Source organism: Ostrea edulis, chromosome 1, assembly GCF_947568905.1.
Source record: "Ostrea edulis chromosome 1, xbOstEdul1.1, whole genome shotgun sequence".
Taxonomy (NCBI): domain Eukaryota; kingdom Metazoa; phylum Mollusca; class Bivalvia; order Ostreida; family Ostreidae; genus Ostrea; species Ostrea edulis.
In genome coordinates, this window is record NC_079164.1 from 91,799,889 (window position 1) to 91,871,675 (window position 71,787).

The 71,787-nt window shown below is 36.3% G+C and overlaps 7 protein-coding genes across 9 annotated transcripts in view; 3 read left to right on the top strand and 4 right to left on the bottom strand.

Annotated features, from left to right (window-relative positions):
- Nucleotides 1–679: 679 nt before the first annotated feature.
- On the bottom strand, nt 680–4,254 carry LOC125674434 (SH3 domain-binding glutamic acid-rich-like protein 3). Its single transcript, XM_048911585.2, has 3 exons — nt 4,064–4,254; nt 3,354–3,521; nt 680–921 (listed from the first exon to the last, which is right to left on the bottom strand). Exons 1-3 carry the CDS (start codon nt 4,106–4,108, stop codon nt 856–858), a joined length of 279 nt encoding a protein of 92 aa, XP_048767542.1. The 5' UTR covers nt 4,109–4,254; the 3' UTR covers nt 680–855.
- A 2,695-nt stretch (nt 4,255–6,949) lies between these two features.
- On the top strand, nt 6,950–15,453 carry LOC125674327 (NACHT and WD repeat domain-containing protein 2-like). The gene is made up of 7 exons (XM_048911464.2): nt 6,950–7,108; nt 9,026–9,148; nt 9,266–9,354; nt 9,787–9,894; nt 9,977–10,169; nt 10,321–10,440; nt 10,546–15,453. The coding sequence occupies exons 1-7, from the start codon at nt 7,087–7,089 to the stop codon at nt 14,985–14,987; spliced, it is 5,097 nt and encodes a 1,698-aa protein (XP_048767421.2). The 5' UTR covers nt 6,950–7,086; the 3' UTR covers nt 14,988–15,453.
- A 3,145-nt stretch (nt 15,454–18,598) lies between these two features.
- Nucleotides 18,599–25,310, top strand: LOC125674423 (follistatin-like). 2 transcript variants are annotated; one of them, XM_056165949.1, is made up of 5 exons: nt 18,599–18,638; nt 18,805–18,922; nt 21,735–21,846; nt 24,746–24,994; nt 25,223–25,310. In XM_056165949.1, the coding sequence occupies exons 2-5, from the start codon at nt 18,883–18,885 to the stop codon at nt 25,293–25,295; spliced, it is 474 nt and encodes a 157-aa protein (XP_056021924.1). In that variant the 5' UTR covers nt 18,599–18,638; nt 18,805–18,882; the 3' UTR covers nt 25,296–25,310. The 2 variants fall into 2 exon arrangements, with proteins under 2 accessions (XP_056021924.1, XP_048767536.2); XM_048911579.2 differs by lacking the exon at nt 18,599–18,638 and having other exon boundaries at nt 18,787–18,922.
- On the bottom strand, nt 25,309–34,506 carry LOC125674414 (PAXIP1-associated glutamate-rich protein 1-like). The gene is made up of 5 exons (XM_048911567.2): nt 34,350–34,506; nt 34,044–34,175; nt 27,810–27,961; nt 26,421–26,500; nt 25,309–26,070 (listed from the first exon to the last, which is right to left on the bottom strand). Exons 2-5 carry the CDS (start codon nt 34,155–34,157, stop codon nt 25,724–25,726), a joined length of 693 nt encoding a protein of 230 aa, XP_048767524.1. The 5' UTR covers nt 34,158–34,175; nt 34,350–34,506; the 3' UTR covers nt 25,309–25,723.
- An 8,034-nt stretch (nt 34,507–42,540) lies between these two features.
- On the bottom strand, nt 42,541–48,131 carry LOC125674369 (malate dehydrogenase, mitochondrial-like). The gene is made up of 8 exons (XM_048911511.2): nt 47,974–48,131; nt 47,223–47,475; nt 46,941–47,050; nt 46,248–46,379; nt 44,856–44,960; nt 44,033–44,104; nt 43,441–43,593; nt 42,541–42,911 (listed from the first exon to the last, which is right to left on the bottom strand). The coding sequence occupies exons 1-8, from the start codon at nt 48,043–48,045 to the stop codon at nt 42,786–42,788; spliced, it is 1,023 nt and encodes a 340-aa protein (XP_048767468.1). The 5' UTR covers nt 48,046–48,131; the 3' UTR covers nt 42,541–42,785.
- A 120-nt stretch (nt 48,132–48,251) lies between these two features.
- LOC125674394 (serine/threonine/tyrosine-interacting-like protein 1) lies at nt 48,252–68,518 on the top strand. Of its 2 annotated transcripts, XM_048911548.2 has the most exons (10): nt 48,252–48,513; nt 51,466–51,527; nt 51,916–52,018; nt 52,364–52,432; nt 65,785–65,852; nt 66,000–66,148; nt 66,314–66,411; nt 67,677–67,789; nt 68,007–68,171; nt 68,323–68,518. In XM_048911548.2, the coding sequence occupies exons 1-9, from the start codon at nt 48,408–48,410 to the stop codon at nt 68,136–68,138; spliced, it is 900 nt and encodes a 299-aa protein (XP_048767505.1). In that variant the 5' UTR covers nt 48,252–48,407; the 3' UTR covers nt 68,139–68,171; nt 68,323–68,518. The 2 variants fall into 2 exon arrangements, with proteins under 2 accessions (XP_048767505.1, XP_048767495.1); XM_048911538.2 differs by having other exon boundaries at nt 48,256–48,513; nt 68,007–68,518.
- A 205-nt stretch (nt 68,519–68,723) lies between these two features.
- The window catches only part of LOC125674407 (transmembrane protein 17B-like), a 12,414-nt gene continuing 9,350 nt past the window's right edge, over nt 68,724–71,787 (bottom strand). Inside the window, exon 4 of the mRNA XM_048911559.2 lies at nt 68,724–69,073. Within this exon, the coding sequence (XP_048767516.1) occupies nt 68,795–69,073 (279 nt within the window). The 3' untranslated portion in view covers nt 68,724–68,794. The remainder of the gene's footprint in view (nt 69,074–71,787) is intronic.

A 71,787-nucleotide genomic window follows, 5' to 3' on the forward strand; every position in this document is an offset into this window, starting at 1 on the left:
GTGTTGTTATTTGATGTTCCTGAACGAAAAGATTAACTAACACCACATATGGATCTGCTGAGTCTTGTCTGATGAAGCTGATTCAGAACACACGCAGGGTTTGCTTTCTGCTCAGGTAAGGTTGGTTAATATTCTTGTCTGCATGGTTGTCTACAGACGAATGAAGGGAAGAGATGCATGTTGATTCCATCGAGTTGTCTGTTGACGGACGAACGGAGGATATACACACACACACACACATATATATATATATATATTTATGTAAATTATAGAATAACCATATTGCAGCTTCTTCACTAGTAAATTGATAACAGACATTTAAGTGCGGATATTACCGTCTTATGACAGCATCTAATTCTTTTAATATATTACAAGCTCTTGAGACTGAATATCCCATATCAACTTTACAAACCATATGGTGTTAATGATTCTGGTCGATCCATGATACCCGTTTCCGGTTCTATGTCCATTTTACGAAATGATCGCTTAGTTTAATATAGGAATAATCTTTATCTAATTGGGATGACTTTTTGTTGATTTTGTTATTTCGCTCCTGATTATTTGTTTTTCAATTGTAAAAACAGTATGTGTGTGTGTGTGTGTGTGTGTGAGAGAGAGAGAGAGAGAGAGAGAGAGAGAGAGATTCATGCATGTACTTGACAAAAAAAGCAGATCCACATATATTGAATACATTGTTTACATAAAATTACAAATCGACATAAACAATATAAAATCCACAATGACGTAATAACTTTATGACAGTGAATGCTGTCTTATAAAAGGGATTGGCTAGTAAAGTATCTGTATTTTGATTTCTTTCATTCCTCCACTCTGCACTCTCCTCCGTTTCATACATCACTTTAACTGAAGAAATTCCAACAGTCTTCCGTCCTCATTTGCGTCGTCAAAAGCTTGGAAATCCTGGTAAAATAAAACACAAACATTGAATGTGTGAAAGCAGTAAGAAGTATCTTACTCAAAAATAACGTCACACATTGTACACATTGAGCCACAAACCTAATAGTCAAGACAGTCGATACCTCAAAACCCCACCCAGCCTCCCTGAAGATTTCTGGACCCGCCACTGAGACACTCGATACGTAACAAGTTCTATATTATGTCATACAAATATCTTTTCCCATGGCGTTGTTTGCACCAATGTCAGCAGTTTCGCTACCGATAACGAAAGTTCGAAACATATCACAGGAATCAAACTCGAGACCACACCCCCAGATACTTCTATATGAATGAGGACCACCCAGATGATAAGAGGCCCATGGTCAACAACACTCACCGGATCAATTGTATTTTCCTTGTGTCAAACTTTGAAACTCCTATGGTGCGAGCAAACTTGAATCTACACTAAATGAGGTTTGATTGTAACGTCTCTCTTGAGAATTTTTCACTCATATGGAGACGTCACCAAGATCGGTAAAGGACTTCAAAAGGCCTTTGCTCGGCGCTTACGGCCAATTCAAAATATTGCAACCATGTGGTTCCTGAGAGGAATTTAAAACAAATTCTTTTATATTCATAGGGAAAAGTTTATACCCCTTTAATTCCAACCCCCATGGGTTAATTGTACTCTAATTTCACAATTTGTACTCTTGAAGTTTTTGAGATTTTCAAAGAATTTTTCAACATACAACTGTACCCCTATGTAAAATAGTTCAACCTCTGAACACTGTGGCCCTGCCCTGGTCAGGCGAGCCATGGTGATGACAAAACTTAAATCTACACTACGTGAGGATGCTTGCATATCAATTCGGTAAATCATCTCGTGATTCCCGATAGAAAGATTTTGAGAGATTTTTCCGACAATTATTTGGATTATTCCTTTAACCGTGAATTATTTTTAATATCTTTCCCACCTCTGTCACATACCCAAATGGTCACAAATAAGAATCTACACTTTGTGAGGAAGCTTGCATATTATAATTTTTCTGGATTTGGAGAAGAAGAGTTTGAAAGCATTTTCCTATAGCTTCCCGTGTAAACCTTTTAACATCTATTGTGGCCGTGTCCCGGCCCTGGGCATGGTGGTGCCAGTAAACTTACAGATACACTACCTAATGATGACAATTTACATGTTGTTATTCTTAAGAAAACAAGTTTGAAAGAATTTCCCTAAATATTCCTTTGTGAAACTTTCAATCTTGTTTTGGCCCACCCTAACCCCTTGAGTCAGGGTCTGAATGAACTTGAATCTACATATCAAATAAGGAGACGTTTGTACAAGTTTTCGGCTTTTCTGGTCGTTGAGAGAAGATTCTAACATCTTACTTATTTTTTACTATTTCCCAAATTTTCTCCCTTGGAAAGGGACATATATAGTACTTCATCTGTACGAATCCCAGTCCACTTTACTTCGGAATACTTTGTGTAAAGTGGAAAGTGAAGAGGTTTGCAGACAGACAAACGAAGGACAACCTTCATATCAGAAAAGCTCACTTGAGCAGCTTTCAGCTAAACCATAACATACAGTAACATACCACAGGCCCCTGGGGCCGAATTCTCTACCTTTCAATATTAATAAAAACCACTGGACGTTTTGTACAAGAGCATATTTGTCCCCTGGGGTGTAGGTAAGGTGGACGTCTGGTGCCCCATGCCAATCAAACCCTCCGATACCAGCTCTAAATCTGAAAATCTGATTTTGCTGTAAAAATGTGCTATTGTGATAGTTTTGTATGTAACTTTAACCATTATCATTGATAAAATTAAAACTAAGATTTTATCAAAATAAAGATTTTGGTGCTATTGCATATATAGCATTATGTAAAAATCAATTTTTGTACGGGAAGACAATAATGTAATTTTGCTTCATTCAGAGCCGTTTAATGGGTTTTCTGACACGAATATTAATAACGAAAGTTTATATACCTTCATTTTTTTTCCATTGAAATAGTAAATCACAATTTTACAACAAAATGTTCCCGACATCAAAATGACAGCTAATTTACTTTAACAAACTGTAAGGTTAGTTTGAATAAGAAAAATACCTTCATTAATCTTATTTTTATTTATGCTTTTGTGTTCATCAAATTATCAGCTTTCATGGGTCGCAATGGGAAACGTCCCGGAGACTGATGATTTTAGAAATTTCATGATACGTTTTTAACACACACCCCACCCCCACCCCCATCCCCACGGCATTCATGTACATTACTCTTCAAATGGCCCTACATTCTAGTGTAGATACAGATCCAATTCATCAGAAGTCGATAGGTCATGGATTCATCGCTATTTAAAGTAATGGAAACAAATTTTTGTTTGACCTTGTCAATTTAAGATAAGTTTACTGTGTACAATGTGCTAGTCTACATAACCGTGCATTACTGAAGATGATTTACCCCGCAATACGTGTCTCCATTAAATATCTGGGGAGGTAATAAGTCGGGTATCCCGGCCCTGGCCCGCATCTCCTCCCGGACCTCCTGGTTCTTACTCAGGTCTATCTCCTCATAAGGGATCTTCTTGCCGTCCAGAATCAGTTTTATTCGATTCTGTTTTATGTATATCTGGAAACAAAATTCGTACAAAGTTGAATGAAATGCTCCACGTCTATGAGTAAAAATAGATTGTGAAGATCTGTGTTTGTCACATTAGTTTGATTTTACGTATATAATATTTTACATCCCTCTTGCCTTGGATGAAGTGCACCCTCTTACACTGGAACCTTTGTAAGACGTAATCTCGAGAATGAAGAGGGTTTAAGATGGAAAATGAGTATAGTGATATAATACTATGGGCGTGTGTAACGAGTGTGAAATGTACTCCACACGAGCATCATTGCATGCAGAAGAGTAGTGCCCAGACCCTACTGTCAATACAATAATGCTATTGTACAAGATGGAATTATTGGAAAAAGTAAAATTCCCAATAAACATTCACAGCATCTTTGTCTGCTAGACGGAAAAATCAACCAAGATATCAGTTATCAAAACAAAGCGGAAGCCCAACACAAACTACAAATCGTGATCGAAATTTGTAGAGTTATAAACAAAATCACAAAAAGAAAATAGTAGCAAGTAAAAATAAGGACATTTAACGTTGTACTCACCTCCCGGTTAGTAGCCACCGTAGTCATGTAGAATTTAATCGTCATCTTTCTCTATATACTATAGATATACGCTGTATATACAGTAGCGCTGTGTTTGAGGCCGATAAGTAGCAGCCAGCATCCCTGTCGGATCCCCCCTGTGATGAGCAAGGCTGATGATTCAGCATCGAGATGCACGAGTGTGCACATGGCTATCAATTTTTGGCAAAGTTGTAGAGCTGCATGTTTGAATGGCTACTCATGAAATGAATTATGCGCCAGTGACAACTGAATTAATTTTAGGAAATGAAGAAAAGATTTTTTTTGGCTGGGGTCTTCACGCATACGTACGTATCCTTTTGCAGGCCTCACTTCGGGGAGTGGGGAAAGTTTCACACCAGCTTTCATTCATGAATGCTTGTTAGATTATGTCCAGATGGGAAATTAGCGAAAAATAAATGTTTCCAGTGAAATTAATTTCGTGTGAAATATAGCCCTATCGTTCCTTGTTCGAATAAAAAAAATACATGTACAAACATCTTTCTTTATTATCAAACAGACTTTTCTGCGTTGACATTAATGTGATCTATCTATTAAGGTGAAAGAAAATGCAGAGAGTACATATATTTAAAAAAATGTGATTAGGAATATTCAAACAATTTAACATAAGTGGATTTAGAAGAGCGGGGGTGAGAGATGAATCCCACACCCCTTCCCTCTTGAAGGATTTTAGATTTATATTATTATATTTGAGATATACGCGTTATTAAACTAAACATACTATGAATGCTAGTTTACAATTAGTATCCTGGAAATTCCAGTTTGAAGAAAGCTCCGCTGACTATCCCTGTACATACATAAATCATACCGTTCACCTTGCAGCCTGTATGTAGAGCTAATCAACAATTTCAATTTGGTTGCACTTTGCAATTAAAAAAAGTAAATCAGTCGCGTCGGAAGATCTCGAATTTTTAAAAATACAATGTAATTAATCCCCAGAACACCGCTTTGCTACACCCCACCCATTTGAAAATCATGGATCCAGGCCTGGAATTAATATCATACAACCATTCTTTTGCTTGACCGAGACCGAAGACCGGGACCGAGACCGGGATTTAGTCAGGTACCGATACCATGCATATATAAATCTCAATATATTGATACTATATATATATATATATATATATATATATAATATTTTCAAACTTGATAGCATAAGCATCCTATACTTGTGAATCAGTTGAGCCATCCCTGGGCCCTGGGACTGGACAGTGGGTCATAAGAAATTGTAATATCAAATCCAGAGAAACTAAATCTTGCGAAATTATAGACGATATAAGAATGCAGTGATTCAAGAAAGGCCGCGCTATATTGTGTGGTCGTAAATTAAAATATATCAGTAAAATTACTGGCTACTATATAGTATCCAACAAATAATAAACCAATCGCAATCATTTTATCTTTTAACACCACAAATGCTCAAATTAAGAAACAGTTTTTGGCGATATCTTCTCATTTAATCAATCAAACGATTTAATGGAATCGGTTTCGAATGTTTCGATGTTTTCAAAGTGGCGTAATTAAAGTCGCTTTCATCCAATCATTTGGTTGATTAAATTATTGATATTGTCCAAAAGTATTTATTTTGAGCATAAAATTGGCATCTTCTCGACATATTTTCAGCAACTTACATCAAATATCATCTTTCAAAATTCGTGTATAAATTAGCCATGCAGGGCGACATTCATTTTAGTAGCTTAATATTTGACGATAAGCTGCAAGTTCTTGTGTTAATTTAACTACAACCAAGACGAGAAAAATATGTCGTTCAGTGCATAAAGATGCACAGGTGCTTGAGTTCAGGACTCCCCCCCCCCCCCTCCGAATAAGCTACATGAGTTGATTTAATTATTTTTTTGTTGAAAACATTTCTAATACATGCCAACAACATCGTGCATACCCCTAAAGTCCAAAATAAATCAAAATAAGCCCTTTTAGAAAAATACCCTCACTGGTTCTGTTTTAATAACCAGTGAGGGTATAGAGGGCATGTATTATTGAATTAAAAAAGTCGTTTAATCATGTGGAAAGTCAACATAATTATCTGACAAGTTAACATAATCATCTGACAAGTCGAAGAAGAAGAAAAAAGAAAAGAAAAAGAACTGACAAGTTGACATAATGATCTGATTTAGATTTAGACTTATTAGATCATTATGTCGACTTGTCAGATCATTATGTTGATGGCACATTCTGGGCATGAAAGCATTTTACGGTTACTTTTTAAACTTTTTTATTATCTGACAAGTCAACATGATGATCTGACATGTCGACATGATTATCTGACAAGTCGACATGATTATCTGACAAGTGATGTCAGAAATATGCCACCATAATATGTACAGCGGTATATCCAAGTTAATGTATGCTTATGAATTTCCAGTAACAGATATCCTATGGAAATGTCAACAAAGTTACTCTCAGAGGAGCCCTATTGAAATATACATGTAATCAATAAAAAGAAATGTTCTGGATCCCTGTTTGTTTCTAGTTTTCAAGAGAGACGGAATTAATATTTTTTTTCAAGATGAAATACTACCTAAGATAATATTTCCCCGATTTTACGCGTTGATTAGCTTAATCCACATGTGGCTGATGATATGAACAAATAAAGGTACCTGTTTAAATCATTTCCACTCGGTAATAAGCACACTAAAGTGTATACGAGAACAAATATAATGTTTCCTACGAAAACTACCGGTGTTAAATAGTTTTATCTGATAATTCAGGTAGCGCATGCTTTAAAAGGCATTAAAATCCCATAGCCTTTAAGAAGTTAAACATACCTTTTCGCACAATACTATATATTGATCGTTTTAGTAGACTTTTAAATGCGGTATTCATTGTTCCTCTGCGGGGAGATTCAAACAGAATTGTCACTAATACCGGTCGGGAGTTATCTGCCCGGTATCAGACCCAACGAGTCCTTGACAACCTGCCCAAATGCATATCTAGAGCGCTACTGACGGAATCGGTGGGGGGAAATGGATGAGGAGTCCCTCAAAGGTAGGATTCATTTCTTTGGTGTACGATGGAGTCGGTAAATATTGCGCAGACCGCCATTCCGGAATACAAGAACTTGATGATAGAATTGTCACGGTTGCGAATAATAATCACGTCTACTGTGCTGTAATTTTACGATTTTATATGAAAATTTCATAATATTTGGAATTACTAGAGAGTTTAATGAATGTTTACAAAACAACGATTATCGGATAATTTATATCCAGTCATTCACTAAAACGAAAACTTACTTTCACCATAATCAACTTAACACACACACGCACGTCAACGCGTTTTTGTACAATTTTCAGGATAATTTAACACTACGCTCATACTTAACACAGGTGTTTGACGAATGTGCATTGCTGGGTAGATACATCTTCAAAATAAATATCCATGATAAAAAAAATTGGCAGTGCATGAATATAGACCTTTTTCTACCAGCCGTGAACTTTCGAGGTCAAAGTATAACATAAGGTTTCAACAAATGTACTAATATAATTATATTGACTCTCCTCAAATATTTGTCTTGTCAATACTAATAGCTAGAACATTAATGATTAACTATCGACTAATTCTTTAACAGGGACTGTTTAGAAACCACTTGCAGAATATATGTATTATTTGAAAACGACCGCATTTGCATTTGGGTACAACGTTTCGTTTTGACATCGGATTATTTATCATATTAAACGAACGGCTTTAAACGAACAACGGCCCAGAATATCAGCACCGTAAAAATAACAAGCTAGGTCAATCCGTCAATCCTTCTACACGGATTCCTTCTGTCATGTCCATAATTGTGCTCAAATTTTTTAAACAAACGATATAGAATAGCAAATTAAATCTTGTAGAAATGCCGAAGCGAACCTTTGTTTTAAGATGATACAAATATGGTGCGTAAAGTATCTCGCAAACTGCACATGTATTCTACAGGTTTCTGTTGGTATCTTTTAAATTGTCCTATAAAACATTATACAAAGTATTTTAGACTTTCTATACATTAAATTAGATTTTGGATTAAATTATCAAACTTTTAATACCCCGACTGAATAGTGCTAGACAAGCCACTTAAACTGACAAGTTCTATGTGTTAAAAAGGTCTGCGCTTATCTACAAAAACATGCTATCTTTTTAATAAAAAACTAAGTACGTCCTTTCAGATGTCAAGAATCGCTATTGATCTGTCGATATAGATGTTTGACTTTGATAAGTAGCGGCTGTCTACTCATTTCTTTTTTGGAATGATACAGACGGAATTCACTGGCAAATATTATCGTACAAACTTAAATTTCCCGATCAAACCAGTTATATTGAAGAAATTGACTTTTAAAAAATGTTTACCCTCGTATGGAATTAACGACATATGGCGTCTCTTTTGTGATTAGCTCATATGATATGACTAAGGTTACTAACAGCAGCAGACTCGTGCGTCAAATTTTATATTAATAAATGGGGGGGGGGGGGATTATATCGTGGAAACTCGACAAAATACTGCATCCTTCATACTTAATTACCCCATAGCTGTGAATTTCAAATAGCACACATTGTTTACGTCACTGTTATCTCCTGCAATGTTTGACATCGTCGTCTGTTTGTAAGGAATGGTGGCGCGAGGCATTCTTTTTCAAAGATTTATATGACATTTCACGACATGTCAAAGAGAGCTTGCATAACGTGTCGGGAAATCCAAACACTTCTAAAGTTATTAGCGAGTACAATCTTTACTCTTCCACTATTTCATGATTTTCGTTGTAAATCATTATTGTAAATCTGGTAGCAGTGGAATGTCTTCAATAGATTGTCATTGTATTAGAATTTAGCATTAATATTGTACATACAAGTATGTAGATTCTTTACTGAAGGAAATCCAGTCCTAACTAGCAGTGTGCTTCTATCTTCATACATTTTCACTCTTAGAGACCTTTGACACAGAAGAGGAACAGCTAAAGCACTACCTTCTTCACGGCGGGTTCAACCTTAACGACCTTCCTCAGATTCACTCCAATGTCGTCAAACTATACATCTGCGCCAGTAGGAAAGGTAATGCTCAATATAACCTGTCTGTAACAGAACTCGTAGTAAGATCTCAGAGAATGTCTACTGCATACTTAAAGAATGGTTCCCCAACCTTTTTCTTACTAGTGTTTTACGTTTCAGAGTTTGAAAGAGAACGAGAAGTTTTGATGAAAAATGTATACCCTGACCTGAGACGTCACTTCCGGGACAACCATGGAGTGGACTTCCACGTAAGTTGGTTATGTTCCAAGGGTCTGTCCAGTTACTTCCTAATACAGCTATATTTCACATGATATTAAGAGCGAAATCCACACAAGGACTCGATTCTAGAAATGTAGTGAAGTATGCATTAAACACCTCCATCTCATGCTTCGTATATACATATGCATGTAAATATATTAAATATTGTACTTCAGTGAATTTGAAATTTCAAATTAACCTAGCTTTTCATCCAAAGTCTTCCGACAAGGTTTTATTTAAAGTAAAAGAAGAATCTCGCAAATTATGACATCCGCTACATTTCGATCAATGACGTAGAGCAGATACTACTGGTTTCTTTATTGACAATACAGAACATGTATAATAACAAGTAAACAACCGTAAACTACTTTGTATTTTATCAAAATATGGTTCATATGTTACAACCATTACGTTCTATATAGGTTGTCGATTTACGATGGGGATCTAGGAAGGAAGATGATGTGTTCCAGCCGATGTTTCTTCGAGAACTTCAACGATGTCAGAAATCTTCCATGGGCCCAAATATTCTTGTAAGACATTTAAACATTCTGAAAGCAAGTGATGTCCTCAACATTTTGATTCATATCAGATAGAGAACGAATCTATTTTCAGTGCATGTTGTGCGAAGATGAAGATGTTTGGTATCCACCAATAGAAGTAGAGAAAGACGAATACGAAACTTTACTGGAATTTTTAGCTTCGTGCGGTTTTGAAGACGAGGTTCTGTTTGTAGATAGATGCTACAAAGAAGACAAAAACGGCCCTACACCGTACTATCATTTACAAGTGGATTTCCAGCAGGGCTGTAAGATTTAAAAAATCATCATGTTTTTCGTCTCTATTTTCTTGTTTGACATTTGATATTAACAGGTACTGTTACATTTTGTTGAAATTTCCTGTTCATAATTCTCAAGTTTTCTCCATTAATTACATGCAATAATATTTTTGTCTGACAGACTCTGAAAAATGGTCATCTACACTTGCTATACTACAAAGAATATTCTTAAAAGCTTCCGAAGCTTGTCTAGAAAAAGGAATGATCGACACAGAAACGTATATGGAGTTCAAGCCAATAGGTAATAGAATATATTTGAGACAGACCTTACTCTGAGGAATATTTCATTATTTCTGCAATATTTCTTTATGTAGATTATATTTTTAACCCAACTTCGTATTTCTAGGCCTGGAAAATGAAGTAGAAACTGGAATATTGGCAGTTGATCGGCAACATAGAGACAAAAATTGCATTTTGTATGTAAAACGACCACTACGAGATGGAAAAGATAGCCCGGTGGATGACTGCAGTAGTTCATGTACAGAGAGTAGTAATGGGTTTTTACCGAAAAGTCTTAGAGAGACTGTCCATGAAAATATGCGACGAAGTGGAATCGTTATAACTGCAGAGGAAATTTCATCTGATCGAAAAGAATTATCTAAAACATTTGCAAGCAAATTATATTGTACAGTGAAAGGGATGGTTGATGAGTCCATAAGAAACCAAAACACCGTGAAGAACGATTTGTTTTTTAGGGAAGTTTACAATCACTGGAGCTTTCTTAAATCTTCCCAATGCCCATGGCTTGAGAGAGATGATTTGATGTCTGCAACAAAGGATTACTTTTTATCAGAAACGGACAGACCTTTTGCAATTATTGGGGGAAATGGAGTTGGGAAGACATCTGCAATGGTGAAAATTATTAAAGACGTGAACACTGCCATATTCAACAAAGACTTATCGATGAGGACGGTCATTGTGTTTAGATTCGTTGGAGAAACTCAAATCACCACCTCACGTCAGTTTCTTTACAACCTCTGTCGTCATTTGGTTGACTTGATGGGAAAAGATCCGAATGAAATCCCAACAGATTACAAGCAGTTGAAATACTACTTCTCTGAGCTTCTCCTTAGTGGGGAGTTTGGTGGATTGTTGATAATTCTCCTGGATTCAGTAGATCTGTTACAAGATAACCACAACTTCGAATGGCTGCCAATAAAAATTGCAGTCAATGTCAAATTGATTGTGTCTTGTAGCTCAAATAGGGAGAGATTGTGCGCGTGCTTGTTAGACAAGTGCAAAGACAGCGTCTTCTATTTAAACCCATTAAATTCCACAGATTGTGAAAGAATTTTCAGAGCTATGCTTAGCTCAAGTTGGAGGTCAGTTACATACGAACAGATGTCAATCGTAAAAGACGCGTTCCAGGTGTGCACATTGCCTTTATTTTTATCAATGGCTATTGAAGAAGCAAAGCGTTGGCATTCCTACGACGACACTAGTTTTTGTGTCGTCGGAAAAAGTGTGAAAGAAAATATACAAATCATTTTTGAACGAATCGATAAAGAACATGGAACTTTATTTGTATCTCGTTTTCTTGGTTACCTTACTGCTTCTAACTTGGGCTTGAGCGAGTCCGAGTTACTTGATATCATGTCGATCGATGAAGTTCTACTAGATGACGTCACGGAATACTGTGAAACTCCCATAAGAAGAATGCCATCATATTTCCCAGTTCGTTTGTTACATGACCTTGAACCTTTTGTCAAGGAGAGGGAGGTTGATGGAATACTAGTATTATCATGGAAACACAAGCAGTTTTACGACGCAGCAGTGGAAAGGTATTTAAGAGACAAGGAATTGGAAGAAGTTCTTCATTCAAACATCGCGGACTATTTCTTGGGCACATGGGGAGGATCCGCACGAAAACCATATCAGTGCAAGAACGATAAACCGAAAGGAGAAAAAGAAGCATGTCGATTTTTGTGCGAGCAACCGAATCACTTCGGAAGTACTGAAGCAACGACGACTTACAACATAAGGAAATTCCAACACCTTTGTTACAGTCTCCGAGAAAGTAATCGTATCGACGACCTGAAGAGTCACGTGCTGTGTAATCTAGAGTATATGTTGCAAAGAATAAAGTCAGCAACAATTCAGGAACTCTTGAGAGACTACAATGATGCATCTGATCGAGAAATTAGAATTGTCGAGGATGCCTTAAAAATGGCAGTACCAACCATCGAAAAGGACCTAAATTGTTTGGGGGCGGAGTTGTCGGGTCGACTGATACAACATACTAAATCCCACAAGTACATTCGACAATTAGTTTACACTTGTGACTTGTATGCACAAAGGTATTGCCCGTTAGTTCCTAACTGCCAGTGTTACAACACGCCAGGCGGGCCACTGCAATACAAATTTAATGCCGAAGGTGCGTCAAATATTTATTTTCATCAGAGTCCCCGTGGTATTTTTCTAACAGCTAAAACTGCTGGCTCGCTTTCGTTGAGGGCATGGGAGATCACAAAGGGGGATCCGCGGCCTGAAATAGTGATGCCTTTTGGTCAAATTTACTCGACGACGGATGGAAATTTTCTGAATGTGTTTTGCAATGACGGAACTGTTCGGATATTTCGTTCCGATTGTGGTGAACTGTATGATTCAATCGAATATAAATATGATGATATCGCAGGTGTTTGTGTTTCAAAGAAGTATCTAGCACTTGTGTTACAAAGAGAGCCTGGTCCATATCTCATCAACGTTGCCGACGCATCGCTAATTCATAGATTTAGCTACCATTCACGAACCATAGCATTCAATTCCCAGGAAACATACTTTGTTTGTGAGTCAGGACGTACTATTTACCTGTTTGAACTGCCACAGCTAGTTCGAAAATGCACAGGAGAAGCTAGCGATGTCCCGAAACAAATTATTCTCTGGGAAAATAAAAAATGTTTTGTTGTGACCAAGAGCAAACAAGTTGAAGCAATTACCTTCGATATCACCAACAAACACTTCAGGAGGAATAACCTTATGACCGATATCGACATCCGGGATATGAAACTATCCAACAATGGATCAACTCTAGTTATCATGGCAGGAAAGAGTCTTCGTTTGTTTGCGACCAGTACAGAAAAACAAAAGCCCCTAAACAACAATTTACCATCTTGTTGTTTGGCATATCCGTCTTCTAACTACGCCAGCGTGTCCTACTCTGTAGATGACAGCTTGCTGATTGCAATAAGAGGTTCTTTTGTTCTCATTTGGAAAACAGACACTGGAAAACTCGCACGTATTTTCCAGACAGGAAACGCTCCTCTTTTGAAACTGTTGACGTCATTTGCAACTAATAAAGCAGCTACAATATCTGCGGACAACGACGTACAAGTTTGGGATTTAAGCAACATCGATCATGCAATCGCACATTCCAACGAAATATTTCAAAGTCCGGTCAAAATTGCCAAAATACTTCATGACAAACATCAAGTTGTCTGTGTAGGTTCAAATAAGGATGATGCCAAAATTGTGAACAGCAGTAGTGGACAAATTGAATACGCTTTAAGCAACAACAAAGACATCGGTCATGTCCGTGAAATCATTGTTTCAAAGGATGGAAACTACGTCATTGCACGAATGAATTCTCAAAGTTTGAAAGACCAGACCTCCTCTGAGAAAGTCGTTCTGTATGATGATATAGTATGGGATGTACGGGTTAGAAGTAAGATTCGACACGTTTTTGATAGTCGCTTCGCTGTTTTCTCCGAAAACTGTAGAACTCTCGTTTTCGTAACCTCGGCGAATATATCCGACCATTGGAAGAATAATGCATACAACTTAGAAATCACAGCTTTAGATTCAGACTACAATTTCCTATGCGATTTCCCAGAGAAGACAGAGTTTTTGACCACTCCCTGCGTTGTTTCTGAAGATGAATTCAGTTATTTGGTAGGAGTTGTCAAAACCTTTACTTTAGATGAAGAAAATGAAAGTGAAAATGAATTTGAAACACGTCTTCTTGTCCGTGGGCTGTTCAGTCCCTCTGCAACGAACAGAATGATAAAAATCACTGACGTTATTCAGACGCTGGGCGAAAACGATACCCTTATTGACGTTTTTCCTTATCAGGAATGTAGCTGTTTGGTTGTATATGAGAGGAGAGAAGAATTGAATACAGCCATTTCCTATCCAAAAGGAGCTGTAGTTTATAATGTCGAGAAAGAAGAATGCCTAACTCATTTTTCTTCATTCTTAGAACCAGCGACTGATATGACCAAAATTCAATTTTCTTCGCACAACAAGGTCATTTTAGACGATAAAGGAATCCTTTTCTCCACTGAATCAAATTTCAAAGTACCAAATACACGCAACAAGGAGCGAGACTTAAAATGCCCGTGTTTAGCGCTGAAAGGGCAATATATTGTTGGTTTGTCCAAAGACTGTACAGAATTGCTGGTTCTTCGTGCCTGTGATGGCGTACAGAATGCTAAAATTCCGGTCCATGGCCGAGGATGTTGCCTGAGTGTGGGTTACGATGACAGAACGATCGTCGTTGGCTGCGAGGACGGAAAAGTCATGGTGTGGACTTTGATTTTACAACTGAGTGACCCTATGGTAGAAGTAATTTCAAAACTCCCAAGTCGAACTCCTGTTCCTGATAAGATGAACCATTCATCAGAATTATTGGAGAATGATATAAATTATATAACAAGTCGAAAGTCATTAAACCAGACGGTGTCAAGTCAGACTGACAACAGAAGACCACCAAGTCATCAGACCGTGTCCACCGCGGTGTTTCTGGCGCAGCAGACAAGTCTAGGAAGAGAGACACCGTGTTATGTACAATGAAAAGACGATAGTAACTGCTAGTCCATGATATCAATGACAACTTGTTATAAATTGTGTGCTAATTACTAGGATTTTTTGAGTTTTTTATAGCCAAAACACTCTGAGATTACATACCATATAAGATAGGTCACACAATAATGCAATCTGGATAACCACTTAGTTCATAATGGCATTGTCTTATCGTCAACTTGTAGATGGACGGTGTAGTGGCACGGTGGTGTAAAAACGATTGTAAAAAAAAAAGAAGAGAGATGATATGTTATTTCATCGCGTTACTGTTCCCTCTAGCTCGTGATATCGCATATTCCTCATCGCGTTTCGATAACGCGAATTTAAATTAACTGTCCTTATACGTCAGGGGCGGATCCAGGAACTGCTGACGTTGTGTGTGCTTCTCATCATTTATAACTTATTTATTTACGTACATCAGTTGACATGCAATAAAATCGCTATGCAAATATTGGTATTCAGTTTAATTGCTTATTTATCCAAGCATCGAAGATATTAACAGCACGTCTGTTTTGACAAGAGTTCCATGACCTTAACAACGGTCATCATCGTCGGAAACCCACGGTTGATTACACTTCGTTCCTCTCTCCATCACGGATTGTAATCAACCGGGGTTTACGACAATGAACGGTCATCTGAGTGACATGCAACAAATTCAGTATATGAACAGCTCAATCAAACAATGTGTTAATCATTTTCAAAGAATGAACATAAAGACAGGAGGATCCAATTTTTTCCTAAAAGTTATAGTGGATCTAAGAGGGATGGAGGATGTAAAATAGCTTGTGAACACTTTCCCTATGTGGTTTATCTGATAGATTTGAAACTTTGTACTATGCTTTATTGGCATTTGCAGATGTGCATATTGTTGGGACAGGAGGATCCAATTATTTTCCTCTAAGTTCTAGTGGATCTAAGAGGGGCGGAGGTTGTTAAATATGGCTTATCCGATAGACTTGAAATCTTCTACAATACTTCAATGCCATTTGCAGATGTGCATATTGTAGGGACAGAATGATCCAATTATTATCCTTAAAGTTATAATGGATCAGAGAGGTGAAGGGTGTAAAATAATAGTTCGTGAATACTTCTCCTTTGTGGCTTATCGGAGTTCATGTTTATGGTCCTGTTCATGGTTTCTCCTCCATACCATGCAGTACCGGTACATTAAGGGGTTGAAGTTTCATTTGGAGCACTTCCAATTTGGGGAGACATTAGATAAAACGAACAATTCCATATTTTAGAATTTGTTTTACAAGATTACACTGAAAAAAAAATTATGACCAATAGATATGTTAAAATTTCTCATTTTGGGAGGGGGAAAAATAGATTTTAACACAAAAAGATCGCAGATTTCTGGAAACATTTGGTTTCTTTAACATGATACCGTAACAATAAAAAATAGTGGTGTTATGATTTACACAACATTGGTTGGAAATAACGAAAGTATCCGATGATGCAAAAGTAACGTCTTCTTTAATGCTTATGATAGGAAATTGAAACTGAATGAAATAGGAAACCCTTTCCCAAGTTATAAATTTCATGATTCCAGGGTTGGGATTTTGGTACCAGGGTGGGGCCAAAATGGTTATAGTGATTAAATGTCTCTACCATTTGAAGGGCTTCTTTAATTTTGCTGATACTAGATTAAAGCTACATGCATATATAGGAAAACAGAAAGGAAACTCGAGGACAGGTCGTAAATAGTCATAGTGTTATATACATGTATCATACGAGTGTTGCATATCCTGCATCACCGGATACTTTCGTTATTTCAAACCAATGAAAATCGTCCTTACTTTAGTAGAACGCTATTGCGTCATATTACCCACAATGCAATTATTGCACATATATCATAAGAATATTAAACATCAAAAGATTATCGAATACAGCAACTTTTTACACGCCATATATGGGGATCATTGTATTTGAGAAATACTTTGTTTTGGGGTCATTTTTCAATGTTGAAATATGACCCCCATCACTTAACTTAGATATGGACTGTACAGAAAACCTTTTGTGTGAAAGGTGAAGATAACGAACAGTGATCAATCTTATAACTCCTATAAGCAATACAAAATAGAGAGTTGAGCAAACACGGACAACTGGGTATACCAGAGGTGGGATCAGGTGCCTAGGAGGAGTAAGCATCCCCTGTCGACAGGTCACACACGCCATGAGCCCTATATCTTGCTAAGGTAAACGGAGTTATCCATAGTCAAAATCAGTGTGCCAAGAACGGCCTAACAATCGGCATGAAACACGTCAGACAGCATTTGACCCAATGATAGGTTTTACTGGCAAACTAGATCGTTATAATGATCATAGAATTTGCGAAATTCTGATTTTAATCGAGATTGTTGGAACCCCAGCACCATCAACTTGTTTGTCAGTAGCCTGCTTCGATTACCATACGCAGAACAAGATCTTGCGATCGAATCAGCTGAGCGATGTAAACACAATATGCAGGTGATAATGGAATATTGCTACATAAATATGGGAAGTTGACTATAGAGAAGTTGAGATCATCCCGTTTGTCATAAATTTGAGTTGTTGATTTGCCGTTAATATTTACTTGTATATTTGGGGCATTCTTTTAATGCTGAAATATGAACCCCTACTACATGTATCCGACTAAGATATGGATTGCAAAGAAATACTGCGTATATTTGTAGTCGTTTTTCAATGTTGAAATATGGTCCCACCACTTGTCCGAGATGTGGACTGTACAGAAAACATTTTGTACATTGAAGGTCATTTTTCAATGTTGAAATTTGACCCCACCAGAAATGATCTCTTGAAGATAACATGTCTAAGGGTAATTTTTAACAAGGGTTAAAATTTCACGCTTGGGAGAGTAGTTGATTAACAGTCTGAGTCAATTTTCAACGTTGATAATTTATCAAACATCCGTTGAAAAATTACCCCGGGGTCACTATCTAATGTTACACCTGCATCTCGTCACTTCCAACTTCAATTCTACCATGCAACACAATTTTGGCGCACTTCCACTTTGGGAAGCATTCTGTGTGCATTTAAGAATGGTTTTTAAAGATCATGAGAGATATCTCTTTCAGTTAAAGAGATATCTCTATTGAACTCGTAAGGAGATATCTCCTGTTTTAAGAGATATTTTTCATTCAAAAATTATAAAGATATATCTAAAGTGAAAGAGATACCTCTTTAACTTCAAGAGAGATCTCTTTATCTTAAAGAGATATCTCTCAAAGTCAGAGATATCTCTTAACCTTAAGAGATATCTCTCAAAGTTGAGAAATATCTCGTAACTTTAAGAGATATTTCTTTAAAGTAAGATATATCTCTTTAAATCAGAGAGATGTCTCTCAAAGTTAAAGAGATATCTCTTTTTCAAATAAATAGTCAAACGGCTTGCCATATACATTAGTTACCATTCAATCATTTTCCCTTCCATGGTACAGTAATTAGCATCGGTAAACTAAGTTTTTATATCGTAATATCTAAAATTCCCCATTCCAGTCGTTACGACATTATATTGTAAATAAGCATATTCATGTCCGTGATAGTATATTTATCACGTTGTATATTGTTAGAAGAACGTGATTATTATTACATGATAAGATAAGGACAATTGTGAACACGGGCCACTGCAAGGAACAACCAGTTTTGTTTTAGTTTATTAGCAGATTAAATATCATAGAACAATTATGTTTGAACTAAACAAAACTTGCAATAATTTTTATAAAACTTATCGAAGAAACTGGCCTATGATTATTTCAGATTTTTTGTTGTTGTCATATTTAATACCATGATTAACGGTTACCCCTAGGGCCTCCTGGAATTTTGTCCAAACCACGACTTCTTGTATTCCTTTCACAGATCTTTACGAGTAACAGAAACACAGAAGATGGAATTGGCTGCAATCATTTTTGTTGGTTTTCTTGGAGGTAGGTAAAAGTCGAACACTTCATAGTAATGGAACCTTGTAAAGACTTACTTAACTGAACGTTACCTAACTGACAAGTGGGAGACAGTCAGCGCGATATAATATCTAAATCGTACTGTTTTGTTAGCGAAACCATCCAATGTACAAATACCTGTACTCGTTTAACTTTCTCCCCCCCCCCCCCCCCCCCCCATCACCCTTCAGGTGGAATTTTTTGCGATTTCAATTTATCCGATGTGACTCAAAATACTAAATGACACCATTTTATTCCAAGCGGATTCACACATGCAGCAGTTTACTAAAAATAGTTAGACATACACAAGTTAGAATTTATTCAAAAATTAAAAATGTCAAAACTGCTACGCACGAAGTACATGAAAACCTTCACCAAATATTCTTCATTCTGTCAACACTATGAAAAATTACCAATGTCTAGACGGCATCCTGGAACGTTTTTTCAATGAGCGTCATATGATGTTAAGAACTGCAAGTGTTTTCATGATGGTGCCATTTACCAGCTTTATCGCTCATAATCCTATACATTCTTTATGTAGCCCTCAAAAAGTAAATACCTAAATGCTGTTCAAGTTTTGTCAATAATTGCATGACGAATAAGTCCTTGAGGGGAGATTCATACATCCTAAGTACTGATTCTTCAGGGAGGGTGTGGACCTGTGGTTAGGTCTTTTGCCGCGTACCCCGAAACACTTTCGAGAATAGTATTACAGTCAACTTCTACTGTAATGTTTCCCTACATCATGTGTACCATACGGGTACTCAGAACAGGGGTGTAGAGTACCCCAATTTTTTGTCCCAAAATTAAAACGAGAGAGAGAGAGAGGGGGGGAGGGAGAGAGAGACTCGAGCAATGAAAACCAAAATCACTTCAAAAAGTAATCCCTTTTCCAAATAAATTTTTGCTTGTTTGTTACGGATTTCAACCACATCCTGTTTGAATTTGATTCTGACACCTTTAAATACAGCTGATTTCCACAGTACAGCAATGCAGACGGGACTCTTACGATTTAAAGGTGTGTTGCTAAAACGCGGAACGGAAAACGGAAAGGAAAATATTGTATGCAATAATGTTATCATAATTTTGTACAATTAAAAGGCTTATTATGAACAAGGGAAGCAGAAATTACAGAAAGAACGGGAAGACACCCCCAGAATACACCGTTTCATACTGATATCAACTTATGAAAAATATTGAGCAAGCACCTTTGGGTGCCATCCTTTCCCCGGCTTTTTGCACTTACCCCACCCTGATCGTGACAGTATGATGTTTTACAGTTAAAAAAATAAACATACTGGAAAAGACTTGATTATAATCTAACCCATTTCAAATGTTATTACTTCATTCTGGCTGCCACTTTTTTGTTTAAGAAAGATTTTATGAGCCTATCCAACGAAGAATAAAGAGCCCCCCCCCCCCCCCCCCCCCCCCCCCCCCCCCCGAAAACAACATTGAAAAAGATAAAATAATTTTTTCAACATTTTCCCCTAAATATAGCCTTTTTAAATCGAACTTCCTTTTAATCGAACTAGGTATTTTTAAGATAATTGAATTTGAATATAGTTCTGCACCTGATATAACATACACGTACGTATTTTTAGATACAAGTATTTAGTTCAGAAATAAATTGGCAGAAGTCCTCCCTATTTAGGATTGGAGTGCTGCAGTCACTAAGTCTTTGTTAGTTAAAAAAATAATACATCAAACACAAGATGTTTTACTTGTCGGTCTTATGTGTAAATACATGTACATGTGCGTTAAAGACGTTTTGCCGCTGGAAAGGAAGGGGGGGGGGGGGGCATAACAATCCATGTGTGTTCTTTTATCTCCATTCTCTACCCATAGGTGTTGCTGTTTGCTAACAAATCTGTCAATGCCGAAATTTCAAAATTCTTGTAAATTCTTACACAAACGTTTAACTTACTTAATTAGCTGTTTAATCAGCTAATTAGATATAAGCTTAATTCATTATTAATTTAATAAATTTTATAGTGCTGAATTTTAAGATAAAATTGTTTTACCGTTTGTAAATAAATTCCCAAAATTTTGATTTTAATCAAAATAAAGCACCCCCCCCCCCCGATTTTTGGAGTTATCTTAGCTACATTTATTATTCTAATTCTTAAATTCTGTTCCGCGTTTCAGCAAATACCACATATTCACATGAAGGACATGCATTAATGTAAAACAGTTACTTCATGTATTGTGTAATTCACAAATGTTAAGCTACCCACAGTGGCGGATTTAAGGGGGGCGCAGCCGGCGTCCACCCCCCCCCCCCCCTAAAATTTTCAATTTAAGGTCAATTGTGGTATCTAGTTTAGAAAAATGTTCTCAACGATAATAGAAGCAATAATTTCTTCCACCCCCGGAAAAATAAATGACACAATATTTTGATTTCTTGAATTACTTTATTGGGAGAACTTAATTTTCCCCCCAAAACCCTTAAAATTTGCGTCATTTTATTAATTTCATCTTATTAAAAATGATAGAAATTAGTACAAATGACTAAAGAGGAGACATATTTCAAGTCCTATAAAATCTGTAAAAATCCAGAAGCTTCGCCCCCTGGGCCCCTACCAGGGCTTCGCCTTGGACCCACTGGGGGCCTCAAGCCCCCCCCCCCCCCACCCCGTCCCGCTGTCTCATAGAATGGCGCCCCCGATAATCGCAATTCCTGGATCCGCCCCTGACTCAAACCTATATTTTCTGGTGCATTTTATGAGATATCTGAACAATTTCAATTACTTTTCAGATAAATCGGGAATAATGAAAATCAGATCTTTTCTTTTTTCAGTGTGTTGTGGTCAGTACGATACATACTACTGCAAGTATCTAACCAACGCCAATTGTGTAACCAAGCCAGAAGATCTCCAGTGTGGAACAGATGGGAATACCTACTACAACGAGTGAGTGTCTTACAATAAAACTGTCAAAAATCTAGCACGTCAGAGACTTTCAAATTCAGACCCTTAAGAAGTAAATTCAAAGGGGACGGGCGTACTCCTGGGATGGATTTTCATATCTTTCAGTGGCGTAGCTTCCATTGAGGCAACCGAGGCAGCTGCCTCGGTAAAAAAAAAAACCCACCTTTTACGTTGTTAAAATGTCGATAGCTCGGTAATATTCGAACCCAAGCTACGCCTATGTCTTTATACACCCTCACTTCCTCAAAAACGTTCCATCAATCCGATTTTAATATTGGATTGTAATCTCCGTAGATATTGATTCATATGAGTCGACGGCTGTAACTTTAGTGGTAGAATTTCATACCTACATATTGTAGTTCTTTATTGAAAGTGATCAAAAGTTCATTTTACTTATTCTTCGTATACCGGTCGCGAGTAGATAGGCAATCTAATTAAAATCAGACTTCTTAGATCCGCGCCGTATACTCTGCGTATTGTATAGCGATTGTGAGCGTATCTTAGGATTATCTTAGGATATGATTTTAATTAGATTGAGTGGATAGGTCACTCGCTTCGCATACAAAAGGACCCGGGTTCAATACTCGATCTCAGTGCCGCGTCAAAACTAAGATGTTTTAACAGTATGTCTGTCTGACTGGGTACAGGCACCGTCCCTTGGTACCCTCTGTGTTCAGGACAACATTTCATACTACTGTTTCACTTTACTTCCCATATAGCATATCCTTGTTATAAAGTACATTTTCAATCAGTATTGTTATAAGCCAATTCCAGAGTAGAAACCCTTAACATGTGTATATGACATCATGTAGTTATATTGTTTAATTGTTAAAATTGTATATCATAACTGCCTCCCGAGGGCCCTTGATTGGTGAATAAACAAGCATTCTGAGAGTATTGCATGGCAACATGTCCCCTACCGGTTGCAAAAAATACTGCACCACAACAATATTCAAAGTTTATTATATAGGTTATGGTCAAAGGGAAAATTGGGGAACCAGGATAGGAATGGTTGGAAATCAACTACTATTCGAGTAGAGACTAGACCAGGAAAAAAGACAAATTAATAATTAGGTTTAGGTCTTTAACCAAGTCAATAAACTGTGACATGTAGGTGATCATCAATAATTTAGCTATATTGTTGTATTACTATGCTAGAAGTTTTAATAAGTGTACTACTCTTATCTACAGAGATGAGAAACTTGGATGTAAACTAACAATTCATGCAATTTTTCTAAGTCCAAGGGCCATAACTTAATGGAAAATCAACGGACCAAGATGAAATTCGAACTTGATCTGTAACTTGTTCTGGCAAAGCAATGTACCAAATATCAAATGAATATCTGCAAGCACAACCAAAAAAAGTCCGGAAAACTGATAATTCATGCTATTTTTCTAAGTTCAAGGGCCATAACTTAATGAAAAATCAACGGACCGAGACGAAATTCGTACTTGATCTGTAACTTGTTCTGGCAAAGCAATGTACCAAATATCAAATGAATATCTGCAAGCACAACCAAAAAATGTCCGGAAAACTTATCATTCATGCTATTTTTTTTAAGTCCACGGGTCATAACTAAATGAACAAGAGGGGTTTCTTGCAATATACACAAGAGATGTTTGTAAAACATATATGCCCCCCCCCCCCCCCCCCAATGGTGCAAAATTGACAAGCATTCTGAGAGTATTGCATAGCAATACATAGTCCCCTACCAGAGGGAAAAATTATTGGACCACAACAATATTCGAAGTTCATTATGAGACCAAGTTTATGTTAAAAGGGAAGATTGGGAAACCAGGATAGGAATGGTTGGATATAAACTACTATTCAGGTACAAAGACTAGACCAGGAAAACTTCAAAATTGATCTGCAACTTGTTATGGCAAAGCAATCATCATGATGTACTGAATATCAAATGAATATCTGTAAGCACAACCAAAAAAAGTCCGGAAAACTGATAATTCATGCTATTTTTCTAAGTCCAAGGGCCATAACTTAGTGAAAATCAATGGACCGAGACGAAATTCGAACTTGATCTGTAACTTGTTATGGCAAAGCAATATACTAAATATCAAATGAATATCTGCAAGCACATAAAAAAAAAGTCCGAAAAACTGATAATTAATGCTATTTTTCTAAGTCCAAGGGCCATAACTTAGTGAAAAATCAATGAACTGAGACGAAATTCCTTTGTTCTTGCAGTCTAAAAGTTTACCTGCAGCTGTCCAATAATAATAATTACCAGTCCAATACATTATCAGATTGCAGTGATAACAAAATCGGACAGCATTTAAAAAAAGAAACAAATTGGAAAGTGGTGAAGAAATATTTTTAACACAGAACACTTTCAGAGAAAGTGGATCTGATATATAGATACGGACGGAAAATCCTGGTTTTGATTTAAAATTTGAATTGGATGATACCGTCACCACAAAGTATGAAAATGATAAGCGAGTTTATGTCCAATGCTGACAGGGGGTCTGAGAATCTTTTCGTCTCTTTGGGCTTGATCTCTGGCTGAATTTTCATACTTCGTGGTGACGGTATCATCCAATTCAAATTTCAAATCAAAACCAGGATTTTCCTTCTCCATGTTGATTATATCGTATATGATATTGTTCTGTGTTTAAAAATATTTCTTCACCACTTTTCACCACTAATGTTACACTGACCTAACTTTCTTTACTACTAGTGACTTCTCAATACAAATAAACAATTCTCGAAGCGACGTAAAACAAGAAAAACGTGATTTCTGTGTCTGTGATTCAGTTTCCAAGAAAAGACTCTGGTTTGTGTTGATATTGGGTATTCATCCATGAAGAGTAGGCCTGTATCCTTGTTTAGACACTCTGAAACCTTTTTGTTTTATTTCTACAACAGTTGCGACCTTTCTAAGGCCCACTGCAGGGACAACAGCCTTCACAGAAAATTCAAGGGACCCTGTCCCAATAGTGCCGCCACTACTACTGCCAAACCCGGCAACGTAGTCACCAACGGACCCACCCAGAAACCAATGAATGGATCAGAAATCGCTTTTAATATATTTTGTCTGGATTTATTTCACCATGACTGCACCAATGAAGTGCCGCAAGTTTTGTGCGCATCTAACGGACAAACATATCAAAATTTGTAAGTTGGGAACAGTTTCTAGATGTACTCTATTTTCTTTCTTAAGTATTTTTTAAAAAAAGAACAGGTACGTTGTTGTTTTATATAAAGGTTTTTAGAACTTGTTTCTCATCCCTTTGTACATGTATGCATTAATACCCACACACTAAAATATGTTGATGCAGGTACTTTGATACTAATGAATCCATTTCATTTTCATACATATTTTTGTTCCCCTTTTTTTTTCAGGTGTGAATACGAGAAGTCAAAATGCACTCACAGAGACTTACATATTGTAAAAAATGCTCCATGTACACAATAAATGAATGCAAGCATTTGTCTTGATATTTTTATTTACATAAAAAGTCCACACTGAAAAATGTTGAGACTCCGTTCAAATCTAGAGACTCAGTACAAGTCAACATGTCAAGAAACTCATTTCATGTCAACATGCTGAATTAATGCTAATTACCAGTAAATGGCTGCACTGATGTTCATCCACTATCAGACACAGAACAGGCACTATATTAGGATCATGTCAAGTAGTGCAACTGTGAACCGATCCAATTGCTCCAAATTTTAAAGGCACAAAAATAGTACATAGTACAGTATTTTGCATTATAACTGGTGATCATCACATCAAAGAAACAAAACAGGAATTATGTGATACTGAAGGACTCTTTATATCACAATTTCACATGTAGTCCAAACATAAGATCAAACAAACAAAATGGAAACACATTTTCACAGTCACTTTACTGTTGTGTTTTGGGCCTCTGATGAGGGTGCTGTTGTGTCCATCTCCTGGGGTTTTGGATCTGAACTTTCTGCACTTGTTAATGACATAACTGCAGAACTAGAACTATTTCCCACAGCTGAGGTGGGAGAAATCTCAGACACCGGGGGCTTGGGAAGGTTGCTGGATCCCGCTGATGCTACTGAGGGCTTCACTGGAGTGGATCCTGGGGTCCGCGGAGATCTCTGAAGTCGTCGCTTTGCCTCACGGTCAGCCGAGTTTTGTATTCTTTGCTTCATAACATCCTGTAATATTTTATCCATAGTTGCCACTTTTTTCTGGGTTCTGGGAGTCCTGTTACCTGGAATAAACGATTTATGATAAGCATGTTCTTTTACAATAACATAAATCAGATATTATAAGGAAATTCTTGGAGATGATACTTTTTGAGTCTATTTATCGACAAATCGAAAATGCAAAATTTTTCATTCACAAAAATTAAACGTAAAATATGACATAAAAAGGAACACTGAATTTTTACTTGCAAAAATTCTTTTTTGGGTACACAAAATCTTTTCTGGTTTCTGGTATGTGCACAATTATTGATTTTAATCAAATGAAAACTAGGCTGCCATGAGATGGGACTTGAAAGTTTGCAAACAAAAGAAATTCTTTAGACAATTTGCCTAGATAAGTAGTTGCTACTCTTACTGGGTAATCTTTGAGGTGTAACTTTTGTTGTGGTCCCAATGTCATCATCATCAAAGTCGAACTCTGTTGATTGCACTTTTCTGAAAATGTATCAATGACCAATCGTTAAGGTACCGTCAAGAATTAGAGCACTTAATGTACTAACTATGAATCCCAGTAACTGCAAAAGCATAAAGTTTTAAAATTAGAGGTTGTTTTAAAGACAAATAAATGTCTCCCCAGCTTTCAAAATTGGAAGTGCTCCAAATGAAATCTCCTCTTAATGTACTGCATGGTATGGAGGAGAAAGCATGAAAAGGAACATAGCCATTATGAACTCCAATAAGCCATATTGGAAGTGTTCACAAACTATTTTACACCCTTCACCCCTCAAATCCACTATAACTTTAAGGACAACAATTGGATCCTCCTGTCCCTGCAATATGCTCATCTACAAATGGCAATGAAGCATTATACAAATTTTCAAATTTATGCAGCAAAAGAGGAGCCGGAATAGGATCCAAAATACACGTTTAAGAGCACTCATTCTTTGCTCAATTTGTAGTTGGGAAATAATTATATGACTTTATGGATGTTGGTTGTAGTGTTGTATCAAATACAGTAGTTCACTTTCTCACGTTCAAGGAGAGTTCAAATTTGTGAGAATGTTCTAACCAAAACAACAACAAAAATCATGAAAATTTGAAATACAAAACAATACCCCCTCCAAATTAAAGATTTTACATTAATATTTAAACAATTGGAAGAAAAAAGCAACAGATATATCCATATACAATTTTCATGAAACAAATCATCCGGAAAATTATAAAGTATTCTAGTAGTAGAAATCACAGAGTACAAAACTTCATTCTAAAAAATACGTCACTAGCTTTTAATCATTGTAATTCATTAACTGGGAACATTGTAATTCATTAACTGGGAACATTGTAATTCCACAAACTTTGGGAACATTGTAATTCATTAACTGGAAACATTGTAATTCCACTAACTTTGGGAACATTGTAATTCACTAACTTTGGGAACATTGTAATTCACAAACTTTGGGAACATTGTAATTCACTAACTTTGGGAACATTGTGATTTACTAACTTTGGGAACATTGTAATTTGGTAACTTTGGGAACATTACAATTCACTAACTTTGGGAACATTGTGATTCCCAAACTTTGGGAACATTGTGATTCCCAAACTTTGGCAACATTGTAATTCACTAACTTTGGGAACATTGTAATTCACAAACTTTGGGAACATTGTAATTCACTAACTTTGGGAACATTGTAATTTACTAACTTTGGGAATACTGTAATTCACTAACTTTGGGAACATTGTAATTCACTAGTTTTGGGAACATTGTAATTTACTAACTTTGGGAACATTACAATTCACTAACTTTGAATCCTCTTTGGGCTGCTGAATGGGCTCAGGTTTTGCTTCTTCCTTCATTTCCACATTTTCTGTGGATTTATCTGCCTTTGGTAAATATCTGCCAGGACATTTCCACTCCAGCTTTAAAACTTTCTCTTTTGCTAAAGCATCATACAGCTTAAAAAGATGAAGTAATTCATAGAATAATACTAACGTTAATCTCAGCTGAGATTCGACTTGTCTAGATATTTGGAAAGACACCTTCACTGAATCTTGGAGCAGTCCTTCATAAATTATGTCAGGAAATTTACATTCAGCTTCAGTCGGTTCTAGCAATTAATGTGCAGCTAGGTGACATTGGTGCTCGCTTCAAATAAGTTATTTGACTATTAAACCAACTTTGTTTCACTATTCATGTTGCATTATTTACCGTCTAGGTGTGTAAATTCCATAATATATAAATATTGCATGTAGTTGAGGGTAACATTGAAAACTTTCATGCCGAAAAAACCATTGTCAACAGAGGCATACCTACCTACCTAGTCCTTGTTGCGCCTGTGGGCACATAGGGCAAGGACTAGTTTCTTCCACTCCTCTCTGTCTTTAGCAGCCTTTTCAATTTTGCCCCAGGTCATGCCAATCTCTCTCATTTATGTTTCGACAGTTCTCCTCCAGGTGGTCTTTGGACGGCCTTGTTTTCTTTTCTCTTCTGGAGTCCATCGAAGTGAGACCCTAGTGATGTCATTGATGGGTTTCCTTAAGACATGCCCAATCCATCTCCAGCGGTATTTCATAAGTATGGTGCGCATGTCTGAGGATTTTGTTCTTGCATGTAAATTCTCATTTGTGATTTTTTCAGGCCAAAATATCTTGCAGATCTTTCGGAGACATCCATTGTGGAAGCTTGATAGTTTGTTAATGTCTTTCTCCGTCATTCTCCAACATTCCGCTTCGTACAACAGAACTGACAGGACACAGCTGTTGTATAACCTCGTCTTGGTGTTCTTGCTTATGCTGTTTGACTTCCAGATGTTCTTAAGATTGATAAAGGCACCTCTTGCTTTTCCTAATCTTGCCTTGATGTCTTCTTCCGCACCACCATCTGTTGTAACAATGCGGCCCAGGTATGTAAAAGATCTTGTACTTTCCAGGTTTTTACCATTAATCTGTATTCCTTGTGGATGCTTGATATTCAAAGACATAACCTCTGTTTTCTTTATGTTGATGTTCAATCCAATTTTGCTGGCATTAGATTGCAGGTTTGATGTCTTTCTTTGCATGTGTTCCTCAAGGTGTGACAGTACGGCAAGATCATCTGCCGACTGCGCAGTCAAGATCTTCTAGATTGGAAAATAGGGTCCACCTGATGCCATTGTTGTTTCCACTCAGGGTTGATTGCATTACCCAATCTACTGCAATCAAAAATAGAAGGGATGACATTACACAGCCTTGTCTTACCCCAGATTTCACGAGGAAGCTAGTGTCTGGTTCTCTGCCAACCATGCATCTGAACTCGGAGTAGAAAGCTTTAATTAACTCCACTATCTTAGCTGGTATTCCATAGTGTCTTAAGATCTTCCATAAGTTTTCTCTGTGGATACTGTCAAAGGCTTTCTCAAAATCGACAAAGTTGATAATTAATTGCCTCTGCCACTGTGTGCATTGCTCTATGATGTTTCTGAGTGTGAACACCTGGTCACAGCAGGCATAGCCAAGGTTAACATTGGTTTCTTGAGGGGTGAAAATTCTCCATGTTACCCTCAACTACATGCAATATTTGTTTTATTATACTGAAAGTTATTCAAACTTCAAAGCAGCAGGCAACGAAATTAAGGGGAAATACTCGCTAAATGCGAGTTAAAAATTGAATTTGCGAGTAAAAAATCACAAGTGATCGCAACTTTTTGCAAGTGAAAAACCCCCAATCTTTTTCCTGGATTTTCTCAGTTTATTGGCTGTACTTTGAAGTTTACAATAATTTTGTCTTGTGCATAGAAACACTTTACAGAATGATATACAAGTATTGAAAAAGTAAACGTGGATCGAATAAATAACTAAGGCCAAGGTCATCTCAGTCAGTGATGTCGAAGATGGCCTACTTCATACACACTTCGGGCGTCTCAGAGACGTCTGATTTAAATAGCAAGCATATTGATCTCGTCCGTGTCTACATGAAACAACACATGACAGTGTGTCACTGTTTCACGCGGTGTTCTTCTGTACTCTATAATTAAGCACTTCGAGTTCGCGGGGTTTTCTTTTCAACTAGAATTTTTTTAGATGAAATTTCCAAAAGTTTTGAACATATAGTTTGAATTGGCGCAAACAGTCTTCAATCCACATGATGCTGTAAATAGGTGGTAGATCTCTGGACAGCGAGTCCGCCGCACAAGTGTACCCTATGACCTGTACCATAAATGTTGTCTGATAATTCATTAAATTTTAAATGAAAGAATTCGCAATCTTATTTTTATTATTGCACTTTAAAGGAGATTTTAAAAGATTTTCCCTAAATTTTGATAAAGAGACTTGCTTGTTTTCTTAAATTCATGTAAAACAGTAATCGATTGAAAAATGCTAGTAAAAGCTAAAATTTGCTAGTTGGAAAATAATCCACTAGCTAAAATTTGCTAGTAGTGAAAAAAGTTAATTTCAATCCCTGAAGCAGAGAGACTTACGTCTGTTGACATTTGATCAATCACTGTCATACGATATTTCGTATATCGATGCGAGTATTTGTGTTTATTGCAAACACTCAAATGACATCATCTCAGAATCTATGGTGATCCGTACGCACATAAATTTGACGCATGTGATAATTTTTATAATATCACCCGTTGTCAAGTACTGTTACCCGTTGCTATATACTATCACCCTGGAGCATATGTTTTCTGTTCTCAGAGGGTAACAATAAGTTTTTTCAAGTGCTTCTCGACTAATCAGATTCGAGTACTTTACATGAAAGTATAATAATAAAAACTATCACTAAATTTCACTTCAAATGATAACTTCTATGGCGCAATATTTTATCTCCTAAAATAGAAGAGTTCCTATAGTCTGTTTTAATGAATTACTGATATGTATAGTATCTCCACATATGTACTTGTATATTGCTAAGTAACCTAGTTATATCATTAAGCCATGGAAGTCATCAGTTGAACAGAAATTTAGTGGAAGTTTTTATTATGGAATTTACATACCTAGACGGTAAGCGATGCAGCACAAATAGTGATACAAAGTTGGTTTAATTTGAGTGAACAGCAATGTCACCTACATTGTAGTTGCACATTAATTGCTAAAACCGACTGAAGTTGAGTGTCAATATCCAGAAATGAATTATGTAGGACATCTCCGAGATTCGGTGAAGGCGTCGGTCCAAATACAGAACTGAGCTGAATCTCAGGCAAGATTATATCAACGTGTACATTCAGCAGTACTGTTGATTGAAAATTTGTATTTTCGATAAAGGCCAAGGAAAATTATACCTATTAAATGACCAGGTAAAGAAATCAGAGTCACTTGGTTTGAATTTAATTCTGTTTTATCCTGAATAGTTTTAACAATTTGAAAACATTTGTTGATCAACATGATGGACATAAGTATTGTGGTCAAGATTCTTCATGGAGATTGTAGATGGTGTCTTGTAAACTTGGGGAAAAACCCATGTTCTCTTTAAAGCAGGCTTACTGTTGTTGTACACATTGATACCTGTTTATGAACATACTCAGTCCACTGATTTTAGTAAATAATCAAAATAGATATAGGACATAACACTATTATAATATCTATTAGAGAGTGAAGCCCTCTCACAGTCCAAAGGGCCGTGAAAGCGGAGCTCTCTCCATAGACAACACATACACACCATAGTTTCCAACTAACCTGATTTTGTCGGGTTACACTCGATTTTTTTTTACCTGTAACCCGGTTATTTTTTACGACCTTGCGGGTCATACCTTTCACCCGATTTCCGGGTTTGGTTTTGAAAATTAGTTCGCGCATGTAATTTCCAGTTTGCGACACAAGCTTGGATCTACATAAACAATGCTGATGGTCATTGTCCATTACATATAAGTTAGCATTAACTTATCAAAGCAGGTGTTAACAATTATCTGCGAGTTGTTTTGACAAATCGGGAATTGAAGTCATTAATATGTAAAATGGCTTCCACCAAGAAGTGATCCTTATCAGGGTCAGCAGACAAGCCAACAAAAAAGAAAACGATACCTATGTACCTACCAACAAATCTGGGAAAACTACTTTTCATGGATAAAAAGGTTATTGATTGAGGACAGCATGAAGCTTATTGTCCATTGAGTAACTCGCACTTGTCTATTAGGTCTAAATTAGGGGTGTGTATTGCTCAAGATTTTACGATACGATACAATATTTTCTGATGCGATATCCGATATATTGGATATACAACATAGTTAAGCATTTTCTGAAGTAAAATATCAATATTCTACAAAAATGAAGTGGTTTAATATCTTTTATTTCATAACAAAACAAACAATGACAATTAAAGTCTGAGGAAACTCCAATGTCACAATGTAAAAGCGGGGATTAAAGTCTGAAAAATCTCCGATGTGTCACAATGTAAAAATGGGGATTAAAGTCTGAGGAAACTCCAATGTCACAATGAAAAAGCGGGGATTAAAGTCTGAGGAATCTCCAATGTCACAATGTAAAAGCGGGGATTGAAGTCTGAGGAATCTCCAATGTCACAATGTAAAAGCGGGGATTGAAGTCTGAGGAAACTCCAATGTCACAATGTAAAAGCGGGGATTGAAGTCTGAGTAACCGTGTTCCTGTTAGAAGCCATTTTTAAATTATGCACTTCGATCCTGACTATTAAAAGGGCTATTTTTAACCCCAACATCATATCGTATTGTCAAAACACTGTATCGTATATCGCTGGACAGGCGTATACCGGTACATTTCGATATATTGATTCACCCCTAGTCTGAATCTAAATATGATCTGACAGCACATGCCAAAATGCCAAATCATGTAAAAAATACTTACACAAAAGTCATCTAATTACTGTCGTAATTCTTGCCACCATTTTCGAATGTTAATATTGAAAAGTAAATACACACTGAATTCAGATCTGAACCAAAAAATGAAACCCTAAACGCTCTTTTATCAATGTAAATTTAATAAATCTATGTCTTGCTTTGTATATATCAGTCTTGAAAAAATTAAGATGTACCACTATCAGTTACAATACTTCTATTCAATAAAATAGTACACAAAACACACATTTTTGTTGCAAATATTTTTGAAATATAAACACTTATAACACATATAATCCTGATAAATATGTTGTGAATACCTTTACGCATTATGACCAGATTTTATGCCTTCCAAAGAGGGTCATGACCCTCTTTTTGTATGTTAGAGGTTGGCAACTATGATACACACATGTTTAAAAGGAAAATATAGAAAACTAATAATAAGTTAAACCACACCTATGGAACCTGAAAATTTTGGTAAAAATAGTGTCGATTTGAATGCAAGCATAAGGACATATATTTTGACATTTGTCTGTAAATGTCTGGATAACTTCAGATTTTTTTAAATCATGTCATGGATATAAATATATATTATTACTACAGTAACTTGATCCGAAGAGTCAGATCACGTCAAGTTGACAGGCGCGGATCATCAGATCACACGAGACGCAAAGCATCATCTGTCAACGAGATGTAATCCAACTCTTCAGATCAAGTTACTGTAGTAATGATAAATTTATTATATACCCTCTTATGCATTTTAAATCCACATTTATAAGATACTAAATGCAATCCAAATTATCAAACATACAGACTGTGACATACAGTGAAATTATATTTTGTGTACGCATGCAGTTTTGTTTGTGATGCAGCCAATATTTTCCATAAGAAACGTTGAGTTGATGCATTGTGACGTTATCAGTTTCAGAGGATACTGATACGGAATCAGAAAACCAGTGTGGTGATCCGGAAAACCGGATCACACTCTGTGAAATCCACAGTATCAAAAAACGAAACATTGACGGGTATATAATAAACGCTAATACCAATACTTTTTGCTCGCACTTAAACACGGTCACACCGTAAGGCATATTAGTAAAATCAGGAGACTTCTCGAAATTTGTGATGAGTAGCCCCATTAAGAAATTCCATTTACCCTCTATAGTCTCCTGCCTCCTGTGAGTCACCAAGTTTTAAGCCAATTGATTTCGATAATTCATTCAGTGGAATGAATTAGTAAACATTACCTTTATAATATCTTCCGGCAGAGGGCACCAGGTGCCATTGCCTTTTTTACCAGGGTCATACTTCTCATCATCACTGCCCTGAACTTGCCAATCATCCTCATTTTTTGTGTCCATCTTATGTTGCACGAAATCCTAAAATAGCATGTAATTTGCACCGACTGTATACTGATTGATCGTGTGAACAATAATAACACAAAGTTTGCCATATTTTCAGCAACAAAAGGTGTTACTTTTAAAATAAGTTATTTTACATGGAAGAAATAAATCGTTATCAAAGAGAAACAACATCTAGATACTGATCATTACCTTAAACTGAGGTTCACATGTAAAACAGAAAAGTTGAAATCGTCATTCTAAAACTTGTAGTTGTATAAATTTATAAAGAAGAAAAGATGAAAAATGCGCGTAAATGATCAGTAAACGTAGAATACGCGTCCTAAAAGCTGAACCATTTAGGTGATAAAACCCGGAATCGTGACTCGCCGACAAAACGTGTATCTAATGGTGGGAGTTTTAGTTTTATTATTAACTTATCAATTCGTCCCTGCCAATTTTCCTTTATACCGTTATTATAATTTAGCAGCCATGGGAATGTTTTACTTTACTTTGGGGGGGGGGGGGGTTGAAGATGGTAATTTTATGCCTTTACAATAACGTATGAGTAATCTATCCTAGACATTGTATGGGGTTTATTCCAACTTGACCAACGTTTTGAATTTTTCACACCCCACTTGGGCAACATTGTGCATTTTTCGCCTGAATTATTGCCTGAGTTATTGCCCGTGATTGCCGGACTATTTACCTTTATTCAAACTCATATAGTCGATATTTACAATAAATATAGGGAAAATTTATTTTTCTTTAAAAAATAAAAACTATTATCCATATTTATTGAGTCTAGGTTATTTTGGGAACAAGTTTTAAAGGATTAATTGTTATACAATTACTATTATTACTATATTTTATTCCCAATCAAGGGCCCTAAAGGGGTAGCATGAAAATACATACAAATAATGTACATATACATATACAAGTAAAGAAAGAAGTGATTACATAACACATAGTTATATACAAATAGTATTATATATTGTTCAAAATAAATTTTCCAGTTATATTTAGAATGGATGGCTCTTCAGAACATAGTATGTAAATGAATTTTTGTTCATCATTGAGTTTGGTAAAAAATTTAACTGTTTTTACTATAGCACCACAAAAAGATTTTCTTTCATCAGCAAACTTTTCACATTTAATCAAAAAATGGATCTCATCACCTAATAAACCGGAGTTGCATTTGTTACATATTCGTTCATTCCTAGTAATACCAGAATATCTACCAACTTCAATCATTAATTTATGAGCTGATATCCGTAACTTACAAATAGATCGTCTAATATCAAAATTTTTAATTTTATTAAGATAGTTCTCAAAACCAAAGTGCTCCTTAAGCTTAAACATGTAGTAATTATATAGCATCTATATAAAGCAATACAAGCTGTAACTAACTTTCCAAATATTCACCAAATAACACCTACCGGTATAATCCCCAAGATCTGAAGAAAAAGTTTGCAAAATAAACAAGGGAATATTGTTTGAGAGCACACCTTCAATGAGCGTTTCGTATAAACCGCCATCGTGTCGTATACAGGGACATGGGAACGATGATTGCCGAACATAATCGGGATATTCTCTCTATAAAAATGTATCATTGTTTCCCAAGCAGTGGTGACGTCTCCATATCAGTGAAATATTCTCGAGAGGGACGTTAAACAACAATCAATCAATCAATATACGGGATCATCCCTAGATTATTATTTCCGTTTGTAGACTTCAGAATCTTTGTATCAGACACCTGCATGACTATTAGTTAAAAATGCATTCTCCATTAAGGTGTAAATTTCCATTTTGAAAACAATGAAAAATAAAGTTTTGGTTACAGCGTTCTTTATCGTTTTTCCAAAAAATAAATATCTTGAGATCATTTAGGTATGAATGGGAAATTTTTAATGTTACTCTTTGCTTAGATATGTTATGTCAAATAGCCAATTCCAGACAATAAAAACAACCAATCCGATTAAAATCAACTCTTCGATCCGCTCCTTTATCTTTATTTTGTTCGTGTAGCAGAAAAGAAAAAAAAAAATAATTAAAGGAGCGACTCGAGGAGCTGACTTTAATGAGATTGTAAAAACAGAAATGTGATGGGGGTAGGGTTTTAATCTGTCCAGGCATTCGATATCTATTAAGGCCAATGAAAAAGTTATTAATTTTTTCAAGTATGTGCATAAACGATAGATTTGCCTGCATATGCACATGAATAATCAAACATTATACTTCACCTGAAAATACCATTAATACGAAGGGAAAATTGACGAGCTATTTTTTCATAATACATCATATTCCAATGACGATACCTCAAAATAAGTGACCTCCAGAAAACCTAAAATGTATTTTAAATCATGACTTAGATAGTTCACTGTCGATATAACATTTGAATGGGAAAAATATATATGGCCACTTGCTACTCAGATGCCCATTATACAGAAGTGTGTAACAAGTAACGTTAACCAGAACAAACAAGAGGTGTAACAGTTTGAAAACAAATTTAATCTATATTTGAACACCAATAACATGCATATATTATAATGTATATTTGCAAAGTACCAACAAATCCTTTAAAATTACGTTTCTTATCTTCATAAATTTTCAGAAAGTTTATCTTTTAATTCCCAAAAATCTCAGAATGCGTTTTCTCCATGTTCTAAGTGGTCTCACCACACGGGGTTCTTACGCAGGAGAAAGTCCCGTGGTGCAGATAAACCTAAACTGTAAAGGCTTTGGTTTCGCAGACTTGGTCTCCTCTTCTGTGCTTAATTGGGTATCTGGTGCAACTTTAAATCTTTAGAATACGCTTGATAAAAACAGCTTTCGAGGAACGAACTTGCATGTTTTCTCTGATTCTAATGCAGTAAGCTCCCCAGCTTTGTCTAGTCTGCCTGTGAATGACTTGGTTTTCTGTTCTAACTCTTGTAATTTTACAGGTTTCATTAGTTCGGCATGATTTTGTAGACATTCGTTGTCCTGGCTCGCATCTGAAGTGTGAACATTTTTTGTTTTTACTATAACCCTGTCGTCATCCTGATCTAATTTCTGGACTGTTATATCTTGGCGAACTATTGTACATGCATTTTCTATAATACTCAGGATGTATGCTGCAACATCCTCTGTTTTTATATCAAATTCTTCGCTACTGATCTCGGGAACAGAATGTGTGATTTGTCCGTTCTCGGTCTTCTCAATCAGTATAGTCCGTCCGCTGTCAATGGTTGCTGCATTAAACACTGGCCTTTCAATCTCCATGCTTTTCTTAAAGATATCTCTTTCCATTTTCTTCGGTTTGTGTAATTGCACAAAATAGTCCTCATCAGCCCACGACGGTAAAAATGAATTAACACTTGCATTGTCAGCTATTAAAACTTCAATCTTTGATATCGTATCCTTAACCTGTTCATGAGGTACGAAGTCATTCTTCAAAGCACTGTCGTCAGCCATAGAACTGAAGACATTTACATACACCATCTTTTGATTTTCCATTTGCATTCCTTTTTAAAATGTATTGGCTCCAAGAAAGCGAACAGTTGTGACGAAGCAAACGAACTCTGGCGGAATTTTGGTAGACTAGTATTTTTCAATCGGCAATCCTCGGATGATTCCGCTACGCTCCATACAATGTTGAGTGCGCGAGACATCCGAGTAGTTCCGAGTGAGTATGTTTCGGAGTTAAATAGTACACATGACTATATTTCTATGGAACGCCAAATTAACATAAACTCAAATAATTGAAGATATCTTCAATTATTTGAAGATATCATCAATTCATTTGATGTGCGCAACAATTTAATTAAAGATCTCTTCAAATAATTAATGATATCTTCAATTCTGAATTATTGCGCGCATTAATTGAATTGATGATAGCATTAATTCTTCAGCTGAATTGATGCGCACTTTAATTGAATTAATGATCTCTTCAAATGAATTAATGATATCAACAATTGTATTGATGCGCGCTACAATTCAATTGAAGAGAGCAATAATTGATATAATGTGCACATTAAATCAATTGATGAGAGCAATAATTGAATTGATGCGCGCATTAATTCATTTGATGAGAGCAGTAATGGATTTAATGCGCGCATTAATTCAATTATTGTTCTCTTCAATTGAATTAATGATATCTTTAATTCATTTGAAGAGAGCAATAATTCTTTTAGAGAGAGCAACTAAATAATTAAAGATATCTTCAATTCAACATATCCACAATTGAATTAATGATCTCTTTAATTGAATTGTTGCTCTCTTTAAAAGAATTGATGCGCACATTAATTCCTTATACAAAAGCATTGTAATTAATTAAAGATATCTTCAATTGAATTAAAGAGATCATCAAATTATTTATACCGCGCTCTAAATCAATTATTGTGAGCAATATTTCTACGAAATTAATGCTCTCATCAATTGAATTGAAGAGAGCAATAATTGAATTAATGCGCGCATCAAATCTATTATTGTTCTAATTAATTCAATTGATGCTCTCATCAATTGAATTGAAGAAAGCAATAATTGAATTAATGCGCGCATTAAATCAATTATTGCTCTCATTAATTCAATTGATGCGCGCATAAATTCAATTGATGAGAGCAATAATTGAATTGAAGCGCGCATTAATTCATTTGATGAGAGCAATAATTGATTTAATGCGCACATTAATTCAATTAAAGAGAGCAATAATTGAATTGATGATATCTTCAAATAATTGAAGATATCTTCAATTATTTGAGTTTATGTTAATTTGGCGCTCCATATATTTCAAGGCATATAAAATCTGTAAAATCCAGGAGCTTCCCACTCAAGGTGGCCACCAGACCCCCTGCCTCACGAAGTGGCACCCCCTGTAACCGCAATTCCTGGATCCGCCCCTGATATAGATCTATATTTATAGTATCACAGAATTCGGGCCCAAACGGGCTTATTTATGGTGTCACAGAGTTCGGGCCCAAACGGGCTTAGCCCCTGTGGAGTGGGGTGGATGCTAACTCTACGCAGATTGAAAAGATATAAGCTTATCGCCGCGCGTGGGTGGGGACATGTTTCAGCATGGACTCCCTTGAAAACATTGGATTGAAATTCTAATTTCTAAATTGATTGTCGATCCACTTAGTTTATTATTGAATTAATGAATTATAATGTTAAACATTTTGTAAAACGTATTCAAAACAAAAGCATGAGGTCTAGAAGAGATTACCAAAGGGAACAAAGTGTATCAGTTCAATGTTAATAATCCATCTAGCTGATCATTAAACAATGAGCGGGTAATAGGCCCGCGAAAACTGCTGTTCCTGATTTCAATCAACATTTAACTTCTACTTCAGGCGCAAAATGTTTATGCGAGATCAACTTTTTAAAATCTAATTCAACCACGCATGCCATTGATTGAAAAGATCTAAGCTTATCGAAGCGATCGAGTGAGAACATTTCCAGCACGGACTCCGTAGAAAACATTCGATTGAAATTCCAATTTCTAAGTTGATTTTCAATCTATCTTAGGTAAAGTCCCAATCTATCCACTATCAGAACAGGAGGGGAAAACAGGTACTACTTGTGAGGGAATTATATGAAAAAGAAGACCTTGATACATTGTCAGAATGGGTTAAAAGCATAAGAGGTGTATTAAAATCCCGCATTAGACATATGAAAACAAAGGTACGTACAATCTATCCTTCTGTGTTTCGTAAACCAGAAATGATAAAAGAATTAGATAGGTTACTTGAGGAATATGTTATGGTTCCAGCTGACAAAGCTTGTAACAACATTGTCTTTGTTTGTAAGGCTCATTATTACACCTGTATTTTAACGAACTTGGAATTAATTTCACTTTTGGTAATCGTACTTGTACTCCAACTGCCCTTTCAAAAGTTGAAATTCTTCAAAACCATGCTTCAGTTTTAGACACATTTAATATCCCAGTCAGTAGGGCGAATGAATATGAGTTACAGTGCCTATACTGGATTCCTAAACTACATAAAAACCCATACAAACGTTGCTGGATCCAGTCAGTGTTTTGAGTACTTCTGACTGATGTCAGTATTATCAGTACTTTTGACAGATGTCAGTATTATCAGTACTTTTGACTGATGTCAGTATTATCAGTACTTTTGACTGATGTCAGTATTATCAGTACTTCTGACTGATGTCAGTATTATCAGTACTTCTGACTGATATAAGTATTATCAGTACTTCTGACTGATGTCAGTATTATCAGTACTTCTGACTGATATAAGTATTATCAGTACTTCTGACTGATGTCGATATTGACAGTATTTTGAGTACTTCTGATTGATGTCGGTATTAACAGTATTTTGAGTACTTCTAACTGATGTTGGTATCAGTATTTTGAGTACTTTTGACTGATGTTGGTATTATCAGTATTTTGAGTACCTTTGACTGATGTCAGTATTATCAGTACTTCTGACTGCTGTCAGTATTATCAGTACTTCTGACTGATGTTGGTATTATCAGTATTTTGAGTACTTCTGACTGATGTCAGTATTATCAGTACTTCTGACCGATGTCAGTATTATAAGTATTTTGAGTACTTCTGACTGATGTCAGTATTTTGAGTACTTCTGACTGATGTCGGTATTATCAGTACTTCTGACCGATGTCAGTATCATAAGTATTTTGAGTACTTCTGACCGATATCAGTATTTTGAGTACTTCTGACTGATGTCGATATTATCAATATTTTGAGTACTTCTGACTGATGTCAGTATTTTGAGTACTTCTGACTGATGTCAGCATTATCAGTACTTCTGACCAATGTCAGTATTATCAGTATTTTGAGTACTTCTGACAGTATTACCAGTACTTCTGACTGATGTCAGTATTATCAGTATAACAATAAATGGAATTTGGGCTGTTAAACCCCTTTTTACATGAAGAACTTCGTTGTCATATAAGCACAGATTATGCAGGTTGTTGCTGCTTGCTGCTGCTTTTATATTTTACATTCGTAATTATTTAGCTTTTATTGTATGATAAATCACATCTTACACCATAGCAACATGACCTTTCTCTTTGACAGCATGACTACAGCTGAAGTCTGTGTTGCACAGTTACAAAACACCATGTGATCTGCTTTCTTTGACTGTACAAAGCACTCCATACAAGCCCTTATAGTTTTAGACATTTAGAAAATGTACTCGTTTTCTATCTTAACTAGATTGTTTTTATGAAAAAGTAATGCCTTACTGGCCCCCTAAATTGGAAGTGCTCCAAATGAAACCTCCTCCCCTTAATGTACTGCATGGTATGGAGGAGAAAGCATGAGCTGGAACACAAGACATTATGAACTCCCATAGCCACATAGGAGAAGTGTTCACAAGCTACTTTATATCCTCCACCCCTCAGATCCACTATAACTCTAAGGAAAACAACTGGATCCTCCTGTCCCTACAATATGCACATCTGCAAGTGACATTGAAGTATTGTACAAAATTTCAAGTCTATCGGATAAGCCATATTGGAGGAGAAGTGATTACGAGCAATTTTGATATCTTCCATCCCTCTTAGATCCACTCAATCTGATTGAAATCAGCTCCTCAATCAACTCCTTTATTATTTTTTTTGGTCGCTACATGAGGATCTGAATCAACTCGCTTAGAGGTCACGTCCCAGTGACCTTTCATTCATCCAATCAAATCACAACTGTATACCAGCTGCAGCAAATTTCAGAACGCTGAGAAATTTAAGTGCTGTTCAAAAAGTCCGAGAATATTGAAAGTAAACAAATAAAGATGGCTGCGGCCAACTTGCTGTCATCGATACCCAAAAAAACCGTATGTACTTGGAAATGTTTGTTATTTGCGTGTAACGACCCCCCAAAAAAAAGAAAAAGAAAAAAAAAAAAAAAGAGCAGATCGAGGAGCTGATTTTAATCAGATTGAGATCCCCTTTAACTTTTAGGAAAATAGCTGGATCCTCCTGTCCTACAAATATGCACATCTACAAATGGCAATGAAGCATTGTACAAAGTTTCAAATCTATCTGATAAGCCATATACGAGGAGAAGTGTTCACAAGCTATTTTACATCCTCCACCCCTCTTAGATCCACTACAACTTTTACGAAAATAATTGGATCCTCCTGTCTCTACAATATGCACATCTACAAATGGCAATGTACAAAGTTTCAAATTTATCCAATAAGCGATTTTGTGACAGACAGATGGACAGTACAAAAACAATATGTCTCTCCCTGAAAGTGGGGAGACATAATAAATGTTCTATTTTTTTTAAAAATATCTTGTCCATTTTACATCGATGTTCTTCATTCCAAACAGAACAATTTCATTTACATGTTATGCAAATTTTTCATCTGCTACAGATAGTAGTGAATCAAATGTGCTACATGCAACTGGTGGAATAAACAATAGAACTACTGTATGAAATGTAACAGTATATTTCATTCAGAATTTGTAAAACAAAACCCTACACAAAACAGTGTACTTGGACACAAGTCACTCTTTCACAGTAAATATATCTAATTCTTATACAGCAAAATACATGATTGCCAAGTGGGGGTAGATCTTTTTTGAAACAGCACTATCAGTTTGGCAGTATGATTGTTCACAAATCAATTTTGGTCAATTTTTCATCACGACTGCACATGGTGAAACCCTTCCATCATTTTACTTGCTCATGAAATCAATTCCCTTTTGGATGTTGCTTTGTAGTTCTGGCATGGCGTTTTCTATTAACTGTGCTTCATACTCGATTGTTTTGGGGATTCCAAGATTCTTCTCCACTCCATTTTTCTAAATGAACAAGAATTGTTTTATATCTTAAAAGCAAATAACCTTTACAACAGTAGCTAATCAAAATTCTAAAGTCATCAACTACAGCATTATAACATACTACAGAGTCGACTTTGGCGTAGACTCAGTCTACCACCGGAAGCAGTGGCTACGTCTCCTGTGAACTGTTGATTTGAACATATTCTATTGTCTGGATGTTATTACAAACGGATTGAGCACAAGTTCTTAAAACTTAGAACGCCCTCTCCTATAACTGTTATACATACCCCTAGAAGCAGTGATGTCTCCTGTGAACTGTTGAACATACCCCTAGAAGCAGTGATGTCTCCTGTGAACTGTCTCCTGTGAACTGTTGTACATACCCCTAGAAGCAGTGATGTCTCCTGTGAACTGTTATACATACCCCTAGAAGCAGTGGCCACGTCTCGTGTGAACTGTTATACATACCCCTAGAAGCAGTGATGTCTCGTGTGAACTGTTATACATACCCCTAGAAGCAGTGATATCTCCTTTGAACTGTTATACATACCCCTAGAAGCAGTGGCGTAGCAAAGTAAGCAGCCGGGGTCTCTGTAGATCTAACATACGCGCACTCCACTTTGTTGTCAGCACCATTTATAGCATCCAGTGCCTTGTAGGCAAATCGAGCTGCTGCAAATGCCATGGATAAGGTGGCTGATCCCTACAGCAAAATGACGCCATAATTTTACTCGACAAGAATTTGTTGGACCAAAGATGCTTCATACCAAAGGATGAAGTGAAATGCTTATATAAATAAAAGGTTTGCCATTGAATTACACATGTCCTAGTCATAACTGCATTTGGCTAATGTACCCATCAATATAAAGAGAAATATTTTACATTTTAAAGACTATTATCTAATCAATCATGGATTACTTCTGATTTATTATCAAACAGATTATGATTTTAAACTGATTGCCTGTCACACGTCCTATCATAGATGAATTACATAGGCATATTAAATAGTTTCATAAAACTTGTAAGGTTCACTTGTACAAACTTTGGGTCAAAACTGGAAATAAATTTTTGGCATGTAAGAGACTTCTAGTACATAAAAGCCTGCTGCCCCTCTCACTTTGTGAGCACCTGAAACTACTTACTGCTCCAGCCTTAGCTTCCACAACCTCAGTTCCAGCATTCTGTATTCTTTCTGTTAATTTTGTCCTATCCTCCTATAATCATCATCAAAGAATTATTTTATATATATTCATAATCAAATACTAAGTAATAATGTAAATACTTTTAAATGTAATATGAATTTCTCAATGTTTACTACCATGAATAAAGTGCACCGCCACAGCATATGATACGCCCGTCACATATTGTTAACAGTATAGATTGTACCCATTAAAACATTTTTTTTTATATCACCTTAATTAAATGTCACAGTGACCTTAAAGTAGGATGCGACACACCTTCTACCTAAGATGCATTAGTTGATCAATTTTGGTGATTCTAGGTCTAATAGTTTTCAAGTTATGAGCCGGACAAGTTTTTGCCATATATGGCCATATCTTCTTAATGAAAAGTCACAGTGACCTGGTTTTAATGTGCGACAAACCTTCTACCCAAGATGTATCTACAGACAAAGTTTGATGATTCTAGGCCTTGTAGTATTTAAGTTATGGGTTGGACACGAAAAAGCTAACAGACGGACGGATATGGCCATATCTTCTTAATGAAAAGTCACAGTGACCTGGTTTTAATGTGCGACACACCTTCTACCCAAGATGGATCTACAAAGTTTGATGATTCTAGGCCTTGTAGTATTTAAGTTACGGGTCGGACACGAAAAAGCTAACAGATGGACGGACATGAACGCCATACCATAATACGTCCCGTCTTAAGACGGGTGTATAAAAATGCAAACTGTTTAAAATAAAAATGCTATATACTACATAAAAAACTGCATGATACACTTACTTGTGGAAAAGACACTGCTGGTGTAGCTTGTGACAGCAATGGAATAATAGTGACTCCACTGTGACCCCCGATGACTGGTATGTTAATCTTGTCCACATCAAGTCCCTGACAAATCAATAAAGTCAATGGGTTTTACTAAATTTCTCAAAGGACATTGACAATTTTTTTATATGCCAGTTTCTAGATAAGAGCTCTTCGGTGTAGGAGGTGCATTTAATGGTACTTTCAATGCCTATGTGGGACAGAGTGGGACTTAAAGTCAGTGAGAAAGACAATAAAATGTACAAGAGGCCCATGGGCCACATCACTCACCTGAGTCACCTTGGTCCTGCTGTTGTTCATCTGTTGTGATTTTTAAAAGATTTTTTAACAGATCCTTTTCCCATGAAAATTTTTGACCCCATTCTAGCCCCAAAGGTTCACAACACAACTGAAAATTAATTCACATAACACAGAGATGCCTTAACACTGATATGACTAACAAGAACTTGCTGTTCTGGATAAGACGAAGGTCACAAGGTCATAAATTATGGTATGATCACTTGCCATAAGAAATCTTAAGACTATATACAAAATCTGAAAGCTCTATCTTAAAGTTCAGGAGATATTGAATAGGTCAGTTTTTTATTGAAAGTAGGTAAAACATCCTGGTCAAGGTCAAACACCATATTTTTATTTTCCACAATCCGGAAGACAAGTCCCTGTGACAAAAGCTGATCAGAATAGCTCACTTGAGATATCTACTTGTATATCGTTAATTTAAAAAAAAACCAGACTATAGGAACTCTTCAATATCAGGAGATAAAATTTTGCACTATGGAAGTTATCATTTGAATGGAAAATTTAGTGGTAGTTTTTATCATGGAATTGACATATTTCATACCCAGAAGGTAAGTAATGCAGCATTGATAGAGATACAGAGTTGGTTTAATAGTCAAATAACTTATCTGAAGTGAACAGTAATTTTACCTAGGTACACATTAATTGCTAGAACCGACCAAAGCTGAATGTAAATTTCCAGATATGAATTAAGAAGGACTGCTCCGAGATTCATTGAAGGCGTCCGTCCAAATATCTAGCTGAGCCAAATCTCAGCAGAGATTAGGAATGCCCAGGGACTGAATTTTGGCTCATGAGAAGGTATTGATAAATCCCTGACTGTACTTTTGTTGTCTTAAATTCCCTAGTGCCATCAATTTTTCAGGGGTAACCAAGGGCATGTAATTTCATTACAATAATTGAATCTTTAAAGAAAATTAGTTGGGGATAAAAAAGAATAGGGTAGGTCAGGAAACTGGAAACACAATTTTTTAAACGACTGATCAAAGTCATAAATACTTCAAGAGTCATCTTTATAAAAGAACTCATTAAGAAACATATAATATCACTCACCTTTAATTCTGAAACAAATGTGTTGGCTCTTACAACATCTAATGTTGTCACACCAAATATGTTTATCCTGTTTTCTTGAAATGCATTTTTTTTCTTGTATACCTCTTCTGCAATTGGTACAGTTGAGTTCACCTACAAAATTTTAAACTGAATAACCGACACACTTCAATCATTAGCTTAAACATAAACCTATGGCAATATGTCACACACATCTATGTGAAATACACTTATATAAGCAATTTCAGTATTCAAAATTGGTTTAAAACTTGGTATAGACCACAGGTCTATGCCAAAACAAGATGACATAGACCTTATTGTATTGGCATATACTACAATGTTGAAAAAAAATAATAACACAAATTTAAACATTGTTATTTACTTCTAATGTACCTAGAAAGCATATTTTCTTTCCATTTCCATAACAATATCCTCCTTTCCTCATAATGTTTATCAGACAACGACTGACCAGGGTCCTTTAAGATAACTCTATTGTTTTAAACCTAGAAAATCGGCAAAGACAATTTGGTCTATCTCAGTTACAATTGGCATAGACTGATGTCATTTAACATAGATTTGGTCTATCGGTCTATGGTTAATTTCGAACATTCTGCAATGTTGTAGAGTTTACAAATCAAAACAAATTGTTATAATTTGAATGGCTTAAAAACTGTTTTTGGATTTCAATTAACTTACCGGATTTGTGATAATACCCAAAATTGCATTTGGACACACTTCAGCACAGACTCCACACAAGTCTCTGACAATTGCAGCATTGGTGTTAAATAAATCATCTCTGGTCATTCCTTAAAAAAAAACCATACAGTTAAATAAGTAAGTAATTTAGTAACATAAAATTAGCTATTCCAATACTATTTTAAGTTTGTTAATTTACTTCCTATGACATTTGTATGTACATTTAATAGAGCTCTACCAAATGTACAATTTTAAAATAAATTCCTTTTTCATAGATCATACCTGGTTTTCGAGGTACTCCAGCAGGTATGAGAATTAAGTCAGCATCTTTCACAGCATCTGCAAGCTCACCTTCACCTAAGTGACCTGTAACTTTTGCTTTCGTGGAAATGTGACTCAGATCTGCAGCCACTCCAGGTGTGTGCATAACATCATAAAGTGACAGATGTGTTACCCTGTGCGAATTTTTCAGCAGAAGTGACAAAGGCTGACCAATGCCCCCTGAAGCTCCAAGAACTGCTACTTTAGCATTGTTCTACAAATAAAAAATATCCAATTTTCACAATATACATTACACTTTACAGAGAACAACAATACAATAGTGTAGATTACTTAATATTCAGTTCTTTCAATAATGATGGGAAATCAGTGCATTGTCGAGTTGACTGACTTTTTAACGCCGTATATTTATGCCATATACCATATAAAACAATGATTTTATACAAAGTAAACTCGAATTCGAAATGCGGCATTTCAACCTTGAATAAACTCGACCAGATATTCTCTACTTTGACGTTATGTAAATTAAAGCGTTCGTTTAAACATGCAAATTTTTTTACATTGCACATAATACTAACTAACTCAGCTTTTAAAGCTCATAAATGATATTTAAATTAACATATAAATTACGTCACGCAATGTATGTTTAATTGTGCAGTTGTACGGGAATTTTGCCCATCACTGAGCCGGAACGTGTTGCAGGTGATTCCCAAAAATTTAACCAGTTAACCATGCTTGCTTTAATTTATCTAACCTGTGACGATGAGGAAAACTTCCTTGCTGAAGAACAAACTGCCAGAGAAGGTCTTGCAATTCTGGAAAACATGTTTCAGCTGCTGATTTGTCGTGTCCTCTACTAGAAGGCCAAACGATAGGAAGTGCACGTTGAGTGAGAACGCATGAGCGGAAGCGCATTTATATTACTCCGCGCTTGGCAACCATGAATTTATATATCGCTTTATAAGAACTTTTCTGAAATAAATGATATATGAGTTTACTTGTCTTGATTTCAAAATATGTGTACAATATATCATTTTCTTTTAGAATTGTTAAATGATGAATAACGAGTACTCGTATAAGAGGATTACGTACCCAATGCGCAGTTAAGTGTTTATAAAGTACGTGAATCGACCCATGCTTTTTCAGATGACAGGTGGTTTAAGATTGTAAACAAATTACAAGAAAAACATGGAAGAAGGGTTAGAACTGCTGGAGCCAACGGAGTTGTACAATATGCTACAACAGGCGACAATTTTCTCTAATTTGACTGATCCTAATTATATGCTGTTGATGGGTAAATATGAATTTGATATGAATGAATGTACATGCATGCATGCAATATGTCACCGAGTTGCTTTGATCTACACCATGTGAGTGTATGTGTTGATATGCCTTAGTTAATCAAAATTTTGGATATTGATTGGTTGGCCCATGTGCTGACATTGTTTGTGAAGGCTGGTTGCAATTGCTGAGTGGTTCACTTTGTAACTGGATACATGGTTGTGGGTTCAAACCTTAGTATAATAATGCTCATACCTTAGCTGTACAATGAGAAAATAGGTAAGTATTGCTCTTTTACCAAATGTTTGGCTTGTAGAAGTGAGAGTCATGGGTATTTTTTATGTAACCTTAAAAATTGAGACTCAGAGTGTGTGTCACAGCAGGTGTTGGCCTCATGTAACCTACAGCTAGTGAAACATTTAGATATGAGTGAATAAAGTGCACAGTCACAGCACATGATATGCCCATGAGATGTTTATTCAATATAAACAGATAAAAGTGCATGACACATGAAAATCATATGTCAACTTAATTGGTGCAAAGATTATTGCACCAATATCCTTGCTTTTAGGTCTGTGGTAAAATCAAGATTTTCTTTGTAATGTGTCTATAATTGCATGCACATTGCAATACACAACTTCCGAGATATCACCTCTTCTGTGATGGAGGTATATGTTCAGTGTTCTGTTGAACACTTGGGTGGGTATAAGATGTATACATATACTATAGCTAGAATAGCTATGTCAATACGAATAAAAGTAAATGAATGTGTAAATTTTGTTTTTATCAGCCATTGGTATACATTAAACTGAATAATATTTGTTTGAATTAGACCATTAGATTAAATATGATTTTTTTTTATTTCCTCCTCTATACGAGTGATATTTTAATCAAAGAAAAATGGTGATTATCGATTTTTGTTTGAGCTAATTTATTACTAAATACCAATAAACTTAATAATATTGTGTTTCCCTGCAGATTGGGTGGTTGCATGATGTTTGATAATCGCGGCCTTAAGGCAATATATGAATTAAGGCAGCGATAAGCATTTGTACCCACCGCGTGTGGTCGATAGTATATGTTTTGCGTCTCACTGCACGTAAGAGTTCCACAAAGGGAAAGAACTATTGGGCAACTCAGAAATTGCACATTGACTGAGCATCAATGTATATCTATGAATAGTTACAGATATATTCCAAAACATATTTTCATTTTATTACATATATTTAGATAATTTCTTTCACATTGGTATGAATCATGCACTTATTTTGGGTTGTACAAAGATTATACTCATTAATTAATCTTTAACTGGACAGATATGTAATTGAGTTCTTATCAAAATAATCTTTGATTCTCCAGCTGAACTCAGAAACACCATATCTTACTCCCAAGGGGCTAATGGAATCTTAATTGGACAGAGAGATTAAACTGGTTCAAAGACTTATCATCATTCCCATAGATTATTTCCTAGATATCTGTTCTGTACATGATGTGCTTGTTAAGTCTTAAAATGCAAATTTTGTAGTACAATACTGCATATATTTATATCAATCTGATTAAAATCTAGTGTAGCGATCTACATTGAGTGAATCATAGGATCTGATTATAATCAGATTGATATTTATATAATTTTGTTAGAAACAAAATAAGTATTCATATTAATTGTTATGTAGCTACATTTTATGAAAAAAGTGTATTTCTAATGATTATTGAACACAGTTACTGAAAATTTTACTAACATATGTAGGGATTACCTCCCTTAAAACATTGTTTTTTAAATAATTAACATTTTAAAAGTTTTTTAGTAATTACGGCTATATGGACCATGGATATCGGCCTGGATAGCTCAGTGGTTAGAGCACCTGACTAGTAATGTAGGGGTCCTGGGTTCGATTCCCGGTCCAGCCAAAGATTTTCTCCTCTCTCCTATATATAGACTACATTTATATATATATACTACATTTGGTGCCGTTGACCACCCCTGGTCTTGCAGGTGAAGGTCCTGTCAGGGGCGAAAAGAATCTGGGTTGCGTGTCTTCAAGGGCGAAGACTATTAAGGAGGGAGGAATGTAGTAATTACGGCTATACGGACTGTGGATATTGGCCTGGATAGCTCAGTGGTTAGAGCAACTGACTAGTAATGCAGGGATCCCAGGTTCAATTCCCGGTCCAGCCAAAGATTTTCTCCTCTCTCATATAGTACAGTTTTAATGACCTGATTTTAAGTTACTATGTACATTTCTTTACAGATGTAAAAATTGACAAAGTTTGTTGATTCTGGGACTCCTGTATTTACATGAGCTCAAAAAAGGGTTATGCCATATATGGCCATATCATCTTATTCAAAGGTCACAGTGACCTTGATTTAGGGCGCAACATACCTTCTTCTTAAGATGCAGTAACTGACCAAATTTGATGATTTTATACCAAATAATTGTTCAATTACGAGTCGGACATGGTTTTGCCATATTTGAACATATATTGTCTTGATCAAAGGCAACTTTAAAGTGCAACCCACCCAACATCTCTCAGCTGGAAAAAGTTTGATGATTCTAGGTCTCATAGTATTTGAGTTATGAGCCGGACACGAAGCATAATTAAAGGACCAACACAATCGCCATATCATATGTCCGGTCTAAAGACGGGCGTATAAAAATTCTTGAAGGGTTGTAAAAACCAAATGCATATTTATAAACAACAACAAAATGGAAAAAAAAATTAAAAACCACAATGTTGTTTTGCATTTGTGCCAGAAAGTAAATTGATAAATTTATAAAGTATTGCCAACTGATTACATCAAGCATAAATAATTTTTCATTTTTGAATGAATGATGAAATGTCTGTAACATGTAATACTAGTTCAGATCAAATGCATGGTGGCTTTTAATGGTAGAAAAAAAGTGGATTGAAAATTATCTAATATATGGCAAGGAAATATTTATTGCTTTGAATTTTTACTTTTCAGATGCTAGAAATAAAAATGAATACAACGAGAGTCATGTTGTTACTGCTAAAAAGGTGCCAAAGGTAAAAACCTTTATATTTGTATCAGTCTATAAAATTATCTTATTCTTTTTTATTCTTTTACCCCTTTTTTTTTTGGTTTCATTGACACTTAAAAGAAATTGTAAATTGAAGGAACAGAATTTGCTATAGAACTGCACTCAAAATTTTGGAACAGACAAATAATACAGAGTTGGATCAATTAAGTTACATTTCCATGCCTTTATAAAACCTGTATTGAAATGATGACATATATCTCCATCAAATCTTTCCTTAACCTTACAGATTTTAAAGTGTAAGAAAAGAAATCTTCACTTTTATTCCTAATAATAAACAGATATTTTCATATTGATAAAAATATTCATAAGAAATTGTGTATTTTACAAATTTTGAAGTTTCAATGTTATTTCAGAATGAAGATGGATATTTTGTGTTACCCTATGATGCTGAATTAGAATGTAAACAGAATATTGTAGTATATGATAGTAATACATCAACCGTAAGAGAAGCAGATGGTAAGCTTGCCATTTTTTACTCAACTGAACTAAGATTGAACAAAACATATATTATGAGATAAATGTATTCTGGTGAAATCTGTCATTTTATTGACCCATATTTGCAAAAAGATGCCAAGGCCGAAAGATCTGATTTTACATAAAAAAAAAATGACCACATTCATACATCTGTATCTTGAGTATAACTGTCACTAAAGTTTTTAAACTTAAAACAAGATGTTGTATATTCAATAATTTGTACATGTGTATATAGTTATCATTCAGGAATTATTAGTATACTAATTTCACTCACTGAATTATTCTGTTACCATGTTGATGAATCGCGTACTTGATTTTGCTCTGTAGCACCTGCTTTAGAATGTGGACGAATGCTGTGGGATATGGGAAGTCGAAACAAAGTGAAAATTCTCAAAGGTAGATAATCTCAATAGAATGCATATGCATGTTTGACGCATCAAAGGAAAAGCAGGGGAGCTTGCATTTGAAGTTAAGCTGTATTTTTAAATGTCAGTTATTCAGAAATTTTGTATTGCAATATTACAATTGTATTTATTAGATATAGTCATTATTCAATTTATCAGACACAATCAAGTTTATCAACTTTGCTTTCTGTTGTAAGGAGGAAAATATGTTAAATTTGCATTTCAAATTAATGAAGAAATAGTAATGAGTGATTTCAAATCTAAAATTTTAAACAGTTTCAAGAATTAAAATTAAGAGGTTTTTATTAGCAGCCTATGCTATTCTTTGACAATAAAACCTTTTCTTTGAGTTTCATCTTCAGAAGACCTCTCCCCCTCCCCGTGAATAGTGATAAATTGCATTTCATTTGGGTACTGAAGCGTATTGCATGCCAGTTTACTACCCATATGCACTGCAATGCTTATGATACATATAAATATAACAGGCTTACGCGATATTGCAAATGTATTCTTTATTTTCTGTATTTGTGAGGGGGCAGACAGGAGGGTAGCCCTCTCCCCTTCCTCCCCTCCCTCTGTCTCTTATATAGCACCAACAACTGGCTAAGTCGTTAAAACAGGTAGTGACAGTTCCATCGCCAAATGCTCAGCATCGGGTGTGAATGTCACAGGTCCTCGGAGATGACCTTAAAAACGGATGACCCGTGTCGCAGTAGGTGTGGCTCGCTAAAGAACCTTCACTGCTTTATGGCCGTAAGTGCCGAGCAAAGGCCTAAATTTGAAGCCCTTCACTGGTCTTGGTGACATCTCCATATGAGTGAAAAATTCTCGAGAGGAATGTTAAACAAGATACAGGTACAACCAACCATATCTTCTCCAATTCCCTCCTCCTTCTCCATAATGACAAGGCTGTAGTGTAGGTACCAACATTTAGGATATATATATATAATGTACTTGTGTTCATAGGAAGTTACAAGAAGAAATAAGGACCTCTGAAGTATATGGAGTGCCAAATTAACATAAACTCAAATAATTGAAGATATCTTCAATTATTTCAAGATATCATCAATTCATTTGATGTGCGCAACAATTTAGATCTCTTCCAATAATAAATGATATCTAATGTCTTCAAATCTGAATTAATGCATGCATTAATTGAATTGATGATAGTGTAACATATGAGACCTCGTGTGCTAATTTTCATGTTAAAGTATGTCCATTCTGGATAAGATTTATTATAATTATTGTACTTGATTCTAAATTATTTTATCGAGTTTAAGCAGCATGTATTATGTCTTGTTTTATTTTCAGATTTTGTTCACATAACTTATAGTCATACCGTTCGTGTTTTGACAACATCCCCATTTTGGATCATTTGTGTACAAACTTCATTCTTTAAATTCTTTCGCAAATACGGCAAAATAACGCTTTACCTTGAATTACAACTGTTAATAATTACCAGATATTCTACTTTGTGCAGTCTGGAGTTGTGTCATTACTTATTTCCAAGTGAAATTGATATTTACCGCTCGCGAACTTCTGGCTGTTAAACCATGCGTCCTCTCGTCTGAGCGACCGCTTCACTACTCATCATGTCATCTTGTGATTCTGCCATCTGATTTTTTTATCATTTAATTATGTTGTATATCAATTTTACCATGAATTAATGTAAAATGATGCTGACCACTATTTTTGTCTATATTTACCTTATGGTGGTGAACTATTATCTTATTTTATCGATCTCATCGACGCACTAAGTTGTGAAGTTACACTTCCGTATTTACATATATCCTTGCGCGCACTACTTTAGAAGGCGCCCAGATTCAAATCTTCATTTTTATAACAAAATAACGTAATCTTAGATATTTTTATTCATTAAACTAATTACATAATTTAGTGTCAATATTATATAGGCAATCCGGACAAGGCCTTATACTGTTCCTTAAATGTTAATAAAGGGTTTTAATTCAGCTTGTCCGGAAATTGGGAACTGTTCGGAATTTCCATAGATCCGTACAGCGTTTGGATTGGGTATAAATTTTCCGGACAAAAAGGACAAACGCTGATTGGTCGTAGAAGGTTATATTAGGAACCCAGCTTCAGCAACTCGTCACTCTTGAATCTTCATCCCTAGGGTTGACACATTCAGAACCAAACCTTCAGAGAAAGTCTAAGGTATTCAAGATGATAAATCTTGTAGTGGATGATGCTAATTTCTATAAGGACTTTGCGTGTCCGGACAGGACAGTTTTCGAGTACAGATATTATTCCAGTCATGTAGTGTAGTAGTTTGTTTATTTATAGTTCGAGTTATTAATTAGGGCTTATGACCGGAACATTTCTAGGAGTTAATCGTTTCCAAGTTCAGAGTTTTATTCGTTAGTTAACGTTTATGTCTTAATAGTTGTCCGGATAATTTGTTCGGATTCCAGAGTAGTTTACAAAGCTAAGTTCACATAGGTTATTCTTGTCCGGAATGAGTTGTCCGGATTTTCGGCGTTATTTGTTCGGATAAGCTTTTAGCTAAAATAAAGTCATTTTAGGAATATACTTGTTAGAAATAATTTAGGCTACTCATAATAATTTGTCTTATAAGTTAGAGGTATCGTAGTAGAATATTAAGGGCATTTAAGAAGTTTAGTGTCAGATATAGTTTATTTACAAGATTTAGATTTCCTTATAGTTAGGACTGTCCGGATTGACGCATGTTAAATTATTTCGGCAAAAACTTGAGTAATAAGTTCTTGAAAGTGGCAATAATTTATGATCTTATTTACGCACAGTTGTTTTACTTTGAGTTCGAGAACGATGGTCGCTTGCAGATACTCGTTAAATATATTTACTGTAGAATGATATCCAAGTTCACCCCCCCCCCTTTTTTTTTTACTGGGTCACATACTGTCTGAATGGTCAGCATCTCATTCGTTGTTATTGTTTTTGATTGTTGCCATCCTCAATAAAAACTTGTCATGCCTGACAAAGGAGTTTTTATTTTGTGACAAGAGTCCGCTCGACTTGTTACAAACTGGTGTCAGAAGTGGGATTTTACATGTTTGTAATTTCCAGGATACGAACTCTTGTCTGTTGTGTTTTCTGTTTAGGGTAATTTTTTTAGTTTTGCTATGTTCTCTCTTTTAAGTATCTTCTTGTGATTGAGATCTCTGTTTGACGCAAAATGGCATCTCCTGATAATGAAGTCGTACTAAATATGCCACAAGACCAACAAAATGAGGTCGACCAGACATCTGAGCATGAAGACGAATTTGATCTCGACCTAGTTAGGCGAGGTGCAGGTGACTGGCAACCTAGATCAGGCGCAAGAGGTTTAAATCTAAAACCGGAACCATACAATGGCAGTGATGATTGGCAAGAATATATTTCACACTTTGAAGTCTGCGCTGAATTGGGAAGATGGGGTGACCATGACAAGGTATTAGCGCTAGCTGCATGTCTTCGGGGCCCTGCACGCACGTTCTACATAAGTCTACCTGTTGAATCTAGGCAACCCTATCCTGTCCTTGTTGATAAACTTGAGCACAGATTTGGAAGTTCCCGACAACAAAATCGCTGGCTCTCCAGATTTGAATCAAGGAGACGCACGCCGAACGAATCCATAGCAGCTATGGCCGATGATTTAAGGCAGATGTCACAGAAAGCTTATCCTAATCTGGATGCCCTGGCACAGGAGGCATTGTCCATAAATCAGCTCTATAAAAGCATATCACTAGAAATGAAGTGCCGTTGCATAGATAAAGACTGTCAAACGATTGCAGATGCCGTAGAAGTCATTGAGCGATATGAAGCTGTCCTAGGCGATAGTGAGAAACGGAAACAACCTGTCAGAGTCGTTGGGGAAGAGAAGGACATCAAGAAGAGTCAGAATGGTGCCAATGCAATCCAGATGGAAGTGACAGATACTTTAAAGCAGATCCTTGCCAGGCTTGAAAAGCTAGAATCCGGACGGACGGGGAAGTTTGGTGGAAGACAGAATTTTAGCAATAGAGAGTGTTATATCTGTCACGCCCCTGACCACTTCATGAGAGATTGCCCTATGAACAAACAAAATTCTGACATGAGAAACAGATCGTACAATCCTAGCGGCAAACAGCAAAGAGCAAACAGTCAGGGAAACTTCAAACCGTCGGCTTACTAGGTCGAAGCTTGGCGGAAGATACTCATGAAAGGCCTACAGAAAATTTAGAATGGGATGAATATATTAGATTAGGATGCATTGGAAAAACTGAAAAGAAATGGGATGATGGCCTTTATGTATCAGGGTTGGTGGGTGGTTTTCGAACGAATTTTTTAATTGACACAGGTTCAACAGCAACAATCATTTCCAAGTATGTGTTTGACAGCATAGACCCTCATGTCAAGCCACAGCTAAGGAAGGAAGAAAGGATACTGGTTGATGTTAACAACAGAGAAATTACAGTCTATGGTCATGCAGAAATTTCAGCAGTATTTGGTCCATTGGAATGTACCCTTCCGGTGGTTGTATGTGATGTGCTGAGTGAAGGTATCCTTGGTCAAGATTTCCTGATGAAGAATATACAGAAATTGGATCTAAGGAAGATGGTTCTATGTACCCATGAAGGTGACATCAGGTGCTGGCTTGGAGGTGAAGCAAGCATGGTTTGTACGGTTGCAGTCAAGGAGACAAAGATCATTCCACCTGAGACAAGATTAATCATCCCAGTTTCAATACCTCAAGCAGAACATTTAGCGGAGTTCGGCTTAATAGAAACACCAGTAGCAATTTTCCAACACAAAAACATCTCCCTTGTCCCGGGAATTATAGACACCCGTTCAACTACCCCATTGGCAGTAATTCAAAATCTTAGCAGCGACCCAGTTACCCTACATCCAAATATGAAACTTGGTGCTTGTGAGTCCTTCTACGAAGTGCTGGCTTCCACAGACCAGTTTTGTTGCAAGATCTCAGAATCTACAAATCCTGATGATAACAACCCCAAACTACCAGAATACCTCCTTGACCTTTTGCATCGTAGTTCCCAGCACCTGCAGAATGAAGAAATTGTAAAGTTACAGAACCTGCTTGTTAAGTACCAGGATGTCTTTTCACGATCGTCAGATGACCTTGGGAGAACAGATTTGGTACAGCACAGAATCAACACGGGTCCAGCAAATCCAATTAGACAGCCTCCAAGGAGATTACCATTTGGCAAACGTGAGGTAGAGAAACAAGAACTAGAAAAAATGCTGAAAAGAAATGTCATTGAACCATCAAATAGCGCGTGGTCATCTCCTATTGTCCTAGTCACCAAAAAAGATGGTTCTACCAGATTTTGTGTAGATTATCGCAAGCTAAATGACGTAACAGTCAAAGATGCCTACCCCTTACCACGCATAGATGAATGCCTCGATTCTTTGTCAGAGTCAAAATGGTTTAGCTGTATGGACCTAAACTCCGGATTTTGGCAGATTGGGATGGATCCATCTGATAAACATAAAACAGCATTTTCTACCAGTCAAGGTCTCTACCAATTCACTGTGATGCCATTTGGCCTTGCTAACTCGCCCTCTACTTTTGAACGCTTAATGGAAGATGTATTCCGAGGTCTCCAATGGCGGGAATGCTTGATTTATATTGACGATATTATCGTACCTGGAAAAACAGTTGAAGATACTCTGAATAGATTAGAACATGTTTTCATGAGACTACAGGCTGCCAATCTCAAGCTCAAACCTTCCAAATGCTCTCTGTTCCAAAAAGAAATTAAAGTATTAGGGCATGTAGTGTCAGAAAAAGGCATCCATACAGATCCAGACAAAACAAAAGCTGTTCAAGATTGGCCTATACCTTCCAGTGTCAAAGAAGTGAGAAGCTTTCTGGGGTTATGTTCTTACTATAGGAGATTTGTACAGGGTTTTGCAGCAATTGCCAGGCCTCTCCATTCCGCATGTCAAAAAGATAAGAAATTCCGGTGGAATGAAGAATGTTCTAAGGCTTTCCAAAAACTCAAAGAAGTACTTGTTTCTCCCCCTATCTTGATTTATCCAATACCTGGCCAGAGTTTTATACTCGATACGGATGCAAGTAACATGGCAGTTGGAGCAGTGCTGTCTCAAATTGAAAATGACCAGGAAAAAGTAGTTTCATATTACAGTAAGGCACTGAATAAACATGAGCAGTCTTACTGTACTACTCGCAAAGAGCTGTTAGCAGTTGTGAGTGCCCTAAAGCATTTTCACCCATACCTATATGGACAACCAGTTCTCCTAAGAACAGACAATGCAGCAGTCAACTGGATGAGGAACTTGAAAAATCCTACCGGGCAGGTTGCCAGATGGCTACAAGAGTTGGGAACCTATAACCTTACAGTTATCCATCGCCCGGGAGTCAAACATAACAATGCTGACGCCTTGTCCAGGAAACCCTGTAAAGCCTGTATACATCAGCGAGACAATGATGCCGGGAATAACTCAGGAAATGAATCCAGCAAAGAAACTGACCAAAATGATACTGATCTTGGCCATGTTTGCGTTGTTACCAGAGGGCAGCATAAAACTTCAGAACCCCCTCAATTTCTAAATACAGCTGTATTGCAAGGTTGGGAGCCTGACCAAGTCCGTTTACTCCAGCTGCAAGACCAGTACATTTTCCCCATCATGATGCTCATAGAGGATGCCGCCAATAAACCTGTCTGGAATGATATTTCACACCTCTCAAGTTCTGCAAAAATACTATGGAGACAATGGGATAGATTACAAATACATGGTGGCACTTTATATAGAACCTGGAAAGCTGATGACAAGGAAACCAGAATTCAGTTAGTTGTACCATTAACAAAGCAGTCTGAAGTTATTAAATACTACCACGACATCCCGTCTGCTGGTCATCTTGGCATTGAGAAAACCCTGGAAAGAATCAAAAATAAATTTTATTGGCCCAACCTTAAAGAATCTGTAGAAAAATACATAAGAACCTGCTCTAGATGTTCTGCCAGAAAGAACCCTGTTGACAAAAGAGTTGCACCTCTTCGACAGTATTTAGTTGGCGAGCCGATGGAAAGGATTGAAATTGACATCATGGGTCCACTTCCTCTATCCCTCAAAGGCAACAAGTATGTACTAGTTGTCTGCGACTGTTTCACCAAGTGGACAGAGGCCTATGCAATACCAAACCAGGAGGCAGAGACAGTTGTTAAATTCTTAGTCAATGAATTCCTTTGTCGCTTTGGCACTCCCCTCCAGATTCATTCTGACCAAGGGCGCAACTTTGAATCTCGGCTTTTCCAGCAAATGTGTCAACTTTTTCACATAGACAAAACCAGAACCACAAGTATGAGACCCCAGAGTAATGGAAATATTGAACGTTTTAACCGTACCTTAGCAACAATGCTCACCATGTATTGTGAAAAAGAACAAAACAAATGGGACGAGTATCTACCCCAAGTAATGATGGCGTACCGTTCCTCAGTTCACAGTAGTACACACTTCACACCAAATATGATGGTATTCGGTAGGAATATCACCATGCCTCTCGAAGCTGTAACATGTCGCCCAACCAAAGAAACGGAGTCTGACACCCATGATTACATATCTGATCTTCAAGCAAAACTTCACTCTGTCCATGAACTTGCAAGACAGAACCTGAAAACAAGTGCAGAACATCAGAAACGTTATTATGACATCAAAGCAAGTAAAAAGTCCCTTGACATTGGTCAGTTGGTGTGGTTATATGAACCTTTACGGAAAAAGGGAGTGTGCAAGAAGTTGTCTTGTCCCTGGAGCGGTCCCTGCATTGTCCTTGAGAAAATTGATGATACGACGTATCGAGTCAAAAAAAGCCCTAGAAAAGAAGCAAAATTATATCATATAGATCGCTTATCAGTATATAGGGGGAGGGATGTGCCAGCATGGATAAGGAGGTTGAAGAGAGAAACTGAGATCTCTTCTATGCAGTAATAGCGTAATGTTTCTGGAAGGAATGTTTAGTATCCATTGTACCTGTGGGAGAAATTGTGTTTCTCCGCTACCGGGGCTTTATGTAATTTCTGTTGAGTCATTACGGGGTAGATTTGGGAGCAGATCTTTTCTCCAAGTTGTGTTTTTATTACCATGAGGTGAGGAGGATGCTTGTGTCTATGGTGACACTGTGCGAAGGGTCGCGCCCTTGTTGTTGTTGTTGTTGTGGTGGTGGTGGTGGTGCGAGGATGCATAACTGGCCTGATCACCCAGGGTGTGCTCCTGTGGTTTTTGTTAGTGACCATGTAGGATCCTTGAAGAGGATGTTGTGTCTGTATTTTGTTTTCTTTTTCTACTTAGTGATATGTGATCTACGGGATCATATGGTGTTGCATCTCCTCTGTAGTGGTGTCTGCTATCTGCTGTAGGTCTGTTGTTGTAAAATTGATTTTTTCTTTTCCTTGTCCTGCTGGCCATCCCAAAAAAAAAAAAAAAAAAAAAAAAAAATTTTTGGTGATAGCTGGGAAGGGGGTTGGATTTTAGAATAAATTTTTATCTCAGAACAAATGAATATGTATCTGCAGACGACGTTCTCGGCTCATAAAATAATACTGAGCCTGACAGATTTTTTTTTTACCCGTTTTCAGCATGTCCTCTGCAGTGTATGCCTGTTGGCTTTGCCCAGAAAAATTCAAAACCAACCGTGACAGGAAAAACCATTTGATTTCCAGGCCACATGAGCGGATGAGGGTTATATGTCCTTTCTGCCCCGTTCGTGATGGTAAGAGAGAGAAGTCCCTGAGGAGGATGACCGACCTGAAAGTTCACGTTTTAGAAGCCCACAAAGAGGAACGTAGAGTTAAGGGGGTGCCGTCTGATTTCTTCTCTGAGGCCAACGGCTTTTGGATGTCCCTCCATCCAGTGGACTATAGAAAGCTAATAAACCCAAATCCCTGGAGGAGTGAAGCTGCCACTAGGGCAAGGATGGAAATGGTGACATGGACAAGGAACAACAGTTTGAGCCGTCGAAGACTGCAGGAGCTGGAACAAGGGTGGGAGGTTGCCAGGAGTTCTTCCCTCACACCTGAAGAACTGATTAGGCCGGATTATTCTGAGGAGATGGAAGAGGATCCCTGCCCAGTGACAAAAAAACCTAGAGGGTATTCTCCATCCAAGCCCGAACTGGACGAGAAGTTCACCATCAAAGCCATCAACATTGAAGGGGGATTACTCAGAGTTCACGTGTTATCGGAGGAAGACGAAGTTTTCAATGTGGTGATGACAACCGAGGCTAGCAGAAATCCCCAGATTCTGTCTTCAGTCATGAGGAAGTCACAGACCATCCGGAGGGACCCGTTCTTTCAACTCCCATCACTGTTCACTCCTGTTAAGTCGCCTACTCTTTTGAAGGAGATGTCCAAGATGCTTGGGGTCGATGAAAGATTGGTGGAATCTATCAGGAAGGGTACTTCCCCACCAGTCTATGTGCCATCTAGTTCTTCACCTGCTGGCTCCCAGGAATCAGGAATCTTGATACAAGCTGCTGAATCCCGAACTACGTTGGATCCCTCCTCTGAAAAAGCTGAACCTCTTCTGGCAATTCCAGTGGCAACTGTGACAGACATTTCTCCATCTGGTGATGCCTGCCCGGATCCAGTCCAGCCAGCTGAAGCAGAGATACCTACTCCTCCTGTCGTCTCCCAGTCTTCTGTCTCCTTGTCTAATTCACAAGCTTTAACTTCTGGAGAGTCTGTTCTTTCAGCAGAGGTGTTCCCTGTTCCAGAGCTGTCAGATGCTGTTCTTCCTGACTTTGAGCAATCTATTTTGTACCAGCTAGCTGACCCTGCAGCACTGAGCAAAGGCGTTCTTTCCACTACGGAAGCCGCAACCACCCATTCAGAACTTACATCTAGTCGGCCCAATGAATCCAGCGATCCCCCTTTGTCCCTTTCACCACCATCTGTGACATTATCTCTCTTGCCTCCATCTATTTCGTCATCAGAAGAGTCTGACGTTTCCATAGTGGGCAACCTTGCAACCTTGGAGAGGGCACACAACTTACTTGAATTTGGAGTCATGCCACTTTTACCACCAGCACGAAGAAATTGGCAGGGAATAGGTGCCTTCGAGATCTCCATGAATAGTGCAGTCATAAGTTGGCCACCAGCTGGCTGGGAGGCGTTCACCCCAGATCAAAAATTGCAGGCCTGGGAATTTGCAGCACTTCAACTTGAGACCAGGGGCATCCTCTCAGCTGAAAGTTTCTCTTTTTCCAGATCGCAGCTCCTCTCTCGTTACAACATGTTATGCTTGCCTGGATCTGCGAAACCCTCTATGTGCTCTGGTGATGAAGTTGACCGGAAGTTGAGGTTTTACAATTACAAGAAGCTTAGTGTTATTGCTATAAAGGGCGTAAGGAGTGCAGATGATGAGGATTTTCTGTGTTTGGTGGAGGCTGCATCATTGAAGAGGACAAAGAGACTCGACAAAGTGATAAATCAAATAAGATCTAAAAATGTTCCTGTCAGACTTGCTTAATGTGAAATCTTACTCCAAAATTCAGGAGAATTTTGTATTTTTAAGTGGGGGGTGGTGTAACATATGAGACCTCGTGTGCTAATTTTCATGTTAAAGTATGTCCATTCTGGATAAGATTTATTATAATTATTGTACTTGATTCTAAATTATTTTATCGAGTTTAAGCAGCATGTATTATGTCTTGTTTTATTTTCAGATTTTGTTCACATAACTTATAGTCATACCGTTCGTGTTTTGACAACATCCCCATTTTGGATCATTTGTGTACAAACTTCATTCTTTAAATTCTTTCGCAAATACGGCAAAATAACGCTTTACCTTGAATTACAACTGTTAATAATTACCAGATATTCTACTTTGTGCAGTCTGGAGTTGTGTCATTACTTATTTCCAAGTGAAATTGATATTTACCGCTCGCGAACTTCTGGTTGTTAAACCATGCGTCCTCTCGTCTGAGCGACCGCTTCACTACTCATCATGTCATCTTGTGATTCTGCCATCTGATTTTTTTATCATTTAATTATGTTGTATATCAATTTTACCATGAATTAATGTAAAATGATGCTGACCACTATTTTTGTCTATATTTACCTTATGGTGGTGAACTATTATCTTATTTTATCGATCTCATCGACGCACTAAGTTGTGAAGTTACACTTCCGTATTTACATATATCCTTGCGCGCACTACTTTAGAAGGCGCCCAGATTCAAATCTTCATTTTTATAACAAAATAACGTAATCTTAGATATTTTTATTCATTAAACTAATTACATAATTTAGTGTCAATATTATATAGGCAATCCGGACAAGGCCTTATACTGTTCCTTAAATGTTAATAAAGGGTTTTAATTCAGCTTGTCCGGAAATTGGGAACTGTTCGGAATTTCCATAGATCCGTACAGCGTTTGGATTGGGTATAAATTTTCCGGACAAAAAGGACAAACGCTGATTGGTCGTAGAAGGTTATATTAGGAACCCAGCTTCAGCAACTCGTCACTCTTGAATCTTCATCCCTAGGGTTGACACATTCAGAACCAAACCTTCAGAGAAAGTCTAAGGTATTCAAGATGATAAATCTTGTAGTGGATGATGCTAATTTCTATAAGGACTTTGCGTGTCCGGACAGGACAGTTTTCGAGTACAGATATTATTCCAGTCATGTAGTGTAGTAGTTTGTTTATTTATAGTTCGAGTTATTAATTAGGGCTTATGACCGGAACATTTCTAGGAGTTAATCGTTTCCAAGTTCAGAGTTTTATTCGTTAGTTAACGTTTATGTCTTAATAGTTGTCCGGATAATTTGTTCGGATTCCAGAGTAGTTTACAAAGCTAAGTTCACATAGGTTATTCTTGTCCGGAATGAGTTGTCCGGATTTTCGGCGTTATTTGTTCGGATAAGCTTTTAGCTAAAATAAAGTCATTTTAGGAATATACTTGTTAGAAATAATTTAGGCTACTCATAATAATTTGTCTTATAAGTTAGAGGTATCGTAGTAGAATATTAAGGGCATTTAAGAAGTTTAGTGTCAGATATAGTTTATTTACAAGATTTAGATTTCCTTATAGTTAGGACTGTCCGGATTGACGCATGTTAAATTATTTCGGCAAAAACTTGAGTAATAAGTTCTTGAAAGTGGCAATAATTTATGATCTTATTTACGCACAGTTGTTTTACTTTGAGTTCGAGAACGATGGTCGCTTGCAGATACTCGTTAAATATATTTACTGTAGAATGATATCCAAGTTCACCCCCCCCCCTTTTTTTTTACTGGGTCACATACTGTCTGAATGGTCAGCATCTCATTCGTTGTTATTGTTTTTGATTGTTGCCATCCTCAATAAAAACTTGTCATGCCTGACAAAGGAGTTTTTATTTTGTGACAAGAGTCCGCTCGACTTGTTACAATAGCATTAATTCTTCAGCTGAACTGATGAGCGCTTTAATTGAATTAATGATCTCTTCAAATGAATTAATGATATCAACAACTGAATTGATGCGTGCTACAATTCAATTGAAGACAAGAGAGCAATAATTGATATGATGTGCACATTAAATCAATTGATGAGAGCAATAATTGAATTGATGTGTGCATTAATTCATTTGAAGAGAGTAATAATTGATTTAATGCATGCATTAATTCAATTATTGCTCTATTCAATTGAATTAATGATATCTTTAATTCATTTGAAGAGAGCAATAATTCTTTTAGAGAGAGCAACTATATAATGAAAGATATCTTCAATTCAACATATTCACAATTGAATTAATGATCTCTTTAATTGAATTGTTGCTCTCTTTAAAAGAATTGATGCGCGCATTAATTCCTTATACAAAAGCATTGTAAATGATTAAATATATCTTCAACTGAATTAAAGAGATCATCAAGTTATTTATACCAAGCTCTAAATTAATTATTGCGAGCAATATTTCTATAAAATTGATGCTCTCATCAATTGAATTGAAGAGAGCAATAATTGAATTAATGCGTGCATCAAATCTATTATTGCTCTCATTAATTCAATTGATGCACACATCAATTGAATTGAAGAGAGCAATAATTGAATTAATGCGTGCATTAAATCAATTATTGCTCCCATTAATTCAATCGATGTGCGCATTAATTCAATTGATTAGAGCAATAATTGAATTGAAGCGCGCATTAATTCATTTGATGAGAACAATAATTGATTTAATGTGCGCTTCAATTCAATTAAAGAGAGCAATAATTGAATTGATGATTTCTTCAAATAATTGAAGATATCTTCAATTATTTGAGTTTATGTTAATTTGGTGCTCCATAGAAGTATACTGATTATAATTTTTGTATAAAAAAGGAACACTACTTTAAAAAGTAAATAAACTAATTTTCAGGTGGATATGAAGAATTTTCAGCACTTTATCCATTCTTGCGAACACAAAAGATTATGTTTATGCCAAAGGTAAGCAAATCTATTTTTCAAGGTATTCATGTACACTTGTATATTGAATTTTTTTTTCATGCATTGTGACATCATACATGATCTCTGTGTTCTACATTGTCATTTATGTTGAAATTTCTTGCAAATGTATTTAAATTTATTTTGCAGGAGATGGACGACAACCTGAAGCCCTACCCTACAGAAATCATGCCGGGAGTTTTGTATCTCGGGAACTGGAGACAGGGAAATGCTTCCTACATACAAAAGGACTTAAAAGTGAAAGGACATGTAAACTGTTGTGTGGAATCGGAGACTTTGTAAGTTTTTGATAGAAATTAATCACTGAGAGAATTATTAAGGGTTATCACATTTCATGCATAAAAGTTCTCTAAAATTCTGCATTTTCCACAAGATAATTTTTAGTAATTTCAACATTTAGGTATATTTCTGAAATAAAACACCAGGTATCTCTTTTTTTGAAGTTTTTCAGATCCTGGTCCACATTTGCTCCACATTCAGGTAGAAGATGACAATGATGCAGACATCTATAGCAAATTCCAAACTGCCTGTACATTTATTGGTATGCATTTAGCATTTTTTTTAAAAAACAGACATCACTCCAAAATGTCACAGTCACTCAATAGAAGAGTGTTTGCTCAATCTGATTAAAATAAGATCATTTGATCCGCTCCATTATGTCGCTACACAAAGAAGCCGGAGCGGATTCAAAACAGCTAATTTTAATTAGATTGAGTGTTAAAATTTGCTTCACAATGGGGAGGTTGCAAGTACGAGCCCTGCTCTTGCCATGGTCGCGTTGATTGCTCCTTTACCAAAAGCTCAGCATTTAGAGGTGAGAGTCACAGGTCTTTCAGAAATAACCTTAAAAAAAGAGGGAGAGGGCTCATATAGGCTAAGCCTACCGCCCAATCCCATTCGATTTATTGAATAAATATTGTTTAAACTAAAAATGGAGATTTTGAGTCACAGCAGGCAATGGCACATTGAAGATTCCTCACTGCTACGTCCCTGAATGTTAAGTATAGGACTCCACCTACAACTGGTGACATCTCAATATGAGCGCAAAACTCTCCATGGGACGCAAGACAAACAGCCAATCAAACTACACCTGTGACCTGTACATTTATTGGAAATGTATTACCCCTTTTTCTTAAAAAAATATAAAAATCACTCCTTTAAGTACACCTGTACCTGTAGAGTCGATGTCAACTTTAAACATGCTCATCCACAGGCCTTATCGGTCACCTGAATACTAGTGAAAAAAGTATCACTACTCCCACAGGCCTTATCGGTCACCTGAATACTAGTGAAAAAAGTATCACTACTCCCACAGGCCTTATCGGTCACCTGAATACTAGTGAAAAAAGTATCACTACTCCCATGGGCTATGAAATCTAGAACTTTAAACTTAGGTCACTGTTCAAAAGTTATTAGCAAGGTAAAAGTTTTTTAAAAGTAGGTCAAACTCCAAGGTCAAGGTCACAAGGTCAAATATTTTGGTACCCATGGAAATGTCTTGTCACAAGGAATAATCATGTAAAATATCAAAGCTCTAACACTCACTGTTCAAAAGTTATTAGCAAGGTTAACGTTTTCAAAAAGTAGGTCAAACTCTTAAGGTCACAAGGTAAAAAATGTTGGTACCCACGGAAAGCTCTTGTCACAAGGAATACTCATGTGAAATATCAAAGCTCTAGCACCTACTGTTCAAAAGTTATTAGCAAGGTTAAAGTTTCAGACAGAATGACAAACAGGACAAAAACAGTATGCCCCCCGATCTTCGATCTTTATCTGGCAGATTATACTTGTATTGTAATGTTGTAGATACCCACAAAGACAACAACCAGGTGGTGCTAGTGTTCTCTAACCTCGGGATCAGTAGGAGTGCCACCATTGTCCTGGCCTATCTCATTCACAAGTTCAAATGGACCTTGCAGGTTAGCAACATGCTATTAAGATACTCTATATCCTTTTATATGCATGTATATGAACTGCTACCATGTAATTAAAACATCTATGAATTTAAATTATCTGGTGACAATGTGTCATCTTTATATAAAGATTCCCTTGTTTCTCTATCTATGTATATATCTATCTATATACACACACTGTGGACACAAATAGCATATTACAATGTGATTTTATCCGTTTCAGGAAGCATACGATCATGTTTTGAAGTGTTGCAGCACAATCCGACCCAACCGAGGGTTCATTGAACAGCTGTCACAGTGGGAGGAAGCCATACTGGGGGCAAAAAAGACTAATATTGAGGACCCTAATTTCTGAAACCAAACTACACATTTGTATTTCATTCTCAATGTAATGTTCCAACATTCTGAAGTTTTTCAGAAAGGAATTGTTCATAGAACAAATTGTCCATTCACAGATGTGTTTGTGATAATTTCCACTATCTTTGGATTATTCATAATACTATGCATGGCTATTCATTTATTTTATTTTTTTTTCAAAGTTTGTGTGAAGAAAGTGGAATACCCTATCATGGAACTGTGTGTACATTGATACATACCATACAAACACTGAATACCACATTTCTATTGGTTGATGGAATATGTATTGTACATGTAAATATAATTGTCCAAAGTGTTCCTTTATAAACATTTTGTTTAAAACTCTTGAAATAAAATAAAATATATTGTATATAAGCATTCCAAAATTCAATAATATACCAATCTAAGTAGTTCAATGACTCTTTCCCAGTTTTTGCACTTATGGTAAATTTATTAGAAAAAAAACTTTGCTAATTAAAAAGTTATAATTTTAAATACACAATAACTATTATTATAATTTATAGTATGACTTTGCACACCCTAAATTCATTAAATGCTATATAGTCACAACAAATTCTTGCAATACGTCAATATGTATTTATTACAGATATGCTATGTACATGTATACACTTCATTTATTTTAAAAAGAAATTGTTACGTGTATGATTCATATTTATCCTGCCAGTAATCATTGTCTGACAAATTTTCCAAGTCGGAGAACTGTTTCAGATGAAACTTTGTCACTTGGTAATTAACCATGAATCTGATGGCAAAATATCCATACACCACTTCAAAAAACACAAACAAGGCCATCACAATATGTACAGCTCTCTCCAAAGGAAGTAAAACAGCGTCTTCATTGAAGAGTAGCAGTATTATAAGAGGAAACTGTATCAGTATAGTTAAGAGCCAGGAACCAGCTAACTCGGGAACCTGTAAAAAAAAAAAACAAGTATCTGAAGCCACCAACATAAAATACTACATTAAAACAGTGAAAGTTTTTTCAAATGAACATAATTACATAGAAGAGGAAAGTTTCAAATCTCATTCATTCACCTCCAAAGTACAAAAATAATGGTTTTCCTATTGCATGCGTACAATAATCAATATTATATCAACAGCTTTACTAATAGAAACCTTTTCTTTCAAAGTGGGCACTAATGAACCTGATGTGTTGAAAACCATTATTCAAATTAAATTAATTTATCCTGAGTGTTGTTCATCTCCACTAGAAAATTTGAAATACTTTGATTTAAACGTCATATTCTACAACCACTGCATTACAAAGTCAACCTGACAAATGTTTGCAATGATGTCTATTCAATATAAATGACCTTGATTAAGGGTTACAGCAAAAAGCAAGTTGGGGCAATCTTTGGTTCTAGTATTGTTTATTGTTTAAATGTTATACAGTCTTAGCAAGAACATTTTTTTTCTACCCCTGACTTTGTCCAAATCATAACACACTCATAAGTTCATTGCAATTGTCATGTAAAGTGTGAACATACTTTGGGGGGGGGGGGGGGGGGGGGGGGAGGAGGAGAAAGAGAAAATGGGCTAATTAACAAATAGTGGCACTAAACATGGTAATTAATGTATATGCTGTTTAAAGTTTTATGCATTATTCATCATGCTTGAAATGTGTCATTTTAAGCAACATGTATGGTATAGAATTGCACATGCTTGCGATAGATTTCTTTCTTTTTTATTTATTTATTATTATTAATTTTTTTTGGGGGGTGAACTCTTTTTTCCCACCTTACCTTTGCACACTGCAATATAATTCTTAATGAAGAGTAAATGACGGTCACAAAACAGTGTTGTAAACATCAAGCTTTATATAAAATACAATGCACTTTTAAATTCTAAAAGTTATCTTTCAAGACTTCCCATCTATGTGTGGAATCTCTGCTGTACTAGTATTCGAACAGTCTATCAATATATAAAACATTTCAAGTTGTGTGAAGAGTCAATAGAAATGTGTATCAATCTGGAGACCTAGATTACAATGACAAATGCTGCTGTGAAAAATATCATCGATAGGGACTGTCAATCAAATTGTCAAAAAGCTGCATGTCTTATCGGAAGTGTTTATAAAATTTTACAGGAAAAAACCCCTCAAACATAGGGAGTGTCTGTATCACGAGTCCCATACATTTTGAACAAAGACAAAAACTTAAACAGTTTCAAACGTGCATCTAGAGTAATGCTCACACAGCAAAATACAGTGCTGTCCAATAAATTCAGAAGTGCAGCAGTTTAACAGCCAAATCAACTATAAAAACAGGCTCTGGCTGCTGTGTTATTTGAACACTTTCTCCAATATTGAAGAGTATCAATTAGATGTTAGTTGCTTTGTTCAATATCAAATCAAACAAATATTTCATTCTTACTCATAAAATAACTTGAGAAGAAACATTATTGATGATCAAAGTTGTTTTAGTACTGTTTTCCCTTTATCATTACCCATGAGAGTATTACTTTGACCTTGAGAAATAACACATCTTCCTTTCACCATGTACCAGGTTTGATTATTATTAGTGCTTTTTTTATCCTCACACGGTGCTGATGGACGAACAGGCACAGAAACACTGCATCACCATTGCACAACTCAAATATGACGGTGGAATATGTGTAGTGAGTTTTGATTACCCTAATCTAATTAGTACTGTTTCTATCTTGTTTTGTGCACATAAAGTTACCTAATTAAGTTTGCCATTGACTTTGAAAAATAATAGGGTTCTTCCTCAGATCACTGGGAGCATGCATACCAAGTTTGATGATCCTTAGCCTTATAAGTCACAAGGTGCTGACAGACATACAGACAGATAACATCTGTCATGATGAATATGTGTATCAGATTTGATTCTCCTTGCCTTATTAGCACTGTTTCTATCTTGTTATGTGCCTCTAAAACTACTCGTGTTAAGTTTGCCCTTCACTTGAAAAATATTGGGCTTCTTCCTCTGATCACTGGGAGCATGTGTATAACGTCTGCTGATCCTAACCTTAAAAGTACTATTTTTATTTGATTCACAAAGTGCAGCCAAACATGTAGACAGATGCACTACACAATACCAAAATACATGTATGACCTATCTATGATGGGCTCATCAAATGTTTTGAAATGCTAACAGAAATTGCGATAAAAGATGTCTGTAAAATATGACCTAGACGAAACATGATTGCACTTATCAAACCAGGTGGCAAATGAAATATGACTTACAAATGAAACTTATGTTTTACATTTGCCAAACACAAATTGACACCAAAGAAGTCTTCAGTTCAATAATTTTCAGTATGAATGGAGTTTTTGATCAGATTCCAATTCAGAAAACCCCAAATGTGAATGTCTAATCACAGTACTGTAGTACATGTACATGCTAAAAAAAATTCAGAGGTCCTAAAGCATTACAAAACAAGAGCTTTGCAAGGCAGAACATCCCTTATATTGTAAGCAATAGGCAAATGCAAGTCCTATAGTGAACTTGACCTCTGGAACCCAAAATCAATAGGATTTGAGATGAAAGCAACTTGTGAAGTATCAAATCAATCAGGCAAAAAATGTGGCCTGTAGAATGTCTACAAGCTCAGTTTTACACCTGAGAATAAAATGTGGCCTGTAGAGTGTCTACAAGGTCTGTGTT

Coding starts and splice junctions, on each gene's coding strand:
- LOC125674369 (XM_048911511.2), bottom strand. CDS start 48,045: ATGTTTTCCAGAATTGCAAGACCTTCTCTGGCAGTTTGTTCTTCAGCA. Junction 47,476..47,973: donor AGTTTTCCTCATCGTCACAG/GTTAGATAAATT, acceptor TTTTATTTGTAG/AACAATGCTAAAGTAGCAGT. Junction 43,594..44,032: donor TGGAAGCTAAGGCTGGAGCA/GTAAGTAGTTTC, acceptor ATTTTGCTGTAG/GGATCAGCCACCTTATCCAT.
- LOC125674434 (XM_048911585.2), bottom strand. CDS start 4,108: ATGACGATTAAATTCTACATGACTACGGTGGCTACTAACCGGGAG. Junction 3,522..4,063: donor CGGTGGCTACTAACCGGGAG/GTGAGTACAACG, acceptor TTTTGTTTCCAG/ATATACATAAAACAGAATCG. Junction 922..3,353: donor ATGGAGACACGTATTGCGGG/GTAAATCATCTT, acceptor TTATTTTACCAG/GATTTCCAAGCTTTTGACGA.
- LOC125674327 (XM_048911464.2), top strand. CDS start 7,087: ATGGATGAGGAGTCCCTCAAAG. Junction 7,109..9,025: donor GGATGAGGAGTCCCTCAAAG/GTAGGATTCATT, acceptor TTTCACTCTTAG/AGACCTTTGACACAGAAGAG. Junction 9,355..9,786: donor ACCATGGAGTGGACTTCCAC/GTAAGTTGGTTA, acceptor CGTTCTATATAG/GTTGTCGATTTACGATGGGG.
- LOC125674423 (XM_056165949.1), top strand. CDS start 18,883: ATGGAATTGGCTGCAATCATTTTTGTTGGTTTTCTTGGAG. Junction 18,923..21,734: donor TTTTGTTGGTTTTCTTGGAG/GTAGGTAAAAGT, acceptor TTCTTTTTTCAG/TGTGTTGTGGTCAGTACGAT. Junction 24,995..25,222: donor GGACAAACATATCAAAATTT/GTAAGTTGGGAA, acceptor TTTTTTTTTCAG/GTGTGAATACGAGAAGTCAA.
- LOC125674414 (XM_048911567.2), bottom strand. CDS start 34,157: ATGGACACAAAAAATGAGGATGATTGGCAAGTTCAGGGCAGTGATGAT. Junction 26,501..27,809: donor CAGCCCAAAGAGGATTCAAA/GTTAGTGAATTG, acceptor ATACATTTTCAG/AAAAGTGCAATCAACAGAGT. Junction 26,071..26,420: donor TACACCTCAAAGATTACCCA/GTAAGAGTAGCA, acceptor CGTTTATTCCAG/GTAACAGGACTCCCAGAACC.
- LOC125674394 (XM_048911548.2), top strand. CDS start 48,408: ATGGAAGAAGGGTTAGAACTGCTGGAGCCAACGGAGTTGTACAATATG. Junction 52,019..52,363: donor AACCGTAAGAGAAGCAGATG/GTAAGCTTGCCA, acceptor TTTGCTCTGTAG/CACCTGCTTTAGAATGTGGA. Junction 52,433..65,784: donor CAAAGTGAAAATTCTCAAAG/GTAGATAATCTC, acceptor ACTAATTTTCAG/GTGGATATGAAGAATTTTCA.